This window comes from Indicator indicator, chromosome 22, assembly GCF_027791375.1.
Source record: "Indicator indicator isolate 239-I01 chromosome 22, UM_Iind_1.1, whole genome shotgun sequence".
NCBI lineage: Eukaryota > Metazoa > Chordata > Aves > Piciformes > Indicatoridae > Indicator > Indicator indicator.
The window spans coordinates 3,850,569-3,922,657 of record NC_072031.1 but is presented as its reverse complement, the minus strand read 5'-3'; the positions used below and the strand labels follow the sequence as shown (position 1 = coordinate 3,922,657).

At 39.9% G+C, this 72,089-nt stretch overlaps 2 protein-coding genes across 2 annotated transcripts in view; both read left to right on the top strand.

Annotated features, from left to right (window-relative positions):
- The window catches only part of TEKT5 (tektin 5), a 21,787-nt gene extending 17,029 nt beyond the window's left edge, over window positions 1-4,758 (top strand). Inside the window, exons 6-7 of the mRNA XM_054391183.1 lie at window positions 1,917-2,071; window positions 4,545-4,758. Coding sequence (XP_054247158.1) covers window positions 1,917-2,071; window positions 4,545-4,758 — 369 coding nt within the window. The remainder of the gene's footprint in view (window positions 1-1,916; window positions 2,072-4,544) is intronic.
- Window positions 4,759-50,067: 45,309 nt separating this feature from the next.
- Window positions 50,068-70,218, top strand: EMP2 (epithelial membrane protein 2). Its single transcript, XM_054390950.1, has 5 exons — window positions 50,068-50,093; window positions 65,487-65,598; window positions 66,544-66,637; window positions 67,771-67,917; window positions 68,482-70,218. The coding sequence occupies exons 2-5, from the start codon at window positions 65,521-65,523 to the stop codon at window positions 68,664-68,666; spliced, it is 504 nt and encodes a 167-aa protein (XP_054246925.1). The 5' UTR covers window positions 50,068-50,093; window positions 65,487-65,520; the 3' UTR covers window positions 68,667-70,218.
- Window positions 70,219-72,089: the final 1,871 nt, after the last annotated feature.

The window sequence follows — 72,089 nt, the reverse complement described above, 5'->3', positions numbered from 1 at the left end:
TCTTTTTCCCTTGTTTTTTGTCCATAACAGAATACATGTATCCATAAAATATGTACAACTGGTAAAAATCATAGACAAGATATAAAATGATGCACTCTCCAAGACCAATAGCTCCCAAACTGCACTGGATTACCTGCATAAATATTTCCTCTAAAACACAGCTGGCTTACAGTGATTGTCTAATTGAGAAAGAATGACTGCAGAATAAAGTTAGAGAGAGAAACTTGCTGCTGCTGTCTTCACTTTCTTCCATACTCTGTTCCCTTCATAACAAACCAGATTCCTTTCCCCCTGCAGTGTATAAGCAGTAAAGGCTTCTTTTTAAGTGAAGATGCTCTCAAGCCAGTCCTGTAAGAACCAGCCTTGGACTCAAAGTGCTTAGTATAGTGTGGAGACCTGGCTTCACATCAGTACAGTCATGTTCATATGCTGCTGCTTCAGGGTCCAAGATGAATCATCTAGTGGAAAATTGCATTGCTGCAAGGGTTGAACCGGTTTGGACAGTGCCAGCCAGGAGATCTTTCACATTGCTTTCCTATAGGGTGTGAACAAGCCCTTCAGGATTTGGACTGGGGTGCAGCTTCCCAGCATTCTTAACTCTTTGGGTTTTGTTTACAAATAACCTTTCAGGAACTAATTCAATTTTCCTTTAGCAAACACGGTACAACTTAGTATGTAGGTAGGCAAGATCTAACCAGCAGCATAATTTAAATCACATTGCACCATTTTTAGTGTTTGAAATTCAAATTGCATTGATTTTAGTAGACTGGCTGAAGAGTAGTTCTATTTGTTCTCTTCCATTTTGAAGCTGTCTACAGCAAAAGCTTGAACAGGTCGACCACGTGGGCTGTAATTAATCATGATAAATGAAAGTCACATAATAATCAGTTGGCTGGGAAATGTTACCTGAATTCAAACATATTCTCCCTTCTTTCTTAAGACTGAGCAAAACGTTGTGGTTTTTTTTATACAGGTGAAGACATATAAGAAGCACTTAGGTTTCTCAGGGATAATAAAATTACACAATCACATGCGCTGCAACTGAAAACTGTGCTATATTAATTCCACAGGGTCTCTCCTTTCTGGTGATATTTCACTCCCTATCTTCTCCATTTACAGAAAATAAGCCTTTAAAGGAAGTTGATCCTCCTCTGCAGTTCCCAGTGGAGCTTTCAAAACTTTTAGAATTTGCTTTCAGTATGAAAATGACTTGTGTTGATATATTCTTGCAGCAGATGTCCCCAAAATACTTGGAGTATGAAACAATTTCAGAAGGGACATATTTGATTGCTTCTGAATTTTCATGAGGCAAAAGGAGAAAAAGAATTGAATGAAGGTTTAAATGAAAATGACAGTTTATTGGAATTTAATCTCTGCAAAATGTTCATAGATCAAGCAGCAGTTTTTTTTACTTAGGAGAAAAATTAGATAATGATGCAAAATGGAAATAAGTCCCTATAGAACCATAAACACTGCCTCTGTGAAAGTGGCTTTATCAAAGGAAATTTCCCCCGTATCATAATTCAGTGTTTGTCTTCTGCTTATAATACATTTATATTACAATTTGCCTACTAATTCCTGAAATGAGTAATAGGAAAGAGATGGTGCATTTCTTCAGACAAGTTTTTTTGCCTGTTGTCTAGGAACAGCTTCATTAAATGCTTTCATGTGATGTATGAGTGTACAGCCCCCCCCTTCTGGCTCTCCTGTGAGATTTGATTTACCATATGTCCTTTTCAAGAAATGGCAAGATCAAGCAAACAATATTCAAATCCATCTGATTGATGTGAGTTTATAGTAATCTCCTCCCCTAAAATGCCAGAATGGAAGCAGTTCCAACAGGAGTGTTTAAAAGCAGGGGTGAGTTCTGATTTTGTATGCATGTTAGGCTTACAGAAGCCTTCTGCTTTGTTCAGACACTTCAGGAAATCTTCCAAACAGAAGATACAATCATGTTACTGGAGAGATCCATAAAGGCAAAGGAGTACCCACTGAAAGTGGCTCAAACCCGCCTGGAGGGAAGAACTAAACGACCCAATATAGAGCTTTGCCGTGATGCACCTCAGTTCCAGTAAGTAAAGGCCAGACTACTCCATCCCTTCCTTCATCAGCCTCTCAGGGACAGGAAATTTATAGACAGTGTGAATCAGTTTGATGAGATTAGAATTGCATTTATTATGTTGTGATAAAGATTCTGGGAGAAAGAAGTAAAATCCAAGTAGCTACATTGAAGTAATGAGCAAACCCATGTATGTTCAATGTGTGTAGTTGTCTTGACAGTCCTTCTCCCAGGACAGTTAAGAGCTCAATTGCTTTTTGGTGGCTGATACCTTTTGGAATTCAGTCTCATGTCTGAGTTGGGACTTAGGAACTGTTTTGAATTCTGTTCTGCATGAAACACAAGATTTCACTTCAGGAAATCACTTTCATGCTCTGCTCTCCACATCCATTCTGTCACATAATACTGGTTTGGACTTGAATTCTTTTGTTTCTGTTTGGATAGTTTTTTTCGTGTGGCTTTTCATATCACATAAATCATGCCTGTTCTTGCTGCAGGTGTTCAGCTCTGAGAAACCAGAAAAGCTGATTGCACTGTAGCATTCACTTAGCAGTTACATTTACTATGGGAACAGGTCCTTTGCTACTTCAGTTATCACCACAGTATTTAGGTATGCGAATAAGCTAGAATCAGTGTTTTAAGAAGCAATACAAAACAAGATAGCCTTCAACATCAATGCACCACGGCAGTTTTATACTAACTCTGTCTTGTTCTTGCTCTACTTGCTCCCTGAAGACCTCTTCAATAGAGGTGTCTGCAGCATTATGATTGATACTAGTCTGATCAGCAGAATTGCATGTATCCCAAATATAAAACTTGCTTGCTTGAGGGTCAAAAAATGCAGAGTGCACCTGATCCTTTCTTCTTCCCACAACTACCAGGGATGCTGTAGATGTTCCAGAGGGTGCTGTCTAAAAAATTTGGGAAGCTTCATTAGAAGCCCCTGGAACAACAGAATGTCTTTGAGTATTTTCTTCAATCAGAGTGAAAGGACATTAACCTGACATACTCCAAAACAAGAAGTACATGGGGTGCAGAATAAATCTAACTCCTACTAGCTTCTAGGTTATATAAGGGCTTCACAAGCTGTTGCAGTTATTCGTAAGTATTTTAAGCTTAGCATGCACACAAACTTTCTGTTAGTCTAATGTGATTTCTAACTTTTCAATCAAATTGTTTTTACAAGTACACTGTTTACTAGATGTAGATATATTGACAGATAATTAGCATATCCTGGTCTCTTTCCTCCAATGCATATGAATTTTGCTCTACCACAGCCCCTTAATCCAGACCAGGCCATGATGGATGCTTTGGCTGATCCAAGTCACTGAGTATTATCTGCATCACAGCTGCAATTAGAAATAGGAAATCTGTCAGGGTATTTGCAATTTGGGCACTTATTCCTATCATAGTTTTTGGTTGAGTTCGCATCTCAAAATATATTTTCTTAGAGACAAAATCCTATTTGAGAAAGTAAACCCATTTGCTAACTGACTTTCAAAGGTTTGGTTTTTTTGCTTTTAAATAATTCAAGTGTGTTTCTCTCATGTGGTTTAAAGTGAGAAGGAATTCAGCCCAATAGCTAAACTGTTATAGAGAAAGAAAATATCAAATGAGCCACTTCTTTGTATCATGTAAATGTTATCTGAGTTTGCTGTTTATTTAAGAGGAAGTGCTGATGTTGGCACTCATTCTCTGTGTGTGCTGCCAACTTTGTAGTTGGAGGAATTAAGACAGAAAACAAATTAATAAAGTCCGGTTTTTCTGTGCTGAAACGACTAAGACTATCCCAAAAAAAGTTAAAGGGGATTCGGGGGGAAAAAAAGTAAAAAAAAAAAAAATAAAAAAAAAAATCAATCTTTCTTACAGTCTACAGTGCACTGGGCAATTAACAGATCATTAGATAAAACACAAAGCTGACAGTATTAGAGAGTTTACCAGATCAATGACTATAAAAGATTTGCCACATCTCCATTAATAAGCCACTGGAAGAAAATGTGGCTAATATCAGGTATCAGCTCACAGAAAACCTCAGTTTCAGACCTCCATGTTCAATAGTTATTCTGGCAAGTGATTCTTGTTGCAATTAACATGCTGCTGTGCCAAGTCTAGACCATTTAGCACATCCTGCTGCATAAGTTTAAGCCATCATTAACTACACCACTCTCCCAAACGTATTCTACAGCACCATATGCAGGAGCTCAGCACAGCCATGCTAACTTTAGAGAGGCTACAAATGAAGACAGCAGTTGGAAAGACCCACCAGTGTGGCCTAATCTGCTGTTCAAAGTGAACACAAGCAAGAAATTATCACTTCTTAGAGGTGCTATAGAAGCTAGTTTGGCAAATAGGTTTCATGTTGATTCAGTGTAAGACTGCTGTTCAAATCCTTCCTGAAAGCATGACCTGTCCACTGTCAAAAAAGGAAATGTGGTGAGCAACTCATAAAGTTGGGTGAACAACATGACTTCTTCTCTTTTTTCAGGCTTGTCACTGAAGTTTTCACTCTGGATAACACCTTACAGACCTTAAAGCTACACCTACAAGAAGCCAATGATACTCTGCAAATGCTGGTCAACAACAAATCAAAGCTGGAAGAGGACATTTCTGTGAAGACAAACTCCTTCTTCATTGACAAGAAGTGTATGGACATGCGCAAAGTCTTCCCCAGCACCCCACGGCTCATTGGCTACACTTAAGCAGTAACCTTTGATACCTTGATCTGAAAGTCACAAGGTTGCCAGTCACAAGGTTCTGAAGGAAATAGTTATTATTTTGGGTTCTCAGATAGAAAAGTCCAATAGAAATAAACTAATTAAAATCAATATCATGCCTCTTTCCTTTGAACAATTTAGTAGCAGCTACAGCTGAGATTCTGATCTCAAATAGAATTAGTAGACTTATTCTAACAGAAATTGTGCTTCATTCTGCAAGTCAAGATTGCTCAACTTTCTAGTAAGAGAAGGTGGAGGGGAGAAGGATGGAATGGGCTTCAAGAGAAAGTTTCCTGGATGACAGTTGAAACATTAACAGTGCAGTAGACCTTGTAAAGAAATTGAGGAAGAACTAGTTTCAACTAATGGTAAAGCAGTCTGACTGTTTTGGACACAATGGAGTAACAGTGTTTTACTGTTAGTTGTGTTTCTTCCTGGATTTACTCACACTCATTTACGAGTAACCCACAACTACAATTCTAATTGAGCAGTTTCCTGCTACCTGAGGGTCCTCTCTACAGGGCAGCTCTAGGAACACACAAAACACATTTCACACTGGACTGAAGCCAAATCTGAAACAATGCTAGATCTGAACCTTTACTGACTAAACTGGCTGTGTTCCTTATCCTTTGTTTTGTGTGGGTGGTGGCTTAATCTAGTTACCAACAAAACTAACATTGCTGAGGCACGCAGGGCTGGCTGATGCTGATACTTCCTTGCAACTTAACCTCCATTTTCACTGAGCACAGCCGTGGCTGAGCCATCTTGCTCAGTGTCTCTCCTTCAGTTAAAAATGTATTATCTCCTTGCTGTTGTGCTGAACTGTTTACATGGTGATATGTTTCTAGAGATTTAAAACCATGGAAACTGTTTTGGAACACAGGATTGGGAAGGGACATCCGAGTCTACTTCTGATACTCATTAAACCCATCTCACATTGACTACACTGCATCTTGAAATAATGCCGCAGTCATGTCATCCAGCAAGCTAATACCGAATGGTGGCTTTTGGGAAGGAACTGCTCCAAACAGGAGGAAAGTTCCAGAAAAAATTTAATTTTGTGTGACCATATGAATGCAGAGCAGTTCAAGGGATCCTGGTGATGTGCTGTTGGAGATAGGAGGTGTTCTGTTACTGAAAATTTCACTAGTAATCTGGCATGAGTTAATAGTCATACCTTGTTGTTTCTTACTTAGGAACACTTCACAACAAAGCTCTATCACAGAACCCACTGTGGGACACGACTTTAGGTGGGAGGAGTGAGGAATCTTGCTGCTCTGCTTACCACCAGGGCAGACTGTTACCACTCATAACATTTTCCTCCCTCTCTATGCCTTTGTATGGAGGCAAGGGAGATTGTATCACTTGCTTCTGTTATTATCAAACCATAGAATAAAGCACCTGATTTGCATTTCATAAGCTATTTTTATAATGTATGAAGAATAATATTTGTGCTGAGCTGTTAAATATTGACAGTAGTCCCACCTTATTTATCAAATACTGACAGCTGACCAAGCAAAGGAGTAAAAATTATTTGGAAATTTGGATCTTGTTGAAGCCTTTAAATATACTTCTAGAAGTTGGAAGCTTTCCCAGTTCACACAGCTACTCTAACAGCTAGAAATAGTTTCTCCCTTCCTTATGCCAAGAACTCAGTTAAGAAATATATAGCAGAAGGGAGGCACTTCTAGGAGACCTGAATTCTTTTAATAGTTCATGACAGAAGACAAAAAAAAGGAAAAAAAAACCTTTGTCTGAAAACAGTCAGCATCAGTGAAGAGTCAGCCTGAATCAAAGCCCTGAATTTGAAAATTTGAGGGCTTTAGATGGAGGTGGTGGGGCTGAACAATAGTTCTGAACATCACAGATTCCAGGTCCTTCCTGGCTGTGCCTTTGTTCAGCAATGTTCTCTCTGAGACCTTGGCTCTGCTTTTGGGTGGAGTACTCACTTGGTACATTGTCAGTGCAAACAACACTGAACTCATTTGAACACGGTGTGAACTCCTGCTAAGCTTGACTGCCTAAACCCATGGATCTATGACACTTAGAATTGTTCTTTGAAAGCATCGTTTTGCATGAGAACAGTAATTCCCTGAGCTTCAGCTACCATCAGCAAGAATGAATTTTTACTGAGTACTGCAAAAATAACAGCACTGTACAAAAATCATCTTCTTCCCTAACTATAACTGATCAAAAGATACTAAGTATGTTATCCCAGTGGAAATAAACCTCAGTGAAGAAAGTGCTCTTGTCTTTCATTAGTGGTATGCATACAGGCAGCACATTTCAGTTTGCTGGTAGTGTAGAACCCAGATTTAAAAGTAAAGAGTTTTTCTTAGGCTATCAAAAAGGAGTAGACTTCTGTGGACTTATTTTATAAACCTACACAAATCCAAGAAGGCTAGAAACAAGTCACCATTTACTTCTTAGAAGTCAAGGTGCAGAAGACCTGGATAGTAGTCCTCTTGTGTCACTGATTGACTGCATAAACGCAGTCTCCAGAACACAGTTGATCCTGCCTGTGAGGGGAATACATCAAAGGAAACACATTTCTAACAATCATAAGGATACTCACCCAGAAAAACCTGAGACTCTCTTTAAAATAGTCCCAACAGATTATAAACATTCTTTCAGCATTTTTTTTCTCCCATAGAGTTCTCTCTTTATTAACTAGATCAGGAATTATCGTATTCCCATGCAGCCATAGACACCGAGAAGCCTGGTGTATTGTATTTCCATGTATAAACCCAGAAACTTGACACGTAGTTCCACAATACTTGGAAGATAAGATCTGTTTTATAGCAAATAGACTAATGCAGAAAAGAAGAAAACCTGTCCCTGCCTGTTTCACACAATGAGATAATTTTAGTTCCAGACAAGCTATTTCCTAACATTATCTAAACTATAGCTCATAAAAGTTTATGGACTCAACCTCCAGAGTGAGAAAACAATGGATGTAAGTATCTTCATTAATGGTAGTCCCAGCTCAGTGCCACAGGCTTACTGATTCTAGTGAAGGTAGATTATTGTACACAAATCTACTAGTAGGTTACTCATCCTTTCATTTATTATTTATTCATTTTTATTTAAAAATCACAGGAAGCAGAATTTGTCAAGTACTGATTAAATGTCTTGCCACACAATTGACAGATGGTGTCCCCAGTGACACTGTGTTTGTGCTCTAGGGCAAGTCTTCAGTAGAGGAACTCATCTGGGTAAGACCTGGCGTGTGCTTTCAGCACAGACTTCATTCCGCAATAAAAAATTTCAGTTTATAGAGATATAATCCAGCAAATCTTTCTTCCAGTGCAAATTGCTTTGAAGTATTAAAGAATAGTAGAAATTTCAGTATCATTGAATTATGATCCCACATCATGTGGAAACATGCTTGCTCTCCTCAAGTCATAAAATAACCGCTGGCACCTTATTACATGCACAACCAGTTCAGATCTGTTCTCTGGCCTCAGGCCTGCTGAAAACCACACTATAGAACAAACCTGCTATTAAAACTTAGTTGGGAGAATAAGGTACAGGTCAGACTAGTCTAAGTATTAGTTGGTGAAGAAAAGATCCTCCTAACTATTTTGACTTTGTAGCTCTAGTTATTTTTCAGCTGGAATCCATAAATGTTTATCCAGTCTTCCTATGATGTGCTTTGATCTCTTACATCTTTATTTTTAAAAACACAGATAAGATTCCTGTATCCATATTAGACAAATAAGTAGAGGAGATACCACAGTGGGTTGAACTTCTGTTTGGATTCTCTGTCAGTGTTTATAAACAGCAATGCAGTCCTTCATTTGTTGCCAATGCAAAGAAATTCAAAATTATATAAAACCCCTGTGCTGATCTGGCACATTTAATATAAGGCAGACCTATGCTACACAAATGAGGCTCCTGATCACTTACTTGTGGACTGAAATTTGTTTGTCTGTTTTGTTTGGATTTTGTTGTTGTTGTTTAAGAAAGGCATTTACTGTTGTATGACTTCCACCAAAGCTTTCAATATTGAATGGATTTTTTAAAGGAGAAAAAAGTGGAAGGGAAATATGTCTAAATAAACAAGGCAGAGGTTGTCTTCTGATGGGAAATTCCTTAATATTGTGAAACAAACATTCATAAGAAAATTCAGCACAAGAAAGCCAGGCTTTAAACAAACAAAAGACGATGGTGAAAATAATCTCCAAGTCACTGGGCAACAAGCAAAGTGTGGCCAGGAAGGTGGAGGGACAATGAATGCCAGTGGGTCCCTACTCTCCAGAGCCTAAAAGCCTGGCACAGCAGAGCTGTCACAGCAAGGGTAGAGAGCTACAGCGACACTGTAGGGTCCTGGGCAGCACAGTCTGGCACACTGAACTGCACTTAGCTGCAGTCACAAGATCTGTCCTGTATGCTGCTGACTGCCTAATAACAGGCATCCTGTAACAACCCCCACACAATGCTCCTATGCATCCAGGTTTGGTCCTTTGCTTTTAGTGTGCGAGAAGGAAAAGCATTTATTGAACAGGTGCCTGATACAGTAGGGCTCAGGCTAAACACCTAGGCACTTCATATGCTATGGGGTAGTAAAGGCACTATAGAAGGAAGAACAGCATTGTTTTAAAAGCTCAGCTTCAGAAACAAACCCAGTCATGTCATTACAAACATGTAACAGAGAGAAGTGTATTCATCCTATCACATCTGTGCCCTGCAGGCAATGTTCTGAGAAGTCTGTGAAACGTGTCCTTGCAGCTATCTCAGACAGCTCCACCTAGAACTCTGGCTCTCCCGGTGCTGACACCGTGCCAGCAATGTGTACGTGACCCCCTGATGTTCCTACGCAATACTGGCTGTGTTTAACCAGCAAGCATTTACAAACACACCGCACAGGAAAACAAGGTAAGCATGAAAACGGTCTCAGGAGTCTGATTTGCATCTTTTGTGTTCGTTTGCCTACACTGCAGAAGGGCACAGTGATCTAAACATGCTGACGCTCCTGGCTATCTCAGGGAAGGACTGCGCTGCTGCTCAGCCCTCAAACAGCTCTAATCCAGCCCTGTGTCCAAGCCGTTTGTGATATTGCTGACGCTGTTGTGACCTCAGCCCTGGACTGAGTCGGTTAAATGTTAATTAACAAAGGATTTTGTACATGTTTTATAGCCAGAACTGAGCTCCATGCTACTATGATTGCTGCATTACCTCCATCAGTTGCAGTACCGCTAGATACTTTTGCTGCAGTCTGTCCTGTTGGCCACTCTCTAGTCCAGCATCAGCGTTTATTAGCTCTCAAAGATCCTAACCCCTAATTGGCAATAGCAGTCCTGATGTTTTCCACTGGCCTCAGGTTCCTTGTTCCAGGGTTCATTGCTAATCCTACCCCTTTGAGGAATAGAAAGGGTCAGCTGTAGAGCTCAGCCAGACATCCTTTACTAAAGGAACACGAGACACTGCAACCACAAAGCTGTTCTATCAGTGGCTGAATGATAACTGGTTGGCCAAACTCAGCAGGTGGAATTCAACTGAATCACCCATAAGCATCCTTTGTGTTATACACACATTTTACTAGGTTGCAGGATATGTTGGCTAACTGGCTAAAAGACATTTGCATACACAAATAATCATCTTGGCATATGCTTTTTGCTGCTTTCGAAGCTTGCCTTATTAGCAATCTATACATAGTGTAAAGCTGAGCTAAGGTCTAGCTTTCAGTAGCCTGCCAACATTAACATTGCATAGCATCACACAGCACTGTGCAGAGTACCTCAGGGATCTGCAGTGGCTGACAGTTTCCCCACTGGTTATCATAGTTTTTACAGTTCAGCTATGCTAAGGTCTGCTGTAACCACTGTTGCAGAATTATGCAAAGGTACAATAAGTGGATGGTGAAGAGACGTCAGAAAAGACTCACTTGGAAGAGCACAACAATTTTTCCTTCCCTGTTGTTTATGGCTCCAAGCAAGAACAGAGGTATGGAGATACGTGCTCATGAACTTTTGCATAATGCATCAGATCTGCACAGACTTCAGCAAGAAACCTCTCTTCATCCTCTTGTATCAGAGTACATATTTGAGTGAACCATGACAGTACTGAAAGGGACAACTTTTTGTTATGAGGAGACCAGCTCTCTTGGTTCTCTACTTCAGATTCCATGACAACTGCTTGGCAGTATTGGCAGGACAATGTCTCTAGCCATGGTGGAGACTTGGTATGAATGTTGTTTACTTCTAAATTGTCAGCACCAATGATGTACCTGAAATGAACACCCAGCTCTCACAACCTACTTCTGACTCTTTGAAGGAAGGGATGAGAAACCACTTTTTCTGCAGTGTTTATGGAGGGGGCACAGAAATCTCAGTGCACATTGCCTTGTTAGAGTTTCACAGATGTTGGAACTAGATGATCCTTGTGGTCCCTTCCAACCCTGACTGATTCTATGATTCTATGTGCCTGAACAGTGAGGAGCTACTGAGAAGGGTCACCTATGCATGTAGGCATCGCAGAAATGGGGTTGTGCTTGTTCAGTCTACCTTGGTTGAGGTGGTTGCTAAAATTGCAGTTGCTTGCTCTAACCTGCCTCTAGCAAGCTCTAGTCTGTGCCACTATCCATGCATCCTTCCCTGCCCCCCTCCTGGGGAGCTACAACACAAGCTCTTCTCTTCCTGCTGTTGCTCCTTTCTGCTTGCTCAGGCTCAGTGTCCTCAATTCACCTTTCCCGTACAAGGCAGAACATAACCCTGCCAGGCGCCTCCCTCTTACCATCCCTACACAAAAGAAAGGGCATTGCCATGCTTCCATTTCATAAAGGAAAATATCTATCAAATAGACTTGGGAAAAAAGCTGTCAGCTGCCAGTGGTACAAATGCTGTCTGCACAGTGTAGCCTTCTCAATGCCTGCAAAGACATACACAGTCCCATGCAGAGGGCAAGGCACAAAGAATGATTAGCTTTCCAGCTGAAATCTGTATTGATGATGTGAAGTGCCACCCCAAGCTATGTGGGCTGAGGGATGCTACTGAAATTGTGATGTACAACCCATGTTCAAAACAGAGAGAGTTTTATCAAACAGCACAGAATATTTCTCCCTCTTCCAGAACCTTAAGGCTGAGTATATTCCATAAGTCTACTGGAAAAAAGGGGAAGAGTTCATCTGTACAAGTTACTTAGTGCAGAATTAGTTTTGTGCATTGGACTGAGCATGAATGAATTGATTTGCCCAATAAAAGTAACAGTTGATATATTTATCTGATTTGAAGAGGAAATTTAAACAATGCAATGTTCTTCAGCAGTAAGAAGCTGTGATGACACTAATAGTTTAAAATAAATCTAGTTGCTCACAGTAATTACCCAGATCATATATTGTCTGTGCAAATGGACAGTCCAGGGCCTGTGGCAACATCTTAGAATATATTACTTCTGTCACACCCCCATGCTCTCTTCTCCTACAAAAAACTCCAACTAATTTTAAGTTTGACAAACTGCTTCCATATCTTATTTTTAGCTTTAAACACTCAAATTAAAAATGCATTTTCAAACACAACACTTTAGGAGCTGAAAGGAATGGATGGATGGTTGTGCTTTCATCAGCACAGTGAATTACTTTTTAATTTCTGTATTTTTTTTAACTTATCTTTCAGTTTTTATAGTCCAAGTACAATTTTATTATTCAATTAATGGAATCAAGGCAGCATATTTAGTCTACAGTAACTTCTTCCAGATGATACACGCTTTAGTGAACTTAGTGGTGACTCGTATCTCTGCCAGATTCCTTTGGCACTGGGTCTCTGTTGCTGTTGTTGAGCAAGAAAGAAATAAGACAGCGGTTTGGATACCAAAGTCTTCAGAGAATAGCAAATGGAGGATGCATAAGAGTGTCCAAGCAGGAACTGAGGGTACTGCCAGAGAAAAAGCTTCAAAATCAACTGAATTTGTAATTGAGAACACAAAAAACCCTTTAATAAATCACTGTTGGCTTGCTACATAAATGGAACTCTGAACTGCAATTTTTAAACCCATAGTGCTTTAAACATAGATGTAGCAATCCTTGAGATGGCATTGTCAAAATAAATGAGTCGTTCATAGCCTGCATGTTGTAAAGGAAAAATCAGCCAGTTGCCAGTGAAAGCAAATTACAGAGCAGCAAGATAAATTCCCTAAATTCAGCACTCCCTCTCATTAAGATTAATTAGTTGCAATCAAAAACATCAGAGAACAATGTGCATGGGCTCATTTAGGTCTCCAGGGCACATGGGAAGATTAGTGGCATATATTAATAATTTTCATTGAGCAAGGAAGACTGTTCTTTTCTTTATCAGAAGGGTGATCCACCCCTTTCTCTATATGATCTTTCTCTGTGGACTTTTAAGCACTTTCTTCCATCAGTCCTGTTCCACCTCCACTAAGGAAATGTCTTGTTCCTGTCTCTCTTCTAGCATGTAGTTGTAGCAGATAGTTCTCCTATTACAGCCAGAAGCTGATCACATTTTTCCAATGTAACTTGAAAATCACTCCACTAGTGTTCATACAGTGCTTCTGGATCATCAAAAGTGGAAGCTGCTATGTACCAATATGAATCTAGCTAATTTTGAAGTATGTAACTAAAGATTTAAATTATATCTATCTATCTATCTCTATATCTATCAATCATTATTGCTGCTTCTTCTAGTCTCTTGCCAGTTTCATAAAGCTACTGTATTGAGCCTGTTAATCCAGATAGTTAGGGAATAGAAATGATAAATTTAAAAAGTCCAGATTTATATTCTTCAGTAACAAACTGCTAAATAGCTGTAGATATACTCTTCTGCCAAGTGGTATGGCTCCTACCAGAGGTACATCTTCTGCAATCTACATCTGTGTGCATATAAAAATAAACTTTTATTGGAAGCATTATTGAATCTTAGTCAAAGTTTGTCTTCCATGAAGAGATGACTTCAAAGAAGACTTGGCTTCTGTGTACTATTCTCTGTGCTGGCTCCTCTTGAATACAAATCCACATCAGACCAAACTTGCAGGATAAAATCCAATCTCAACTGTTCTGTGATAGATGAAGATGCAACATACCTTAATTAAAGGTTCTTTCCCTTCAATGTTATATAAAGAAGACACATCCACAGCCCACTGTTTCATCTGAATGGTTAATGTATAGAGACCCCTCTGAAGACATAATGACATACTAAAATGTGTTTGGTTAAAGAGTAGGTATTGCAGTGCCTTGAAGAATGTTATCCCTTTTGAGGATCACTTAAGCTCAAAGAATGTACAAAGGCAGCCTGTAAAGTCATAAAATCACCCAGGCAGAGAAAATGTTAATGTAATCCAAGCTGAGAACAAAAGTTAAGGGGAAGAAATGGATGTTGCATGAAATGAAGAGAGTGGCAGCTTCAGCTCTGAGCAACCTCAGCAGAGCTAACTGCTTGCACAATAATGTGAGGTTATTTCTGAGAGCCAAAATTCAGGATTCAGTACAGCTACATTACATCTTTTCCTGTATCTGCTCCTGGGACATGACTCAAAAGTCTTGAGACAGCTGGGAGAATTGAGCTGTTTCAAGTATGTTCTGTGTCTTACTTGGTTTGGTTTTGATAACTTTTTATTTCCTATTTTGTAATCAAGAATGTAACCCACTGCTTGGCTAGACTAAACTTATTTGCCTTTCTGGGTTTGTCTAGCATTAATGATAGCCTCACACAATTGTGCCAAGTATAAATCATGTCTTTTTTCCCCCAAATATCTCTATCTTATTATAGTGTAATAGAGAACTTGAAATCCAGAAAAGGTTCAAGTGACTTTCCCACCAAACTGCTGAGGTTAATTTGGCCTCTAATACAACCAGGGGTTGGATATGAGGGAGAAATACCAGCCAGTAAACATTCTCTTACCAGGCAGAATACAATTCCTTCAGCTGCCTCTTTATCTGTTTCATACAGTCCAGTTTCTGCTGTGTTGTGTAACCCCCAGAACTAGCAGATGTGCAGGATGGGAGCAGTAGGGTTTTTTTTAATTTGCAAAGACTTATCAGGAGATGATGCAATACCTCTGCCTGATATTCTAGAACATTGTAGACAGGTGAATTTCACCCATGTAAGACTAAAGGAGAATTGTCAGGAAAAGCCTTACTGGAATGTCTGGAGGAGTAAGAGGTACTGGATAATCCCATCACTGAGTGAACCAGCCCAGGAAATAATCCTGTTCAGAACTGTATGTATGTGGACAAGTGTTTATTCCCCTCTATGGTGTGCTTCCACATGTAATGTCTGTTAATGATACTTCAAGGCAAGATTAAACAGAAGTTGTCTGGAGAGTGCCAAAGAGGATAGTTAAAGAGGATTGTTGTAATCTTCCTTCTCTTCTCCCTTACTAATTATTTTTTTTGCTTGTCCTCTAATTTCAAGGCATGTCTTGGTGGGTAAAACCTGTTGTGGAGAAAAAAAGTAAGCAACCTGCTACTGTTTGTCTGCAGTTGTGCATTCAGTGGTGCTTATCTGTCTAGGTACCCAGTTTCATTTTTTCCTCATTAGACTGCACGTATACGTTCAAAATTAAACATAGGCACTCAGCAGGAATGCAAATCTCTACTATATGGTGGGGCTGTGGGAGGGATATCCCTGTGGAGGGAGTCAATGTAGATGAGGCTCTACTGAGTTCCAAGGCCAGGGAAAGCACAAGACGGTTGGATGCAAGGAATCTGAATTCTTCTGAGGCCCAACCCTTCTGTAATCAGAGACAACTGAGCAAAATATCAACAGGTATAGGAATCTGTTCCTAGCTTCCTGAATAAGACTTTGTGTTGTTCCTTGCAAGCAAACCTGTGTAAAAGTGTAAAAGAAAAGCACATGGGTTATGGATTGAAGTGCTGATAATCAGCTTGTCAAAATGGCTGTGTGAATAAAACCCCCCAACCTGTCATTTTCTTTTTTCTGTATTGCAGTTCTGTGGGGATATTTACAACAGGAAAAGAGCTCACAGTTGTGGTAGGTACCCTGTGGTATCCCTAGATATGTTGTGATGTTGTTAGCTGTAGCATTTTGTGTGCACTCTTGCTGGTAATGCAAATTAAGGTCTCTGCTCTTCCCTTTTAATAAAAAAACTTAACCCATTGGATTACAAGGGAACACCTGGATCAGGTCAGCCTTGCAGTTACAGGTAACAGTGCAGAAGCAGCCACTTCAAAAGGGTACAAAGGAGTTAAGTGCATAGGCCACTCAACAGCGAAATTGCCTTCCAGAACCCTATAACAAATCCTGTATCAGTAAAGAAGATCCCAAAACCACAAAAGGCACAAGAGGATGACGTTTTTAGGCTGCTGTAATAATTATGCAATTTGTTAAATAAAAATCCAGACTCTTACTGAGGACATTTCCTGTGCGAGAGGGACAGCTGCATGTCTCTCTCAAATTCCAGCCTAAAGTTCCAGATTTGTAACCACAGTGGACCTTCAGGATTTTGATGTTATTTTTGTGATTTTTACTTCTTTTTGATTATTAAACAGGCAGATTCTTGACTTACATGTATCTGCTGTATGTTGAGGACCTCTGTCTATTTTGACTGGTTTTCCTCTTTTCAGCTGCAAAAGAAGGAACTGCAGTCTACAATACTTCTCTTGCAGCACCTTAGTTTGAGTCCTGCAAAACTAACTGCATATTGTTCCTGCCAGGTCATCACTAAGAATACTTCTGTTGTTCAAAGAAAGAGGTTTTCAGACTGTTAGGAATGCTGGTCTTGCTACTTCTTCTAGTTTAATCTTTTCCTAAGTAAGAAACCACTTAAATTTCCTGCATACCGAAAACTAGTTAGAGGATATTTATATCAAACAGTGTCTGATCTGGACATGGATTTGTAACAAGCTTGCAGAGTTGCCCACTATAGTATGCGAAGATAACTGAAATCTGAGCTTAGGCACAGACCCAGGCTCATGAACCAATATTGCTTCCAGACTCTGGAGTTCTAGTATGTTCCTGAACTCACTCCTTACCTGAGAAAGACCTTAATACACATGAATTCCTCAAGCCAAAAAATAGATATGATTTACTTCAGAACACTTTGATTAGTTCAATTGTGAACTAATTTCTACCTCCCTCCTTGATCTGCCAAAGCCTGTGGCTTTCAAAGAAGAATTTGCTTGTGTTTAGGGAGAGGAGTGATGCAAGGAAAGGGGCTATGTGTTTGGGTTAGAGTTCTGTTTGAAGTGTCCTGAGGTGCCTGAGACCTGTGCACAGCATGGTAGTAAGAGGCTTTTGTTTTATGTTCCTAGAGCTTCTCTATGATCAGAAAGATACAGCAGGCAGCCTGGAGTTGGGCCCTGCTCTTCTAGGTTCCTATTTAGATGTGGAGATCCTAACTCAGTACTTACGTGTTTGTCCTTTTCTGTCCCTATGCTTTCTCTGCCAACACAAATCCTGATGCACAGGAAGCAGCAGTCAGTAATTTAGGGGATCCAAAGGGAGAAGTTAAGATTGCAGAAGCCTTAGGTTATAGGGTTTGTCAATAAAGGAAGTAGGCCAGTCACCACAGCCTGTCAGTACAGACTACCAAAGAGGCTTTATTTGGTTATCTAATATGTGTGTGCATAATTGTACCACTGACAGTGCTATCTTGAGGCTAATTTTGATTTAAGGTTCTTCCAGTGTAAAAGTAAAAGATCTGAGAGGTTGGTTTGCTTGACAGCGGTGTGCTGTTAGGATTTGCATAGGAATATATAGGGAATATGCTGATAGAGATTGCTTTGCCTGAAACCTTCCAGTGGTATGCACTAACTCACTGTCTCATCCGCCGTTAGCAAGCGTTCAGGGTATGCCATGTTTCTCACCTAACTATTGCACAACTGGCAAGGGTCAGCTTTCAAGCAGCTTTTATCAGTGAAAGTATAGGTAAGAGTAAGTCTGCTTATAGTGGGTGGGCAAACTTAGAGTGGGAAGAAGGAGAAGACCCTTACTTAAGAAGACACAACTTCAGGCACATCAAGATCTGTGAGGCTTCACATCTGGAAGGCACCAAGTAGACCCCAAACAGTCCCAGGGGATGGATTTGTACTTGGCTGGTAGGTAAGAATTGGGTTTTAAGCACAGTCTAGAAACCATCTACAATACTACTCTGATGAACTGATACCTCATTTTAGGGTTATATGGGTTAACAAGCAATTCCACTCAAAATAATCTCAATTCCACTCAAAATAATCTAGATTCAGACTCACTGCTGTTTCTCTAGTATGGTGACATTGAAGGGACACAGATATCCACTGCCACTTGGCAGAAATTCACCACTGACCTCTGGAAGAGGATTCAATGTTACAAGCAAATGGAGACAGTGCTTTGTCCAGCAACTGCTTTGCTTCACCTGGTTGCTGCTGTGGGAGTGTAGTCCTTAAAGGTTCCTAACCAGGCTCCCTACTGAAGCACAAACCTGTTATTAGCCAGCACTCTGCGTTTCACCTGTAAGCATGACCTAGTAGTAGTCCTGTGGGCAGAGCTGGAGGGGAGGCAGAGGATATCACAAACCCTGGCCTTGGGAGATCTGGGATGCTGCCAGGTTCTCACTGTTGCTTGCTCACCAGTGAGTCATGGCTGGATGTTGTCCTCAGGCTGGCAAGGTGGCATGCTGTTCCAGTTTGGTCTGAGGGCACCCCCAAGTAGAGAATTGCTTTAAGGACGATGACTATTAACTGTTTTTTGGGGGATTTGTTTTTTTTTTTTTTTGTTTGATTTCTCATTGTGTAATCTTTTAATGCTCTGTATATTTGGAGCTTCCTTTTTATCCTGACTTCTAGTTTTCTTGGTGTAAGTTAAATATTTCTCTTCCTGTCTTCTGTCTCATGAATTAAGCATAATCATTAGTAACAAAATGAATATCCATTTATAAATTAAGATGATAGCTGGACAACAGTTGACAGGAAGAATAGTTGTTTTTTTTTTCTGAAATGAGCAAAACTTTATGAGTTCCTTGGTTTTTGTATTTTTTGTGGGGGGGAGGATGGAGGAATGTAGAACAAGATCATGATTAGTGGAAAGTGTGAAAAGAACACCACTTGGTATAACCCATTTTAGTTGAAAGTGCCTTTCCTAAAAACAATCAGGTGTTAATAGGAAATAATATGTGACAAAATAATAGTATACATAGTGTAATAGTCATAAACTTGAGTCTAATTTCAAGAGCCTGTTTGAGTAAGAATTATGAGGGGTTTTGTGTAACCTTAGCTATTAATACTTTCAGCTTTGTGGATCAATAGCAAGAGAGTCAGAGCAGGCCTAGGACTTATGCAGACATTCAGAACAGAATCTGGAGAGTGTGAACCAGGACAGGAAGGAGAGGCTTCAATTCTTTATGAAATGCTGAGCTGCATTAACTGCCACAAGGTATATGGCTCTGTGAGCTCTAATAAAACCAACACAAGTAGTAATCCGTTCAATATGTAGCTCCTGCAGAGGAGTGCACATATAGCAAATCCTGGTAAAATGGATGTTTTGGTTTGTAACTTTTCAGAGGAATGCAAACTTGAAAAAGATTTAAAAAAACCCCCTGTAAATAGCAAAGTCTAGGTTTAATGTTTTCTTTTGCTGAAGACCTTTAACAAAAGACTTGAAAAGTTTTGACTCATGAGGCTGTGATCCAGTTCTGACTGACTAATGCTGCTAGTGCTTGCTTGTTCTCTTGAAAATTAATAATATGAAATATCTTTGTTCAGAAGATCTGCAATGCTTTATAGATGGAACCTTAGCCAGTGCTGCAAAGGGGAAGGCAGAGCAAAAACTTCCTGGGGTGTCAAGCATGCATGTAGGTGCCAAATGGTCAGTATACAATCTCTAGGAAGATAAGAGCAGACATTCATTCAGCAAAATGAAACTTGATTTTTATTTGTAATTGCTTTTGTTTTTAACTGATGGTAGCTGTTAACATCAGTATCCTCAGGCCCTGATAGTCCATTAGAGAGCTCACTAGAATGGTTAAAATGGAATTGCAGCTGGAAGGAGCATGTGGCAAGACAGTGAGGACTGCCAAACATTGTGTCATATCATTAGCATGGCAGCTTACACAGATCTGTGCTGCATTTGAAAACAGACCCTTCAAATCAAAGTATGGCCCTCACTGATCAGAAGTAGATATGTGGACAAATGAGAAATTTTTCCTTCTGTTTTCCAGTGGAAACTACCATCCCAAAAATTCAGCAACTAAATAATATTTAGGGAACTTCATTCTTTTTAGTATGTGACACTCCTAATGAGGTACAATGCACACTGTACAGCTGAGCTGCACTAAGTTTCCAAGGCATGTGATGGCCTGTGAAATAGTTTGATAATGCAAAACCTTTTAACTACCTGCAAAAAAATATTAGTTCTTCCTCCCCCTCTCTTCTCAGTTCTGGACTGCAAGACAGCCAAGAAAACATTCCCAGGACGTGAGTCATTTGTAAACTTGTTAACTTCTTTAGCAGATCTAAAATAACTTTTGAGACTGCATCTGCCAAAGAATAGATGATAATGGTTCATATAGTGTATTTGCTAAAAAAAAAGTTGACCTTCTTTCTAATCTTGCTTGTACATCTTACATATTTGAGGAAGGAGTGACAAAGCAATACCATGGTCACATTATATAGGAAATAGCATTGGAACACTTGTACTTATCACTGCAAGAAGCCAAATATTAAGAAAACTAAAACCAGGAAATAGGGATTTTATGATGTGCAGGACAGTAATTAGCCATTTTATTCTGGTTTAAGGTTAAGTTCTCAATCTAAAGGGAATTTGATTCCTGAGGGTAAGCACAGAAAGGAATTAGGTTCCCAAAGATCTGATGAATGCTTGAATTCTAATAAATAGCCAGCTTCAACTGTACAATCATCAGCTATTTTTAAATTAATCTTTTCCTAGCAAAGAACCATCCTAAATATTTCCCACTTAAGGTGTTACATAAATATTTGCACTTATTTGATGATGCATGTTCAGATTTCCATAGAGCTGCTTTGAATACTTACTGTCGTCATGGAATTTACATAAATGTGCATGAAAGGCAGTGCAGCTCATAACTTGCTCGTCTGTGTCTTGGATACTTTAAATATATGTACCAGGAGAGGGATGGATGCTTTCTAATTCCAGGGAAGGAAGATATGTAGCTTGGTTGAGGCAACAGATGTAGCTGATGATCCAACATAAACAAATAATGAGCAATAAGCCCCACTGGACTCCAGCAGGCTCCGGAGTTGGTGTCTCCCTGCTGTGCCGCCGTTGGGAGGATGGTCTTGAATCAACATAGCTGGCTCTGTATCCTGCAAGTTTTATTAATATACTTCTCATGTAGCCTTACCAGGGAAGGGTCTGGGTTTTTTTGTTTGTTTTGTTTTGTTTTGTTTTGTTTTTGTGTGTGTAGATGTTATGCTGTACTCTCATGTTTTCAAAATGACAGTAATATAAAGTGAACATGCAATTGGTTCATGGAATGTGAATGCTATCTACTTTCCTTCTTAAGCCTGTGAGGACAGATAAAAGGCTTTTCTAAACTATCAATGGATTTGTTTGCCAGATGCTTTCCAGATGAGTACAGTGAGGGGTGGAGAAAGGAGGACTTTTGGCTCAACACAACTCCTTTGATTCCTTTCATATTTCTTTCAAAACAAGCTTTTTTTTTTTTTTTTTTTTTTTAAGGAACAAGGAAAAAAATCTTGGCAAGCACAAAGCTTTTTAGGGAGAAGATTAGTTTTGAGTAGTATTGTATAGAAAGATTGGACATCTTTAGTCCTAGAGACATGGAGGTAACTCCTCGAAGCTTTATTAGAATCTTAGAAGGATTTCATTTTTAAAATGAATGATGTTAGCTTTTCTAATGTTGAGTAATGCTCTGTATGTAACAATTCTGAAAATAATAAAATTGGCATTTTAATTACTTGTTTCACTTTTTTTGCTTGTGTCCAGTATGTAAGAGGCCACTTGTTCAGTGCACTCTGGGAAGCAAAAATGGAAACAAGCTACTACTTTGTTTTCTGTTTGCACCCTGACATTTCTAAACAAGAAAAGAATGCAGAACACTTGTACAAAAAATATTTTCTCCTAGTTTTGAAAGAAATAACAAAGGAGAAGTTTGACTGTGATGATTTTGATTTGGCAATTACATGGTTTATGAGAAATATTCAGAATAATTCTAAATGCCTGGAGAATAATGCACTGGACATTGTAAAACTCGCTACTGATATAAATCCCAAACTCTGCTTTGTTCTGAAAAAAAAAATTAAAAATTCTTACTCACATTTTCTACACATGACAAACTATTTCATCATTTGGATTACTGGTGAAATATAGCACCTAAGTGATAAAGATTGAAAGATCCAATGGGTAAAGAAGCAATCAAAGAAGCAATTGACAGTACATTACTGTCATTATTGGAAGTGGAACACACTCAACCAACCAGACAAATCAACCTTATTCCTCTGTGAGCTTGTTCACAGATTTCAAGGCCTTTAACAAGAGTAGAATAGGATGATACTGGAGCCTATTGCATGCAGAATCAATATCCAGCAGTCGAGAAGACAGATTTCTGTAAGCAGGGGCTGGTTGGTTGACAACATCAAACAAAACTTGTTTGTGAGTGATCCTCACTCAGCTATCACTGTCATTTCCTTCTGCTCATAAGGGAAGGATACATGTTTTTTTTTTCCAAAAGTGTACTTTGTATGATTATCCAAGTGTACATCCAGATCATCAGCTTCAACACGCCTGTGGAAGTGCTTTAAAATTAGCATTCAGCTGGAATCATAAACTTGTAAGTTTGGTGCATCCTGATTGTTTAGCTGTGAGGAAGCAAGCAAAAAGAATTTAAATGTCAGTTCCCCTTCAATGTACTTTCCCTAAGTCTTTCCAAAGGATAGCACAGTTCTTCTATGGTGGCCTGGGAAAGAACTGTGAGAACACTTCAACAGAAAGAATCATGGGCTGGGACCATGATCTGCTGTTTACTACAGAAGCAGGCAAGTGAGAGATCAGGGTGGGCATAATAAAGCACACAGGATTTTGCAGGGAGAATGCTTAGCATAATTATGTACCACAGACTGAATTGCAGGTCTGGAATATGTCATTGTCAGTGCCTGAGACTGAAAAATCAGTATATTTATGCTTTAGCTTCTTTCACTTCATTACTGGGACAAGCTGAAAAGCAAAGGTCACAATTTGCCTGAGCTGCCACTGCTGAATTCATCAGGCAGGAAGGAAATGCTTTCTGCAAGAAAGAATTTGGATAGTAACTATTACATTCTCTACTTCACTTGTGCATGTGATAAAATCATACTGATTCCTGTAATTCTTTCTCTGAATGATATCCCCTGTCCCTGTACTGACAGTATGCTCCACCTTCCTCCCTTTTACAACTTGTTCCAGATTGCTGCACCCACTTGGTTAGATCTGTTTCTTTCCCACTGCTTGTGCTTCAAAGGCCTTCAAAGGTAACAGTGTACTCATTTCATTCTCTGTCGAAAGCCTTTCCAACACTTTCTGTGCTCTGCGTGGCAGTTATTGCTTGTTTGCCAGGACCATATTCCAGGGAACAGCAAAGTCAATGCATGGCTGCAAATTAGTGATGGAGAAAGACTTTTCTTTTCCTTGGGTCACGAAACACTATGATTTGTCACTTCATATGTTAGTCCACTGCTAAATGACTAGGTCTCTGTCTTAGCACCCAAGATAAAGTGAGCTTGTAGGAAGATGGTTGTGAAAAGCTGTGGATGGGTGGTTCAGATTTTGAGGCCACTTCTATGCCAGTCTAAAATTATCCACTATGGTTCTTTGGAATGGTAAAATGATTGGAGTCTAGGAAAAAAACATCTGCTGAGCCAAATAATGTTACTTTTGATTACTTTTTTCTAGTCAAGTCAATCTTCCTTGAGGAAAGGCCAGGTAATGTGATGTCAGATACATTTCAGGTATCTTAGGTCCATAGCTGTGTCAGTACTGAGTTCAGTGGTCATTCTTCCATGCCTCTTGCTGCTGCTGTTCGCTACTTTTGCACTGGAGATAGTGGCTCCAGTAAAAAGCATCTTAGAGGAGAAACACAGTGTAGTTAAAGTAGAAACTGTCTGCATTGGTGTTTTCAGACTAATATTCCTCTGTTGCTATTGAGTCATAACAAAATAGAACCTGGCTGTTTTAGAGGTATCTAAAATATGAAAACTTAACCAGCAAACTAGAGACACCAGCTACTCTCTCTGACAGGGCCACTCCAACCTGGATTCAGAGCTATTTGGGGAAACACATTTCACATGGCTTGGCATAGTCTTCAGTCCTGATAGAAGCAGTTCTTCTAGTATTGGGCAGAAGTCAATCAGTGCCTGATCTCTTGAAAATGATTTGTGGCTTAGTGCCTCTCCTTCTAGTACTCACCATAGCTACCTCATCTAGCTCTCACAGGAATGTCTTCCCAATAGAGCTTGATTCTAGAAACTCATGTGTTCATGTTTTTCAAATGAAACCTTAAGATTTTAATTCTAAGATTAGTGTTGAAAAATGAAAGTCATCTAAATTTGGAATGAAAACAAAACAAAAAAACCCCTAAACTAAACTAAATAAACTAAACTAAACCCAACACTTGTTTCAGAGTTCTAATTTCTGGCTCATTCTTGGAAAACAGGATTTAATTTCTTTGGGTTTACTGCATATTTTAATTGTTGGGTTGGATTTTTTCATTATAAATTATTTTGGAGGGTCTTTTTGTGGTTACTTGCAAAGCTGAGAGTGTTGTAAAGTAGCTTTCCCAAACACACCCCAAGCAGAATGGTGAGAATAAGTGCTCTCCCTGATGCCTGATAGGATCACAGCATGCTTGTTAGCTCATGCTGGAATTACAGTCTTTTCTTGGCTTCTCTAGTATATCTGCAGCTCGGTCAGAAATCACATTATGGGATAAAGCCTTCTCCCTCACAGTAACAGCTAGCAGAGTCTGATGAGCAGAAGTACCAAAACAACCACCTAATGTGAAAAAAACCCTCTGAGAAACACCACAAGCTCAGATTCAGACTTTCGAATGTCTACACTACAGAGCAGGAATGCAGATAAGCAAAGAGAACCTAACTCTTCAAAACTGATAAAAGCAGATATGAAAGCAGGCTTGGACCTCTCTTGGGCTACTTTGGACTTCATGCCTTATAGTTGATGGAAAATTACCAGGAAAATGGCTGTTCACTGCAGTCCTTTCAGATTTTTTTCTGAAGTGCTTTTAAATCAAACAATCTTAGCTTGGAAAAAACAGCAACAAAGAAATAAGCATAAAACAAGAGCAGTCCAGCTCCAGCAGTGCTCCTCCTCCAGTACTGGGGAAGTTGCTGGTAGTATGGGAAGAGAATACATAGCATGGTTCTGATTAAGTGACTTCTGGGCACGTACCCAAACCTTAAGGAAATCAGTCATTCCAGAGAATGCATTCAGGCTACTCAGCACTCAGTTACTTGAGCAGTTGTTACTACTGTGCCATGACTGGTTGATCATATGCTTTTCTGGTGGGTAGGGTTCAGTCCTTGCCCAGCAGCCCAGCAAAAGAACTGTTGGGAGAAGGAAATTAGCAGAGATGAAAGAGGGAGAGTATGACTGTGCTCCTTACCTAGCAATTCTTGCATTTTTCAGTATTATCTTCAACAGAGTTAATTCCTTGTGAGTTATGAAGTTATACCAAAAATCCAGGTAGGGTACATCTATGTTTCCCTAGTTTAAAAGAAACAAAGAAAGAAGTCCTCTCAGAGCAAGAGATCCAGTTAGTGGATGCTTTCTGTCTGTGGTAAATCTTCATCATTTTGTTCTCTTTCCAGATGTACTCATATTTGTAGCTGTTCATATTGCTCAGCTCAGAAAACCAAGTCTGTCACTGTCTCTTCAGTTGTTTCCCTCTCCCCTCATCTGTGCCTTGGATATTCTGCAGTCACAAGGCCCGACCTCTGCTTTGCTCAAGGTATTGAATACCCATGCCACCAGGCTCAGTACTATAGGTCAGGGGACTAAATACAAAGGGACATTTTTTAGGTGAATCTGGCCCATAAAGTCGGTTGTAAATGTTGTTATACTGAGAATAATTCTTCTGCTCTTGGAATATGAAATACAAAAGAGCATGAACATGTTGAAGCTGTCTAGTAATAGATCAACAGTGCTTAACTGTTTATGTATAGAACTTGGGGACCAACGCAGTTATAGTTAAGTAACTATATATAGTTAAGTAACTGCCTAGGGACAACCAAGAGATTTCAGTTGGGGTACAAAAAATAATCTATCATTTAGGGCTTCCTGCTTGGCAAGTCTGTCAACTTCCCTGCACAAACTGGCAACAAGGAAAAAACCTAATATTTTTCCACCGCCCCTTGGATGAACCTGTTTAGCAGCAAAGCCTTGTACATCCCTTGCAGGTTGACAAACAAGCCAAAAGGTGGGTAAAATATTGAAGTAAACAGTGGGAGTTCCTTTCCATCACTGCTGCCCTATTCAGTGACTGAGCTGTGTGTGTGTTTTCCAGTATGTAAGGTAACACCTCCTTCACACAGGGACTGCACATCAACATTTCTTAACGATCAAGACTGCATTGAGCTCTTTTTCACAGATGGCTCTCATCATTATCATGTGACATAATCTTGCACGTGTGTTTCTGTTACTTAGACTACTCCCCCTCTTTTCCCCTCACAGCAATACTGGCTGGCTTCCACCACTCTGAAGTGTTGGCTGTAGAGGGAACTGGGCTGGGCTTCTTTTAACAAGCAGCAGATTTATTTTAAACCCTTTTGCACAGAATACAAACCCTTGAATATTTTCCAGAAATCTAAAGTGTGTCGACTTCTGTACTCAGAATAATAAACACAACCGTGCTTGTCCAACTGAAAAAAATGGGAATGTTGTTCTGTTACTCATTCATGATAGAGCAGTCGACATACTTTCTACTCTATCAATATCAGATCTGGGTTTCTCTGTGTAGGTGGGGTGTTTTGTTGTTTTTTTTTTTCAGGGGGAGGGGTTTGTTTGATTTTTTTTCCTTAAGTAGTTCCTTGAACAAGCAGCCAAGATTTGAAATAGCTCCCATTACATAGATGACTAATAATCAAGGTGCTCCTCAGTTTTTACTACTGAGTTGTGCAATTCCTTCAGCAGGGCATTATCTGCGCTATGTGCAAACCAAGTGCTCCACTTTGCATCGGCAGCAGACAGCCTGGGAAAATACTGCTTCACTGGCATTGGAATTCTTTACTTAGAAAAAAAGCCTCCAAACTCTAAGGCCTCCAGGGATGTTAAGTTTAGCTAAAAATCTAAATGGTAAATTACACCCAATTGGAATGCACAGCAGTGTCTCAAAGTAAGATGCTGTGACTAAGAATATGGTTAAGCAGTTTAAAGCTGACTCTGGTATCATAGAAAGCAAGGAATGCCAACTCAGAGGGAGGAATTATTCAGCTTCACCTCATTCTGCTCTTATTTTTATGTGTGGGCAATACTGATACTGAAGCCAATACACAGCTAAGTCTTCCACAGTCCTAGTATCAATACCATAGTCTCACTCCGAAAAAATTAGACTCAAATTGTTCAGGTCACAGCCCAGCTGGAGCAACAGGAGATCAGCCAAGGACATGGATCGTGGCAGCTCCCTCTGAAGTCAGCATGAGGTCTATATAATAACCCTTTCTTATCAAAGCATCAGCCAGAGGGAAAAGCAAATGTGGCCAGAGGAAAGAGGTGCACTCTAGGCACTGGCTCCTTTTGTTTATGCCCATTTCTGCTGTAGACAGGTAGAAAATATTTGTCTTCTGCTGTACATGTTAGTCTAGCTTTCTAATTATGTTTATGCTGCTTACAAGTGTGAGAACAAAATCTGACCTTCAGCTTAAAATATTTTCCAGCCTTATTTGGTATGAAACCTTAATAACTTTATAAAAAAAAAGGGATATTGTGTCCATGCTTTTTATTAACAATCTAGAAAACCTCTGGGATTTTGTACTACTAGAATAAAATGTGGCATGGACTGAACAACGTTGTCACCTAATCTATTATCAGCATCAAGATGCAGCAGAGCTCATGGCATCTTTAAGACAAAAAAACCTGCCATGTGCAGAATGACTTCTTGAATAGAAAGCAATTTTCTTCCAGAAAAATCCCCCTCCCCAGTTTCATGCAGGAAATCACAAGGACTGAAAATAGGGAATCAGTCTGAGACTATGTGTTGCAGTTGCTTTCCTATTCAGTGTGATCAACTGGTTTTCTCACTTCTTCCTTAAGTACTTAGACTAGAGCAAAAAAAAAAACCCCAAAGCAACAAAACAACCAAAACCCAACAAAACAAACAAAAACCCCTCTTTTGTCAAAAATCCTTAATTCTGTAATCTGAATATCAAAGCTAATAAATGAGTTTTTCAAAAGGCAAAAAGTTGTTCCAAACGAGCAGAACGAAGCTGTTGTCATGCTTTTGGGAAAGGGAAACGTGAAACATCATAAAACCTTTATGTACATATTTGTAAGTTTATAAAAATAAGATTAATAAATGAGCATAGCCTCAAATGAGCATAGCCATTTACAGCTATGCTAAGTGTTGAACTTCGGAGGACCACAAGGGAAGTTTCTTACAAGTGACCAGATTTCTGTTCTGCTTTTGAAATACCCAAATACATTTGTTAAGTAGACATAAGCAATTTGTTTCCCTACAGCTTTGCTCCATTTTGGTCAGAATTTAACTATTCACTCCCTTGGTAGGGATGGCCTGTTTTAAAACACTGCCACTCTTACTGCAGGTGGCAAACTTCCAGCTCCACAGTTTTCTCAGTTTACATCCACTCCAAATCAGCTCTACAACAGACACAATCCACCTTCATGTCTATACACTACCTGAACTTCCTCTTTAAAATTCTTTAAAATAATTAAGTCCTACAACTGTTGATAAGATTACATCAGTATTTCACTTTCACTGAAAACAGCAGAACAAAAAAGACACAAAGCCAAACCCACCAGCAGGAATTAAATGGACAGAGAACATCCATCTGGAAGGAAGCAACTGAGACTTCTTTCCCACCTTTCAGAAATACCTGGCAACCTGCTAATTTTTCAAACCACAAGATTTCTACTTGGTTCCCAGGAAGGCTTTTTAATATTGCAAAATACTGTAATAAACATTTTAGGTATGCTCCAGCAAGGCAAATCTTCACTGCAGCTCTCAGCACAGTGTCACCTCGCAGTAACTTGTGTGATGTCCTGCTGTTGTTGAGACCAGGCCAATGAGATACAGTAAGCACCAGTCATGATTTTGGACTTTCTTGGAAGGCTGCCTAACTTGTGCTTGCTGTTTAGTTTTGTTTTGATTCTCCCTGGGCCAAAACACATACTTTTCACTGTATATGTCAGTCTGACATCCACAAATCTACCCCAGATGTAAAAGAAACATGTAAGTACATTTACCATTTGATGTGGTTGAACTTTGACAACAAAACCATAGCTGTGAGATGGAGTTTCACGCAATCACCTCCCAAAAGCCATTCAGATTTCCTGACTGTGGCAGAAGACTGCCCTGAAGAGATCTACAGAAGGACCTAATGCAGACTGCAGCACCAAATCAAAGCAGGCTGGCTACTACAGTGTTGTGAAGACATTACTACCAGGCCACACCTCTGCTGCAATTCCAAAACTTGCAATAGCACAAAAGGGTTTGGGGAGTGCCTATGATGCAAAGCCAACATTTTAACAAAGAATCCCCTGAAGTATTCCTCTATTAGTTGGTGATAAAATTGACACTTCACAGAAGTATATAAACAGAGATGAATGAAGGAACTAATTCACCTGCATAAGCTTTCCTGTATAAGCCGTTACTCCCCACTAGATTAGTGAGTAAAACTGGAGTAAGAAAATTCACATTTATCAATGGCAAAGGTCTTCATTCTTCCTGTATGGTCCAGATTCCACCTGATAACCTTGGTCTTCAAAGCCATCAGTGGTCTATCAGTGCTAAGCAGCACTCTGAAATACTTCTGCCATTGATAACATTTGCTCAGAGCAAATGATTTTTTCATTTTATATTTCAAAATACATAACGTGTATTAAGATAAGTAACTTAGGCTACACACACTTAAAGCTACCTGACTCTAGAACTTCCACAACCATTACATTAATAAACTGTATTAGAACTAATGATACATAAACCCTTATAAAGATTTAAGTGAAACACGAACTCGATCAGAAATGCTATGTATTCTCTTCACTGATAACAGTCAAAATAATCCCCTTTGGGGGGGATGCAGCTGAAATATCTGGAGACAGGACCCTCTTGATCAAAGTGTTGTAGAAACAGTGGTCCAAATTAGGTGAAACTAACAACAAAAAATAAAAGATGTGGTGGTGAAATGTATATATATATATATAAGTCACACTGAGGCACATGCAAGTCCAGGTTATAGCAGTGGGACTTTTTGAAAGAACAGAAGTGGATGATGGGGAGTGACATGCCCATTTCAAACAGTCTTATGTAACAGGGAAAGGGGAAGATAAGATGCTGTGGGAACAGGGAACACTTAGGGACCCCTATTGAAATGTGTTTTACATAAGCAGCATTTAGTATACACTACAATACTCAGTAGCTACAGTATTTAAGGAATGTGAAATGCCATGCAAATATTTCACGAACCTTTCAGTGAAAAAAGAAAAAGGGCAAAAAGAGACAAAGTGCAGCCTTGTGCATTCCTGAGGCAACATTTCAAGATGGTTCTTGGGTAGGTGGTTCTGCAGCATCCAACTCACAACAGTTTCAGCAGTGAAATAGTCCTAGCAGTTGCTGAAGTAGCATGCTCAGGTAGTAATACCTGCTTTGAGTAATCTCAGCTGAAGCAACTGCTGAATTCCCTTTAGGTGGTCCTTGTGTGAAGCAAAGAGCCATACGTACTGCTCAGCTAGTGATGATGAATTTGTTGCACCTCAGTTGTAAGGGACTGGATTCAGTAAAATCTGTTCTTCAACAGAACATGTAAGAGAAATACTAGGTTATCTGTGAGATGACTACGTTTCCAATTTACTTAATTACTTTTTTGGGTTTTTTTTGTGGTTTGGTTGGTTTTGGTTTGTCATAACCCTAGAAAACTCTTGAGGATAGAGAAGTATTGTGAACATATTTATCTCATAATTTATTAAGAATAAAAGCAGTTCTAAATGGGGCCCAAATGTGCAATTCCACAGTTTAGTTTTCCTGAGAAAGGTGTGAGATCTCAGTGTACAAGACAGCACTGGTTATATCTGCTCGCTTATTTTCCACCATGTCTGTATCAGTGTGTTGGGCCTTGGCATTGGAGCAGTCACAATCTCATTTTCCCTTCAGAGAAAGCACTCAAATGCAGTATTTTCTGGAGATACCTTTGAGCAGTTTGCTGTTTGTACAGAACAACATCCCAAGATTTGAGGGTGAATATGCTATAAGTTCTCCACTCAGCAGTATTCTTTCATATAAATCTTTTCTTCAAAGATCCTGTTGACAGAGCTCTCCCCTTCTCTTGTTTGGAATCACAAGACAAAGAGGGCATATGTGTGCATGTAAACTCAAGACAGGACTTTTCATGTTCCACAGGTGTCCTCAGAAGTGTCTCTGTATTGAGCTAGGCAGCACTAATAAACAATTCTTAAATGGAAAAGAGCTTTAGCAGATAAGTCAGAAGACAAAGCAGCACAAATCCTATATAAGCATAAATCCAGTTATGCTTTCTTGCTTTCTGTCCTCCTGCCATTTCTAACTTTGGCTGATAGCGTTTCCTTTGGGAATCTAGAAAAACACACAAATCCCAGCAGCTCCAGCTGCAGTGATGGAGTTCCTCTTGGTTAGAACTACTCAGAACTAAATCTGGTTCCTTAAAACTGCTGAAAATCAGTCCATGGCTTTGTTTATTTCTCATAACAACAAAGTTCAGACTTGTGAGGGCTATTCTTCATTAGTCAGGAGCCAAAACTTAACAGCAATAACAGCTGTTAGACTAAGAGTTACAAATTAAATTACAACAATTTGTTAAGAGCCACAGCAAGTTTAAACCCATTTCTTTACAGAATTCTCACACAGAACAAACCATTTACTGTTTGAAGTCTGTAATCTAATCCTTCTAATCTTTCACTTCCCAAATCAAGCTTTACATAGATTGACAGGCAAAAACTCTACCAGTTTGGGTCATAATAAATGCTACTTTAGTCCATGAATAATTTTGTCATTAATTCTGCAAAGAATAACTAAACAAGCCATCACATAAAAGCTTGTTTCATGTAAGGAGATTTGATTGTCTCAGATTTCAAGAGAATCACCTTTAAAAGCACTTTTAAGAATAAAGAAATAAGATTTGTTCTCCCAGGCCATTATAGACTCAGGATACAAGAGGAGAAAAGTTCTGTTGACCCTGAAAACCAGGGACTGACAGACTACACTAGGTGGCACTGCTACACATGGCTTAAGTTCATTTACTCTGGGTTCAAATTAAGTTTATTTTTTTTTAACAAATATCTGCACTAAGTTTGAGGGAAGCATTTTGAGGGAACCTTGGCAAGCAGTAAGGAGCTCTCTTTGCTCTCTTGTAATTACAGGCAATTTTTGCTATGATGTTATTATCTAGAAACCAGCCAGTAGGTGTCTTGATGGTAATGCTGTTCCCTCCTTCAGGGATTGCATACCTGCTGTTTATGCTGTTTAAGCCAGTTCTTAAACAGTCACACACACAAACAAATCCAAACATTGCCTTTGAAACAGAGAGAGGAGCCCAGTTCCTGGCTGGCAAGATGGAGAACTTGGCCTCAACATCACCACAGACTACAAATAGCAGAAGGATGGTAGCACCTTAGAAGCCATCTGGGTTAAAGAGACAGAGAACATTGCCCTTATATGATGCTTGGTAAATAATGACTTGATTTAAATGTATTATGCAAAAGGTTATTGCTGCATTAACAGTGCTCTACAGTTTTTATTTAGACATGCATTATCATTTTGTTTCCTATTACTACTTAACAGGACACTTAATAGTTACCAACAAACAGGACAAAACAGCTGGTAAAATGGACAGCTGCAAGCATCCAAGTGTTGCTCATATTGACTTTCAGCCTCGATCATTGCACAGCAGGATACTTACACCTAAATCTGTAACTTTACTTGTTTTTTGAATCTAATTCCTTCATAGTAGTAGTTAAAATCAACTCAAAGCCTCTTGAACTGCAACCCCAGGAGTGGGAGTAGGCCATATGGCCAGTGGAGCAACCACTGAACTAAATCAACTAAGCCTTAAATTTTCTTCTTTACAGTAGTTAAATAGTAACAGGAATTCCAACTGCCTTTTGTTCTCTGAAAATCAGAAGGATGGAAGAGTCTTTACCTTTGGTTTAATTTCAAATATGTGACTTACATTTATTCAAGAAAGGGAAAGATTAAAAAAAAAAAAAAAGAAAACTCCAAAATGGAAATGTTGAAATGTATAAAGCAGCTCATTGGCAGGTTGTCCTAACAGGAAGTCAAACTATTCCAACAAATTGCAGCCTTCTTGGAAGGTCAGAAAATATCAGGCAGTCGTAAATTATTGAATGTATTCTACCATATGACTTTCAGAGAAAACCAGTACCATCTGTTACCTTTATGCACTTCAAAACTAGTACTGTAAGAAAAAGTTTGCATATTTTGGCCTCTGATCCTCTTGTGGAGTCCAAAAGCACAGAATTAAACTCTGAAAGCATCCTACTGAATTACATAAGGCTCGGGCGGTGGTGAGAACCATGCTCACTTCACAGAGGGAAACAGGTTTACATCCCATGATGCAAAAGTGCCACATGATTTGAGTACCCTGTTCTCTATGCAGATAAAACAGGTGTCACTAAACTGCTTTATTTTTTAAAAGGAGGACAGGACAGAAAACAAACATGTCTATGCTGATCCAGACTAGAAAGGTAAGCATCCTTAGAGACAGGCTGCTCAGAGGTAAGGCTAAAACATGAGTTGCATTGACCAGTTCAGAACAGGAGCCTTATCTGCAGCATGTCTCTATTCAACCATGGGATGACTGGCAAACATTCCCAAGGCAGATAACTGGCATATGGTAGGAACAGCAGCACAGGAATTTGAACCAGAGGAGCTGCCTAACCAGTCTATGTACACTCAGTCTCAGTTCTGTCCTGAAGGATGTTTAACACAGATAAGAAACATAGGAGAGAATAAAAGCCCTGTACAAGTTATGGGGTGAGGCTACCAGCACTACTACAAGCAGAGACTTAAGAACAACCAAATTCAAAGGAAGGGAGGACACTCACTGGAAGATCTCCATTCAACTGAGAGGAAGCCCTCTCTGTCAAAAACCTCAAGAAAATTATTTTTTCCCACAAAACTATTTGAATTCTGACAACTCAGTATTTTCCCTTATGTATTTTATGTAAAACAGTCATTTTAGGTAAAGCCATTAGGAAAATTCCCCAGAAGGGCTTATATTAGCATTTTGCTGTAAGTTGAAAATGTGAAAGGCAATACTGCATTCTGCAAGATTTCAAAAGAAACAGGTTCCTGCAGCTCTCCACAAAAAAAGTAATTTATAAAAGTGTTTTGTATGTCTGGATGAACCTATAAGGCTGGTTTTTTTCCTCATGTTTCTGAGAAGCCAGGCAAGATTGCTTTTCTTTCCCTTTTCTTAAATGAAAACTTCAATTCTCATACAATCCTCCCTTTCTGTGAGAAAAACAGGAGACACTGGTTGTGTGTGTGGAGATGGGACACAGATAACTCAGAGGTGACAAAAAAGAAAAACAAATCAAAATGTTTTCTGTCCTAAAGCTTATTAAAACAACAAAAAAAGGAGACCTGTTTATATAAAACCTGAATTTTTATGCATAGTTTGCATTCCAGTACCTACTGACACATGGAAATATCCCATCTAACAGCAAAGCTACTGCAGTACTTTAGTACAGGGTTTAATGCAGTGGAATTGCTTTTCAGCTGGTTGGACTGCTTGGCATAGGCCTGTAAAATGAGGCCTTCATGGCAGATTATCACAGTGGGATTTTTATGTCTAAAAAGTATCAAACAATGCCACATCACTACTTACTCTGAATATGCAGGAAACAGCAATCTCACAAAGTTAACAGTTCTGTTTTTGGGAGAGTGGAGAGAGCTGTTGCCTCAGATTCTAACAGAGCCCATAATCATTACACTTAGCCATTAGGAGAAAACAACAAAAAAAGGTATATTCCAAAGGGACATTTCTTATTTTTTTAAATAATTGGTTTAATTACTCAGTATTAACTGATACATCTCTGCTGCAGTGGATGGGGCTGCATTCACCACATGTGGTCTTAGAGCACAATGTCCAAGCTCAAAGTTTCCTACCACAAGCTGGTAAATGCAGGTTTCCCAGCAAAGATAAACAACTCAGCAGAAGGCAGTTCAGCTCTCATGCAGCCACACCTTGCAGCTGGCAGAGCTGCAGGCAGTATCAAAGCAGGCAAAAAACCCCACACCAGAAAGCCTGTTTCTCACCTGTCAGGCTGGTTTTAGGTGCATGTGAAGGAGGAAGGTGAGGGAATGACTCTCCAACCCTGGCTCTTCAGCAGGTTCAATCAGTTGCCAATGATTTTATACAAGCAATTCAACCCTTTCAGAACTGTTTCATTATCCTATGCCTTAATTTATGGTCTATATTAGTGAATTTCCGTTTTGGGAAAAGCTAGTAGTTTGGGGTGCTTAACTTGTTACAAACATAAGACAAAGGAGGGAGATTGCAACAGCTAGTCACACAGAAAATTTGAAAAGCAGACTTAATCTGAAGGTTGATGCTGATATCAGGAAATAAAGCCTAAAAACTGTAATATCCAAAGGCCTGACTGAAAAAAGAAAAAGAAAGCTTGCTGTAGTTCCGGGTTAAATGTCAGGAGAAACAAGAAGATACACACCCACATGGCTCCCCTGTTCCTCACAACACACCGACTAGGTCCTGTTCCAAATCCACCCTCTTGAGGAATTCAGCAAGCATTGCCAACCTGCTGTAGCAATCTATAAACTCTTGTGAGTATTTTGGAACAACTGCCAACAGGTTTATTGACAGTTGATTACTTTAAACTTTTGTTTTGATGCAAGTAAAAGCTTTAATCCCATTTGCCAGACACTGAAAGGTTAAGGCAGATGAGAAGAATTTACAGCACAGGAAGAAGCTTTTATCTTCTGCAAATGTGACTGTCAAAACTTGCAGGGGATTAAAAAGCTCAAATATAATCTTGTTATGACAAAAAAAACCCACCCCAGAGCCTACAATCTCAAAAGCAAACACCATTTTAGGATCACAAGCTAAGTACTCTGCAGTCAAACTGCCCAAGCTAACACAGCACAAGTGATCTGTGTCCTTGTAGCAGCTATTACAGTAAAGTTTAATATATCATGAGATCCCATATTGGGATTACAAAATATAGTATCAAGAAGCCTCAGATACTATAGCCTTCTCTCTCCTGAAAGGAACACTGCAGAGGAAGGGCTGAAAGCCTCAGAGTGGTTTATATACACAAGGGGATGAAACAGTGCAGTTGTGCCTGACAATATACAACAGATTCCATATGTACGACACTGAAGCGGTTGGAAAAAGTGAATCATCTCATACAGAATGTGATACAGAATGTGAGCAGCTTAGCATTTAAAATGCACATGAATCTGGATTCAGAATGTCACAATAGCTCTCATTCATAGCTGGATACTTATTTATGGGGAAAAAATGTTCTTATTCAAGCATTTTGCATTACTGGGGTAACTGAAATAGTTTTTGTTCTCAGGTGTATGTACCTTGCTAATATACTGCAGTGTTTGGGCTGGAGAAGTTCAACTGACATTGTATGAAACCTTGTGGTCTGCAAAAAAAGATGTAAGAGCTCTTGCTGTGCATGTTTTGATTGAGGCAGAGCCTGAAGCAAGCACTAAGTGCAGCTACCTCCAAAGATTAAGCTGATTTTTAAAAGCAGTCCTAGCAAGTAGAAGCTCCTTGTTTATAGTAAAGCCTCACCAGAGAAAATGAGCAGTGTTGCACACCTCGGTGGACTCGCTGTCTCCTTTCACAACTACCTCAGGGCTGCAGGTTCCTTCTCACCCCTTGTTTATCCTGAGATTGTGGCCAACTCAGCTCCTGGTTGAGCAAGCCAGGCAGAGAGATGCTTGTGCTGTCCACAGAGCTGTTCCTTGGGGCTTTCTCAGATGTGGGCTTTGCTCCTGGGCTGTAACTGGTGAAACAAGCAGCCAGCTACTAATGTATGCAAACCTGAGAGGAAGGGGAGTTTGAAAAATTCTCCTGGTTAAACACAAGAGGAGTGGAATATATTCTTGCAATTAAATGAGGATGGTTATATATGGCTATTTGGAATAGTCATATATATTGATAAATTGGGGTGAGAAGTCACTACGGTGGAAGCAAGTTTGTGCATAATTAATAAAGGAATAACGAGAATATATTCAGAAACATTTAAAAAATAATGGACTATTAAGTAGGCTCCCAGTGAAAAGGGGAATAAACTGCTTGATATGGTGCATTCAGAAGACTCCAGGTCTTTTTGAACTTCAGTACTATCTTCCTAACACATTGTCTAGGACAAATTCTGCTCAAAAGAGAGGTAGAACATGTAAGGAAAGAGAATACACAAAGAAGAAACTTAATGCTGCTCTAAGACCTTCTGTATTTGTGTCCTTCTGGAGATTAAATAGAAAACTGCTCTCAGTGAGTTGAGTCAAACCTGTTTGTAGCAAAAGCAGAACAGCAGCTACATTTAATTCTAAACAGAACATTTAAAAATGTAAAAACAAACAGCAGAGCTTCTTTTTTGAATGGACAGCATTAGCTTCTTTAGAGATCACATCAACAGAGTTTGAAGAGAAGCTGGTCATGTACTAAGAAAACAGGACACATGGGTGAAGAGGGAGGGGAATTGATCCCCTTTGGGATGATGGTCAGAGGTAACTCTCTGTGACAGCAGCCTCTCAGACAGAACAGGTACTGCAGCACTGGACACATATGCCCAAAACAGATGTAAGCATATCTGACCAGGGGCCCACTGGGAGGAGCTGACATCCAGAAAATCCAGTCTCAGTGCAATTCATCCTGTGTTCAAACCAGACAAAGCTTGCTATAAGAGAATAGAAATGCCCCTAGAAAAGTTTTCAAACTGAGAGACAATACAACATCTTCTTAAGATGTGGTGAAAAGCTCCCCAGGAGCTTCCTGAACTGAAGAAACCCAAGACAAACAACATCAATGGATGAGACTAATGGGGAAACTCAAATGAGAACACATTGGATAAGTGACTCATCCCAACAGACTTTACATATTCTTTCAGGAACAAATCAGAAATCCTATATAGCTTTTGAACTCAAGCAGTTCCAATGCTGATGACAGTGTGTTGCTACATCCCACAAAACCCACAACCATTTGCACCTACGAAGTGTTGTTAGGTCCATATTTTCACAACAGCTAAAGTGTGTTTTGAACTGCTAACTACAACAGCTTCTACACACATACAAGGCTACTAAGGACAAGACCTCTACCTTCCAGCAGAAGGCTGCAAAGCAACACTGCAGTGAGACTGAAATTCTCCTAAAAAGGCTGAGAGAGAATAAGGACACAAGACAGTTTTTCCTATTTGTGAGGAGGGATAAAGCCACAAGGATTGAGAAAAATATGGAATGGGCTTCTATGTCTCAACTAAATAGAAGGATAAGAAAGCAAAGGATGTTCTCCCCCTTACTTTTGTCTAGAGAATCAACCAATGAAAAACCTGAAAAAGCAGAAATTCAGGGGCCACAGCGTTACAGAAGTTACAAATAGACAGGAAATATTCAGTTCTTCTACTTTAAAGGGAACTTTCCCCAGGTACATTATTGCACCAGCCCCACAAAACAAGTATTACAAAGCCTCTGAACTACCTAACTAGTACTCTAGATTGGACAAAGGTGTCACAGTCCCGATCTTTTGAAACTGTTACAGTTAACACTTACAGCTCTTTCAGAGAACACCACTTCAAAAGCCTTCACTCATTTCCAAGGAGATGATAAAAGCAGGCTTATCTGCACCTTGATGATAAATTTAAATTTAAATTCACAAATCAAGGGAGATCCATTATGACACTCCTGAACAGCCAGTGGAGACTGGCAAATGTGTGACTTTCAGGTTACATTTACCCATATTTTGTACATCAATACTACTGAAAAGTGTGCTTATAAACCAGGAAGAGAAGCCCTATTTGAATGAAGTGCCTATCCCTCAATCAGATACATATTCACCTACATGAAAATCTGCTGCCAGTTCATAACAGAGAAAAAAAACCAGCTCAAACCTTTCTACAGTTACTGTTTATTTTGAAACTGACTCAACATAATTATTTGACTCCAGATTGTGTTACCTAGCAAAAGCTCTTGTAAAAAAGAAATGTAAAGATAGGTAACAAAACCCAAAGCACAGGAAACATCTTGAATGAATATGCTTCTTTAGAATGAATCTCTTTAGCTCATCAAAAGATGAATAAGACAGCACTCAGAGTAAGAGTAAACAAACTAGTGAATAGTTCATGTACTTCAGAAACATGTCAGAAGAGCTGACAAATTCAGTGGTGGAAAAAGTAACATCTTTCAGCAGGGTGTAGCTGACTCACTGCCACAAAACATCACTGATGTTTATGGCTTCACTGGATGCAGAAACAGGTGAGATGATTCTATTAATAGCAATATCCACAGTTCTAAAATAAGTATTACAAAATAGCCAGAGGTTTGAAAGTGATATAACCCCTAGAGCTTTGGAATGGGAAGAACTTTGGCATTTTGAAGGTTGAATGAACTGTTGTAGTAGTAGCTGTAGTGTAATTGGTAGTACAGTAAAAACATTGTTAAAATCAGTCACTTTGCCATATGATATATAAATATTTTAATATTTAAAATTTGGTTTTGCACAGTTAATGACAATACTGAATGCCAATACAGCCTGATTTTCCAGCTATATACTTCTCTTTCAGTCTGTGTATGCTGGCCAGCTTTATCTCCTTGAGTGGAATAAAGGAGGAGATGGATAATGTGAGATGTCTAAAACATTCTCTATGTTCAATTCTCTAGTAGAGAAGGCAGAAAGTGGAAATTAATAGGAAAAAACCAAACCAACAACAAAAACAACACAAAAAACCCCCAATCAACCAAAAAAATCCCCAAACCATTCCATGCCCCACTTTATTATTTATTCCCTGCATTGTCTAATCTGTTCCAACTTCTGCTCAACAACACAGTCTGTCTGACAGCAGCTGGCAGGCACAACAGCAGACAAGGCATTGCACAGTCTTGCTGTGTAGAGAGAAATTCTGCTCTGAGATGTGATCTTTCCTTGCACCCTTCCAGCATGAAGAGGGAAAAAAAAGATCTATGAATATAGTAGATGCACAAAATAATTAATGAGCTTTTTGAACAGACCTTTTGCTAAACAAAGGCTACCATGGAAATTTGCCTGAAGTAATTAAAATCTGAACATGGATTTGCAAACTTCTTTACAACAGGCATTCTTACTTTTATACTGATCTAAAAGTCCAGTTCTTACAAGTCCTACTGTGAGTGGCCTTAGATTTGTCTATGCAGTTAGCTACTTCATACTCTGTAGATCTGTTAAGCAGTAGATCTCCTAGAAGAAGGATTACTGTTACCAATAAAAGGTTAAATATGAGACCCAGGAAGAGTTTCAACACTCTACCTTTAAACTAAACACATAGTACATTGCAGACTGCTCCTCTGCTCTTTAAACAAAGTGGCAGATGGATAGTCCTCAGTCAAAAATGATGGAGGTATAGGAAGCAAAACAATGAGTATTTAGGACTATGGTTTTGTTAAATTAAAGTTTATTAGAACATAGTGAAAAAGATTCATCTTTAGAAGTATTTCTGCTTCACTAGAACATACTGGGAAAATAGCATGCAGTTTATTTTAGTTCAGTTTATATCAGAACACAATTTATATTATTTTATATTACTTCTATACCCCTTGGCATCAGATCAATTCCAGTATACCAGCTCATCTCTGTTCTTAGCTCCCCCTTGTTTTTTGCTGTGTTTAATGAATCATACTGCTCAAACCCCTCTTAGTTTAGATAAGATTAGATGATTTAATTTACTGAACCATACTGGCACAGGGACAAAATAAGAGCAACTAAAACCTGTAAACTTTACTAAAACTGAAATACTCTCTCACCCTGATGCAGTGATAGCTTCAGATTAAAAAAGACTTTCTTCTAGTTTTTTTGTGCTAACATGGGGCTCTTTGCCACAGGGAACAATTTCCAAATGCATGCCATTACATACATAAAGAAACACAGAGCTTAAATAATGAACTTATACATAACCAGGAGCAAGATAATCTTGATGCTCTTGTGCCATAATTTCTTTGTTCCCAAGATAAACTCTAGGTTATAATGTAAATTATCATATGTCCTGACTGATAGATTTTATACTGGATGTTCTTCTCTTCAAGTAAGATTGTAAGCATTGTCCCTGTTAAAACATGATGTCTTAATCACAGAGAAAAGAACACAAGAAATTAGAGATAGAATTATTCAAAGGAAGAGAGATGAAGTTGCTGTGATTTCCCCAAAACTGGCCAGCCTGGGCACTCCAGCCACAGCTCATTCAATCTGAGCAGCTCACATGCAGCCAGCAGGACATATGTTTCCTTAAAACTGCCAGGAATGCAAAGCAATGCTCAGACAAGTCTACACTGATCGCAGGATAAATGCAAGAAGCAAAGAAGTGGATTCAGCTATGTGGTGGATCACATTTGCCTAGCAAGGGAACAGTTACAAGCGTTCAAGTCCTGGAACAAGGAGGGAAGGAGAAAGAAACAGTTTGCCCAGAGTGCCCTTGGTTCCAGAGGTGAATTCACTTCTCATCAGTGGGGAAATTCATCTTAACGAAGTTTGCTCTCCTCTTTGTTAGACAAATATATCTCCTTCTTCTTAACACAAGTTATGTGCAGATCAGGTTGAAAAGCCAGGTTCCAGACACAGCTACTGCACAAGCCAAGCAAATTGATCTCATTCAAATCTTTCTACTTCTAATCAAAACATGAGATTATGCCCTTAACTGTTGCTCTCCCCATCTTTTGTATGCATGAACCTGATGCCCTTCAGTTATTTGCACAGATCCCATACTCTACCTCATGTCACTTCCTGAACACCCTTATAAATTAAAAAAATACAACAGCTTTGATAATTTCTGCTTACATTTGATAATGCTACTCCTGTCTTCAACAAAGTCCTGCTCCTTGACCTAAATATTACCACTATCCAGTTTACTCACAGTGATGCTGTTCAGATTGCCCAGTTAATTCATTACCTACAATGAGGGCAGCTGTTAGTTCTGCACAACTGCCCAGCCTGGTGGAGAACACTTGAATTTCCGTTTGACTTACATGTATGTATTCCCTTCCTGTGGAAACAGGGAGTGGGTCAGAGGGAAAAGGGAGAAGGGCTGTACACACCCAGGTCTGTAATCCCAGTACAGACAGATCTAACTCTCTCATTTAGTACTTTCCTTCTCAGCCTCAATCATCTTCCAGTGTCTTTTTGTTTAAACTAATCAGTCTCTCTTGTAAAGTCCATTTACATCAACTTGATTTTTACAGTCTGCTGCAATGCTATAACATCTACTTCCTTCTCAAAGTTTACTTAAAATCAGAATACATATACAGGTCCTAGGTATTCCAATACAGCTTAATCAGCTTTGTGTAATGATTTTTCTTTTTTAAATTTGGAAGACCTGTGTGATAACATCTTAATGTACCTACACTAAAAAAACCTGAGTAAGGTCGCAAAACATTTTATGATTGCTTTAAAAAGGACAGGTTTAAAAAAACAATTTTGAGCTTCCTTTAGATGATAAATACAGTTTCTTCCCTTTTTAATTTTTTTTTCTTAATATGAGTGTAAAAGGCTAATAATCCTATGACTGTCTTTGAGAAAACATTGAATGTCTTGAGATTCCTAATAATGTTGCAAGGGTTACAACACACTGCTGTTTCCTGATACTCTTATATATGCTTTAGGAAGTAGAAGTTAAAACGTAAAATTTTAAAGAACCAGGAATACTTCAAATAGATGTTTTTATTAAAACTGTCTGTAATTCACTAAAAACTTAGCTCTTATTAATGACAGGGCTCATATTGTGCCCATTTGGTATTAATATTTGCAATCACTACTTTAAGAATACACAGGTCCAAATTCTGCCTGTGGCAACATCCACTTAAGTCAATGAGATTAAAAATGCATGTCTGCAGGCAGGATCTGCTACGTTGCCATGTCTGTGTCTCATGCAGCACCCCAGTACTCCCATGAACAGTTAAATTCATACTACAGTGACCTCAGCAAGTGTTAAAATCTGTAGAGGCTGAATTTTCTCCCTTTTCTGTAATGCTTTTCCTGTGAGATTTAGTTAAGCAATCATTAAAATACTTAAGAATTCAGCAGGAATAGCAATATTGTGTTATTTTATTAGACAAGCTTTAGAAGGAGCTACACTTACATGCACGGAGATACATAATAAATAATAAACAAAGGTAATGGATTTCTAAATGGTGTACAGAATAAGAGCCTTTGTAGTGTGTGCAAGTCCTCAGAAAATATGCTAATCCAAAAATTCTTTTCTGATGACCAGTTCCTGGAGTCATATTTTTATGTGTACATATTTGGATATATGTGTACACATGCACGAATTTATATGGAGAGAAGGGTAACTGTACAGCAAGGTTGCTGTTTAAGTGAGAAAGCTCTGGGAATGCTGTGGTTTGCTCCATGGAGAGGGCAGGAGAGTCATGTTATAGATGGGTGAGAGTCTAGAGCTGTGTTTTGCAGAACAGATTCGTACTGAAAGATAGCACACTCGCTGGTGGAGCTGTTCATCATTCACCTTTGCTGCAAATGGGTAAGTGTATTTGGACACTAACAAGAAATAAAAATGTTTTACAGATCGGATGAGAATGTGATTTCTTCATTCCTCACATTCTAAAGATTTGATGTTATTTGGAAAGTGCTGAAAGGGAGCAGTTCTTGGAAGAACAAACAGGCATATTTTGTAATTAACTGTTAATGATTTGTAAGTGATTAAAGATTTTTATTATTTTGGATGATGAGGTCAGTAACCAAAGTGACAAAACATATTCTTCCTCTAAGCAGTACAAGTGGTTAGTTTTCAAAACAGCATTTTCTTGCAGGGCACTTTGACCTTGTTCTGGACTTTGTACAATGAAATCCTAGTCCTGCCATTTTAACCACAGATTTCAAACAATGTGAAGTGTTCTGTGGCCAAGTCCTTATTACCCCTCTCCAATAACAAGATTTAGTCTCTTATATTCCTGTCTCTAGCATAGTGCCTGGTTAGAAGCTTTCCTATGTACTTGATTTGTAAAGCTATACGATTAGAGGGTTGGGTTGATGTTGCAATTGTTTTGGCAGGATGGTAAGCAACATACACGTTTATTTGTCCTTGACATACTGCACTGTGTTTTACAGGCTCCACAATTTATTTTTCGTTGCAGCTTGCCTTTACTCCTTGCCAGTTTATTTTCTTTCCTCTTCCAAACAAAGCTAGGGTTGTCAGATCCTAATGTTAAAGAATTTTAATAGCTACATGCAGTTACAGAGCAAATTCTTAATTTACCATTGTTTGTACAGCTTTTGACTACATACAAAACCCCTGAAAACAGGCAAAAGAGAGGTAATCCACCAGCCAACAGTATCAAAATACCACCCTGACTTGAAGGCCTCTGGGCTCAGTACTTCTGCTACCATCATCCATTACCATTTTCTGAAATACTGCTTTAAAGAGGTTCTCCTAATGAGATCACTGCATGGCCAAACAGCGTTGTCTGATCCACTAACAACATTTCCAGGGACAGCACTACAGTTTGTCTTGTCTGTTTTTTTGCCAGAGATTTTTCTTTGTTTTCTTAACGTAATTATAACATTAATAATAATAATAAAAAACCACAAACAAAAAACATTTTACAGAGTGAATAATATACAAGAGTGGAGGACAAAGGAAGGGTAAGCTCTTCCTTTTCATTTAATGTCATCTCCACAGATTTGCAGGTTCTGCAGATCAGCATGGTAAACAAAAAATTGAATTAATATATCCTATATACTTGCTATATAAGCCATGGAGCATAGGTCCCTGACATGTGCTATTTATGCCCAAGTCTCACTTGTTTCAGCAAAGCCTTACTTCAATTAACTACAGACATTCACTGTCAGGAATATTTTTGATTTGGAGCATGACAGCAGGATACAAGACAGTGTGAAAGAACACTGAAACAGGAGCAGGGAATGAGAAAAAGGAAGTATCTTCAGATCCCTCAAGATGTCATAAGTTTGTCAGAACTCTTTCCAGCCTCTTTGTTCTAGGCTCAGCAAGCCTAAACAAGGACTTCAGTACTCAAGGAGTTAAGGATTGTTGGGAAGCTACTGTTCCTACTTAATCTCATCGTGTTCCTTTGAGGGGGAGGAAGCAGTATTCCCAAGGCTGGAGTGGGAAGGGGTATGTAAGTTTGTTTACCAAGGATACACTAAGGATCCTAAAGATCTAAGACACTCTTTATGAGTATACCAGGACTCTGAGGGATGAAAGCAAAGAACCCTCTAAAGTCTACTGAGGGGAAGAAGTGAAACAAAGCTGTAAGAACCTAGATGTGCCTTAGTGGATTTTAAGGTGACTAATAAGATGACGTTCTACACTGGGCATAGCAACTCCCTTTGCACAGACTTTCAAACACTAAAAAAGAAAAGGCCATTTCACTCCCCACTTTGTCATTGTTTCCTCCACACCTTCCCTAACAGAGCTGTCCAATGGTGGAATCTTTCTACTGCATACTTCCTAAGGTCCACAGAGGGGAAGAAATCATATTCATCTGGATTTTGAGCATTATCTGAGTGTGATTTTGCTTAAGAAAGACATAATACATATTAATAGTATTGCAAGCCTCATTTGCTGATATCAGTGAGCAAAATTAAGGCTCCAACTTTCAGTCTTGCTTCTAGAATGCATACATACATTCCAATTTCTCTTCCTAGTAGATCGAGAACATTTTATTCAACAACAAAAATGGCAGCAGAGCCACACAAGCCAACGTTTGAACTCAGTTTCATTGAGGAAAGCTCTTAGTGTTCAGCACTAGCACACCAGTATTACATATCTACTTGGCTCAATATTACATTTACTTGGCCAGTAAATGTAATTGCTTTTTGAAAAGTAGGCATGAAAAGGGTCTGGTAGTGTTGTATACTGTGAATCAATAACCAGAAGGATTTTAACACATATTCTTGAAGAAAAAACAGTGTCAGTTTTATAGTTGTACTAAAAATTTTTCATTGATACATTGTTTTTTGTTGCAACAAACTAAGAGATAAGCATTACAAGGATGCCTTTAGAGGCGGTTGCTTTTTCTACCTCTTATTAGAAGTTTTGGCACACTGCTTTGAGAGAGGTCAGATTGCAGCCTGTCTAGGCAGAGATCTTTTTAACAGAAACCATTTAAGATTTGGACAAGTAATTACTCAATTACCTTATTGATCAGCAACACCCTTGCTCTGAAGTTTTCTCTTGGAATTACTTGCAACCATGAGGGTCCTTTCTCACATTTCCTCTTATTCCTGTTCTAATAAAGACAAATACCTATTAGCCTGTGTTTTCACTTACAGCCTCTTATTACACAGCAGAAAGCATACCCTGATCCCTCTTAGCTATGTAAATATTGAACTTGTTTGATAATTTTGACAGATATGTGATATGGCATAAACTGTAGCAATATAATCACTAAACATATTTTTAAAAACAAACAAACAACAAACAAACAAAACACTAACAAACCAAACAGAACTTAATTATCCCACCCCTTATCAATGAGACCAATATTTATACCACTGTCCCATTTTACATCTCTGCAAACTCTCTGTAAGCTGTTTCACACTGAAGTTTCAACATTCAGTGCACACATGTATGCCAGTAAGACCAACACCTGAGCTTGTATTTTCATTACACAGTCTCTCAGTCATCATAGCTACTCAGCCTGCACTTCCAGACCTTGCTCTGAAAGCTTTGGAAAGGGAATTATAACTACTGGAAAAATGGCTTGTCTCAAATACACAGGCAAATTGTGTCCACTGTATAACAGCTGGTGGAGAGAGAGACATATATTCAATTATGATTTCTTCTGGGTTCAAAGATACAGTCTAGGATACAGCAAGACAAGCAGGAAGAACTGGCATGGAACAGTTGCCTTGCATTTGCCCACTATGAATTCCATTGTCAGCAACTTTGTTTTTAAGTGTCTTCTCTCAAGATAAGCTTACCAAGGTAGAAGGGGTACTTGGACATGACACCTTTTTCTTCAAGCCATCATTCTTCACATAAATGAGGGAAGAAGAGGGCAGGATAAGGGTCAACACCGCTTTCAGTTACTTGGTACACTCAAAGTGTATCAGTCCAACACAAGTCTGAAAAGCAGAACCTGGATAATTTTTTTTTAGGAAAAGATTGAAGTAATCTGGCGTGTGTTGACACTGCTGAAAAAATATTTATTCTTACCTTTTAGCTAAGACAAAATATGAATGACAGCTACACAACTAAAAATACAAGTATAGAAATTGAGGGAGAAGAAGACTATTTTTACCAGTAAGTGTTTTCTTACAGTAACAATATTATACACGTATTAGCAAGGACTGTCTTTAATGCAGTATATGATGAAGTAGAACAGTCGCTTTTCCTCTTTCTAGTCAGTTAAGTTGTAAGCAACAACATCTTTCGTTTAAAAATCAAGTGTTCTGTTTCATACCACTATTTCATTGGAAAACTTAGCTCTGTATGAGGGGAATGTTTTATGTGACTTCAGCTCTAATGTTTCAGCCCAGTGGAAGCCAGACTGTTTATGCCTATAGGGGTTGCCTCAGCCCAAGGTACCAATTTCTTCCCTGAAATCCCTGGGAATCAACAAACAGGGCTGCCTCCTCCACCGATACTCCCAAGCTTCTCTCTTCTGCTCTTTCAGCCTCAAAGCTATGAGCATCTCTGAGAACCACTTTGAATTCCTATTCCAGACTAACCACAAGGTAATTACCAGAAAGCAGGTGACGTGCAAAGGAAGTAGCCACTAGAGGTCCATGCCAGTCCCTCCTAGCCAGGAACTTGGAATATATGAGCACACAGAAGCCTAAACTTTTAGTGAACAGTGGGAACTGTTTATGGTACTGGGTATTCTCGTGTATGACTTGTAAGTGATTTATGAATACAAAAATTTTTTGACATTTGGTAGTTGTAACAGAGCTAGAACTAATAGCAAACAGTGAAATGACACTGTAGGAGGGATTAACCATGCCATCAAATGCCGTTTACTCGGTCTGAATTGTTTGTAGCGTTTGGCAGAGCTGATGGCACTTAGACTGCCAAACAAACTCTTTTGTTATGTTTTTATGATTTTACTTTTTCGTAACACATGAGATTCCTAATGGCTACGCATGCAGAAGGGGTAAAGGTGCAATGAAGTAACTCATGCTACTAATTTTTAAGTAGGAACCAACACAGTGTTTTGCTCAGAATAATAGTTGCTATTTATGTGAAGCCTCTGGGAAGAGGAAAGGTGTTTCTGGAATATATTCCAGTTCTTACAGAATAGGTAATCCCTGGGACAGGGATGCACCCTCTGAATCAGAAGAGTCATGGTCTAGTTGATTTTCGGGTAACATTCAAAATAAATGTTAACGAAATGTTAACTGTGGTTTGCGCAGAACTGTTAAAAGAAGGTGAAACAAACAAAGCAACAAACAGCTTGATAATCACACCGGAACAGAGTGATCTCGACAACTTTACGCACTTGAAAGAGCTAATCCAGAACAGCAGGCGAGACCTTTTGGCCGTCTGAACAAGCTAAAGCACCGTACCAACAGAAAACACTGCAAGGCAGCCAGAGAGCTGAATTAGTGTCTTCATTCTCCTTGTGAGTAGGAGTAAACAGCATGATCTAGTCGGCGATGGTTGATCGCTATTTTATGTACTTTGTTATGTATTTTGTGAAAACTAAGTGAAAAGGGACACGGCTTATTACTGAGGCGTGCTAGTGGCGATGGTGGCTTGCAAAGCTCTTCAGGAGAGAGGAGGTTCGTGAAGTGCGAGCAGCTACCCCGAGGGCTAACCTGCGCTGCCCGGAGATGGCTTTATAAACACGAATTTCTTCAGCTCTACACACGCAGTTTTCTCCTTGACGAAAAAGCTTCCCGCCGCGCTCCACCCCAAGGAGGCTCTGCGGGACAGGGCACTCGCTGCCGCTACAGGCAGCCGCGGGCTCCTCTCACAGCGCCCCACCGATCACGGAGCGAAGTGCGGCTCCCGCGCAGGCCCCCGGCGCTGAGAGGCGGCTTCGGGGGCGCGTTGCGGCGGGCCGGGTTGCGCAACCACCTGACGATGCCAGCGACGGGAGCGCGGCAGGACAGCATTGCCGGCCCGAAATGGCGCCTCCTCTGTGCTGCCCCCATTCCGCCCGGCACAGCGCTTCCCCGTCCTCCCGCCCGGCCTCTCCGGGCCTGCTGTTCATGGACAGGGTCCTTGAGGGGCCGGCCGCCGGCCCGGAACGGCGCTTTCGGCCGCGTTGGGAACCGTTCTCCACGGACTGCTTCTGTGGGTGTTCTGCCCTGTGCCTCCCTCCGCCCCAGGAGAAGCCCTCGCTCTGCTGCCGATCAGACACCGTCCCTCCAGCCCCTTCCCTTCTCCTTGGTGACAAGCGGGTGGAGGGACCCAGCCGTCCCTCTCCAGGGCGGGTGTGTGGAGGAGGAACGAGCTCCCTACACCCCCCCGCACACCACTGCCGGGCATGGAGCGGTCACTCCTCTGTCGGGCCAGCGTCCGGTCCGCTCCTGCCCAGCCCACGCCGCCGAACGGCGGAGGCCGCTCGGGGAAGCGGACTAGCTCCCGCCCGTAGCATCCCGCTCGGCCGGGGCTCAGCCCGCCCAGGCGCCGCGATCCGGGGGCGCCGTCGCCGCAGCGCTCGCAGGACCGGCCCCGGCCGCCGGGGGCGGCGGGCCGAGCGCCCCCGGGGAGGGCCGGGCGGCGGCGCGCCTGGATGCCCTCCCGCCTTCCGCGGATGGAAACGGGCGGGGAAAAGTTCTTGCCGAGCTCGGGCCCGTCCCTCCCTCCCTGCGCACACACTCTCTCTCACACACACACACACACACACCTCTCTGCCTTCGCAGGCGGGCGAGGGGTACTTTCGAACATTATTTTCTTTCCACACCCAGTTGGCTTCTGACATCATTTCTGCAGGAGGGCGGGCGGGAGGCAGCCGCCGCCAGACGGTCGCAGCCCGCGGAGTGCTGCCCGCCGGCCCCGCGCCGCGCCCGCCCCGCGCCTGTGAGTAGCCGCGGCCGGGTGGGGGGCACGGGGCTGAGCGGGACCGGGGAGTCGCAGGGGGCCTAGGGTGGCTTCTGCCAGCCAGGGAAGGAGGACACCGCGGAAAAAAATAGAAAAAAAAAGAGGGGCAATAACCACCCACAAACAAAAAACTCAAGAGTTTTGTTTACTACAAACCAAACTTTCTTTCGGCACGTCGGCGACCGCGGTGCCGAGCCGGCTCGGGGGCTGGCGAGCTCTTCCGAATGCCTGCCACGGAGGGCTGCCTTAGCCCCGCTTCTGGCCGCTCGACGGCGAGGCAGGGCAGGAAAACGGCCCACGGCGAGAGAGGCGAAGGCTGGGCCAGGGCAAGCTGGCGGTCTCCGCAGGACAGTTCTGCCCGGGTTTCAGTGCTGCTGGTGGAGTGTGGGTGCAGCACAGCAGCGCTCGATGGGTTTGGCAGCTGCCCCCCTCTAGTGGAAGGAAAACACATTTAGAGATAATTCGGTGCAGATTTCGGTTTATGAAGTTTCTGCCAGCGTTAAACGTTTTTCCGCTTGATGCAGTTTTACTAAGCCAGTCTGTCTCTTACTGGTGGTTTTGTTCTGTCTGTAATGTCCAACTTAAACCCGGGATGTTACGTACCGGACAAGCTGCTCTCACTACCGTGGACCACTTGTAAAACCAAGTACTGAATTTTAGAGGTCAGCTCCTTGTTTGGACATCCCTAGAAAAGAGCAGTGCAGTGCTGTCCGTTCCTCAGCAGGCGTAGCCAGGGCTTGCTTCTGCTCTCAGAATGGCACTACCAAGAAACCTGCAGTTCTGCCTCTTGCCTACTTTCTTAGCAGAAATACTTTGTTCACATGGTGCAGGAAGGTGTTTGGTGGGGTTTTTTGTTGTTTTGTTGTTGTGTTTTTTTTTTTTCCCCAAGCACCTGGGACTAATATGTAAATGATCAGTAATTATTGCAGTTGAGCATCGTAGAAGTATCTTCTGACTTGATACAGGTCTGTGAAGAAACCCACCAAAAAGCTGTAAAATACCCACTATATTTTGTTAGAGTTTTCTTTAGGAACTTTGGAAACAAACGGCTATGGTTGGCTAGTTTCCATCAGAAAAGAAAAAGCAGCACTTTCTCTGCACTTACTTCAGACTGTATGTACAGTGCTGGCACGTTAATGATGTAAAGCAAGTCTTCTTGCCTCCCTGAGCAGATGTTTTTTCTCTGATGTTGATTTTGGAGGCCTTACTGTCCAGGCATTGTAGGGTAGGTCAGGAAAAGAGCTATGAGGTTGGGCTGCCAGGACAGATGGCAGGTGGCTGCAGCATGCACAGGCAGAAACCCACACAAAGGATGGAAGAGTGCTGGGCATGAGTTTCAGTGAGGAGAGAACCATGGCTTTTAGGTTACTGGAGAGTCCAGCTACTTTTTCATTAAGAGAGTTTGTGGTAAATTAAATGCCATGCTAAGGAATGTATCTGGGGTACTTGTGGAAAACTTGTTCACCAGAAGCTGATGTGAGTTTATTCAGTGTAAGATGCAAGGACTTGACCTTTGCTTCAAAGGCATTGAAAGAAAAAATTCTTGCTGTCCTCACCCTTTGTGAACATGTAGAATAAAGTTGGAGAATAGATGAGATACTTGGGGGAAGATTCATCCTGAGTGCTGAATAAAGATGTATGCAGATTTTATCATGTAAGCTGCATGGCAGACATGGATGTTACCATGTCAGCCCTTCAGGCCAACCAGGGAACCAGGTCAAGGTAAAATGCAGTAATACTGTGAAAACTCTGAGGAGGTGATCAGTTTGTTGCTAATATGCTCTTTTGGGAAAAAAAGTAGTGTGTTAATATAATTTAAAATAAACCAAACATACTGTCATTAGACAAGACACTACTGGTATTATGTTCTTTATTTGTGGTCTCTGGAAAGACTTCTATCATAAATACCCAAACAGTGTTGATTATGCTGTGTATCTGCCAGTGAAGAAAACCAGTGTATTCTATTTGCTTACATCCATTTAAAACCTTGGTAATAAAGGAAGTTGTTCAACAGACTGAACAGGTCAAGACTGAAAGTTGCTGCAACATCTTTCTCTTAGACAAGGTTCTGTCTCAATTCTTAGATGTTGTAGTTATTGTTTCTGGCCAACATTGCTTAAAATAAATAAACATCTCTGCCTTCATCTTATACCAGCTTTCAGTTTAATGCAGTCCTCATACCTTGATTTATTAGCATCTCTTGCTAATATATCATATATAAGTTGCCTTATATCTTTCTCTACCTTCCATTATCATGGGTTTTCTTTTGTTGTTTGTCTCAAGGTTGTTTTCTGTCTTGGGTTTAGCATTCCTACAGTGATTAGCAGAATGTCACACTGATGAGTTCCATAGGGCTATTTGGAGGAGAAGGACTTTCCTCCACTTTTGCTAAGTATATTGGTGTTTGTCTCCTTTCATAATGCTGTTTCTCCATCCATTTGAGATTTAGATAGATGGTAGCACAAGGAGACTTGTCCCTTTTCATTTCGGTAGTTTGTGTGTATTTTGGTTTTCTACTTAGCGCTTCTGTTTGTATCTTGAGCATCTTGTAAGATATGACAGCACCACGTAAATCAGTACAAGAATGTGTTTGGTTAAAGAGATAAGTAGGTCTCTGGGGACAAGGTCTTTTATATTGCTAGCTGGCACAGGATGTACTTTTCAGGTCCTACTGCCATGTTCCTATTGGAGGAAGACCCAGCAGAATGAGGCAGTGTTTTACAGGAGCTGGTAAAAGACCACATTTGCTCTGAAGTGTACCAAACACTTTATACAAAATCCATGAGATACGTCAACACAGCCAAATTTGAAAGTAGAAAGGAATGCACAGCTTTTATTGAAATCAGTTTGGTCTCAGAGGGAAACATAAGCACAGCACTAAGGAATTCCATTCATGGAGCCATTCAGTGTTTGTTAGGGTTTGTTTGTTTTTTCAATCCTCAAAGCAAAGCAGTGATCTGTGGGGTGGGGTCTCAGTATTCACTATTTTTGTTGAAAGCTTTACTATTTTAGAGAGAAGATAATTTTGTAGAATATAGCTCAATATGTCAGGTGATGTTCATGACTTAATTAGGAAGATAACCATCTTAATTTTTAGAAAACAGATCTTGCTGGGTGGGATTCAACAGAAAGCCTGATTGCCTGAATTCATCCATCAAAGGAATTATTATTCCTTCACTGAATGGGGAAAACGTAATTATGCCTTTTTATTTTGCCTATGAAGTTTCGTAGGCAGGTTTAATGATGGTATGTGCATGCCAGGTGAAGCCTCATAATTTGGGTGTGACCTTAAAATACAACCCTCTGGCTGTGTAGAGATGTTCACAGAAGTCTATAGGTGGGGCAAAAAGTGGACTGACTCAAACACTCCTTAGAGATGGCTATAGGATATATATTTATGGTTTATTTCACAGATTTTTAAGCACCATACTGTGTCTGGGATGGTACAGGCTGCAAACAGCCAAGATGGGCAGTATGAACACTCCTCAGGTGTTCAGTGCAGGTGTTAAGTGTCGTGAAAGCCATCAAAATTATGGCCTTCCAGATAGGAAGTGATCTTCCAGAGTGTGCAGATACCCATATGTTGAGATGCATTTGCTGCCTGTAGTCTCTGCAGTCAGTCTGTAGACTTATATGGTCCCTGAGGCTGACAGTTCCCCATCCATAGAAGCAGCAAAGCAGCTGCTTAATTCAAGCACAGAAACAAACCAAAGTCTAGAGACTCCAATAAGAGTTTGATTTAGAGTTGAAGAGAGCTGGCTGAGCCTGCCCATTTGTCAGCATGCTTGATGGGGACTTTACCTGGCACTTAACATGACAAGATGTGGCTCTGCAGTGACCCAGGCACTACGCAGGCAGCCAGCCTCGTCAGGGTGGAGCCACAGGGTAGAGCTAAATTGATGCAGATAGTAGCAGGAGGTTGACTGGGCTCTGTTTCCATTCAGCAGCCAGGATGTTGAAAAGCAGTGCAACAAAGTGTGCTCAGCTATGCAATGGAACAAGTGTGAGAAATCCTTCTAGCTGTACTGGTAAAGATTCACATGGCAGCCTTTAAGTTTTCCTTTAATTGCACCAATTACAAAGTAAAATGTAGAAGTGACGTTCTGAAGGCAGGCTGAGCAATAAATCCAGTGATATGATGCAGTATTGCTGTGAAACGAAATAGTACTTGTGGAAGGGTTTGCTCTTTTTATTTTATAGCCAACTGTTGTACTGTCAACAGAGATGTGTTTTCACACTCTAGCTAGATGTGTAAACTCTGAAATAACTAAACCCAAAAATTCTCAATACAGAGCTAGTCAAAGCCAAATCAAAACAAGCAGTTTGAAAATTTTACAGCAGCAAATGTAACACATTTAATTGCTAGCCGTTTCCATAGAGCATCTGCCAGAGTTAAAACAATATCAGCTTTCATTTCTACTGAATTCAATGCATTGCTTTCAATCTGGAAAGACAGATCTCTTCTGCCTTTGTTTGTTGGTCAATTAGGTGGAACAACATAAATCACTCAAGCTGTTCTGTTGTATCTGGAATAATCTCTGGATCAGCAGCAGTCTGCAGTCAATAGAGCTCAGGGTCTGAGATTCTCTCTCAGAACTATATTAATGTCTAGAGTTAAGGCTGCAGATTGTGCTTTATTTTGTTTTTCATTGTACCAGACTGAGGACACAATCTGTCAACCTGATGAAGAGATCTGGTATTATACTTGGTCTGTCCCTCCCTGCCCTGCTGAGGTATTGAATGGGAAGAAGCTCAACACCAATATGTGGCCACACAGTGACTGAGCAGGGGTGAGGCCAGGCCACACCTCAGTTCAGTTATTTGCTTCAGAAGCAGGTTCCCAGGAGGCTTCTCATAGCTTGAATAGCTTATTGGTACACCCCCATCTCATTGTCTCAGCTCCATGAAATGGCTGTCTGACACCCAGAGCCAGAGGCCGGGCTGTGCCAACAGGCTGCAAAGAGTTCTGTGGCTCTTGAGTGTTGGGAGGCAAGGGTGGCCCTTAGATGACCCTCAGGAAAGGGGGGTAGGCATTGCTCACTCTTTGTAGCTTCACTGCTCACCTTAGCAACGAATCCTCCCTTAAAGCTGTTTGTGTTTTGTCACTCCCATGATGTTTACTTGTGTTACTCCACTGTACAGATGAATAGTTGGTGTTGCTCCAGGAGAGAGTTCAGTGCAGTGCCCAGTTCATGGGTATCACGCAAAAGCATCTTGCAAAACATACGGAGATCTCAAAGATCTGTTTGATAGCCTGCACAGGAGTGCAGAATTGGAGGCCCCAGGTCTGCTGCCCTTCTACCACAATCACTGGATCACATAATCCCTTTTTATGGAGATGGGTCTTTTTTCCCTGCACTGTGATGATTTTTGAGATTGTGCCCAAACCTGACAGCTTTAAGAGTTGTAATTTCCATCCTAAATGTGCTCCCAGTTGATTTATAACCATTTGTTTTCATCTTTAGGTTAAACAGTTCTTCCTTCTATGTGTTTGCCTTGACCTGCAAGGGAGTATACCCCCAGCTTGTCTTCACCTTTGAAAATGACAAGTCAGAACAAGAAGTTCTTGTCTTGTTTAGCTTAGGAAAACAAGCTTTTAGTAGTTTTAGACCAGCTTGATTGTTAAGAGTGTTTTAATGTATCCCACAACTTTGTTTACATTGAAGTAGTATCTGGTGCGCAATGTAAGGCTAACTGAGCAGAAAGAATGTATTGAAAGGCTGAAATGATGTGTCCATTTCTTCAAGTTCTACGCATACAATTAAGCTCTCCCCATACATACTGGAAATTGCAAACATTTTGTAACAAGGTTTTGCTGAGAGAATCCATCTCTCTCTGGTGAGAAGCCAGAAACTAGAGTATGCAAGCAGTTCCTTCTTTCAAATCACTGCTGGGTTTTCTCAGACAGTATGTGTCCTTTGAGAACTGCTCTCTTGAGCAGATTGCTTCCATAGGGTGTCTTTCATTAAAGACCAATTTTTGTTAGCATTTTTCCAAAGGCATGTGACTCTCAGCATAACTGAAGGCAGACAAGCAGGCTGTGGAGGGCACAAGTATGATGGGATTTAGAGATGAATTGTAACCATTTCAGGAGTTATTTAGTGGTAAGGCAGCCAATCGCACACCATTGTCGTAACCCACAGGGCTGCTGGGATTTAGAAACAGACATACAACAAATGAAGTCTGAGGTTATGGTTATCTAGTGTAAAAGTGTAGTTATAAGGAAAAGTGCTTTAGGGAAAAAGGACATATAAAAATTTTATTTCTGAGGAAGATGCTGGTTTGCAGTGTTAGAGGAGGGCAAACATTGTCTTTCTGCAGAACACACGAAACCCTCTAAAGAGAAGATGAAGGGTTAAAGACTTGTTAAAATATGCCTGTAGGCTGCTGGTGTAGGTAGCAGGCTTCTGTACCTGCTAAGCTGTCGTAGCGTATAGTGGCTGTTACATTTCTGTTCCAGGTTTTGCTGGAGTGTTTGAAGCCATCTGTCTTGAATCTTTTAAGCTTGAGGCTGTTCTTTAGGATTTTCGGGTAAAGATGTCACAAGGCTCATTTTCCCTTGAAGTGCCATTTCCCCACCCTGTTACAGGGCATTGCATTTGTGTTTTCCAGTAGATCCTGCCTGTTCCCTTCTGCTCAGTCTGCCCACAGAGGCTTCATGGCCCAGTGACTTCCTTCTGCAGTGCACACAGTAGGACCATAGTGAAAGGAGTGGCAGGGCAAGTCTAAACCCAGTCTGAACTTGTTTGCAAATAAATGACTGACAGAGTTACAGAAGTGGCAGCAGTGTTGGCATCCCTAGGTCAAAATTTTATTAAAAGTATTCCTAAGAAATTAGAAACATCAGCTGCTTTGGGTCTCAGTACTAGCACCTTGCAATTTTTGCTGCATTTTATTTTCTTGTTATTGTTTGGAAATGTATAGGGTATCAGAGTTACAGTTTCCCCAACTTTGGAGTTCTGGCATAATAGCATAAATCTAATGAGGAGGACAGGGTGAGAGGGAATGGAGGTTTAGGGAAGATCTGCCAGGCCTAACTATAAGCACAGTCTGTTCTACTTTCGGTCAGTAGTTAGGGTTTCTGAGGAGGAGATGATTTTGTGTTTATGAACTACATTCAGAAAGAACTGAAAGGGTTCTTCAGTATCCCTTCACACACAGGTGGTAAATAGGACAAGATCATGAGCTCATTCACTCTAAATCCATTGCAGTCCCACACAGTACCAATAAGATGGACAAATAGCCAGTTGCTATAATAAGGCTATATCAAGCTATAGGTGCGCATTTATATTAATCTCAGTGCACACAAAAATCAGACCTCAGGGCTTTGGTCTCAGGGCAAGATTTGCTGAAAGAAGCTGGATAAAAGCTAAGTCATACCATATCCTGCCAGTGTGTCTCCAAGCCCCTGTACTTCACTATCAAAATACAAGCAGTCAAGAGCTGTAGTTGTGCTGGAGGTTGCTGGTCTTAACACAGCCTGTTACAAGGGTACCCACATATCTAGATCTGACAGGATGACCCTATTCTCATTTTTATTTTCAGCCATTGAGTTAAAAAAAGCATAAATGTTGTAATTAGAGCTCTAGAGAATACCATAAATTAATTTTTGCTGTATTGATTTATTTTGGCCTACGTACGGTGGTTGTGTGGAGGGAACATTGTTTCATTTCCTTCTGATTTCCTTGCTTTGTGATGAAGGACTTTGAAAAGCAGCTGGAAGTGTAAGTGAGAAGCACTCTTCCTTCCACAGAGGTAGCACAAAGAGCTGTGGGCTTGAGTGCGTTCTCAAGTAACAAGTTGCTCCTAAGCTAAAAGAGCTGGTGCTGTCTGTGCCATCCAGGGGCTGACAGGACACTCAGCTCTCTTGATTCAATGGTCAGCATCAATTAGGGGCCTGAAATTTTATTTCTTTAAGCGTGTACATTGTTCTTCATGCTTAGCTTCATAGCAGGTGAAAAAAAATAGGGTGGGAACTTGTCTGTTGTGTAGATTGTTACTCTGCACTTCCCTCCCAGAGTCCCAGTCAATGTTGTAGAGATGTAGTCAGAGCCAACCAGCACTCCTGGAGGTTTGCTATCTGGCTAAAGAGGTACGAGGAGATGCTGCTGGCATTGACTGCTAGCTCTGTAACACGTGACTGTGAAAACAGGTCAGAATTTGAATCTATATCTGCACATGAAGAACAGAGTGGCAAGGGTCCAGTTCTACAATACATGATTCCCTGAATCACACATATAATAAGACTTTATAAAAGAGAGAATTTGTTTTCTTGTGTAGTTTGTACACCTGTGACCTCTACCAGCAGCAGCTCAGTTCATGCACCACAGAACTATCAATATGTTTTTCAGGGATTATTGGCACCGAAACCTTTTACCAGTTTATACATGTACAGGTAATGTTAGCTTCAAGATTAACACCCCTGTCCTATGAAATGTTTAAAGGCTGGTTCCTTAAAGTAAGGCTCCCAAGTCATCATCTAAAATAGAACTATATTGCTTTAGTTGTAGTTTCCTTTCCAATATACAATGATAACCCAGATAAAAATAAGAAAGAAAGGTACAAGGATGTGGTTATCCTTTCTGGATTTCTTGCATGAGAGAAGGATTCTCCTGTAGCTGACAGGGAAAGGATCCCAGTGTGTCACAGCTGAAGTATGTGCACAGCAACACACAGGGATGCACAGAAACACTGAAGAAAGCGAGGGTGGGCTGCTGCACTGGGCACCTGCATCAGGCCAGCCTTGCAGCTTGGACATGTGGCCAGCTTAATCCTGCAGCAACAAAACATGACAGACAGGTGATCCAATGGAAAGTACTCAAATGGTGAATTAATGCACAGATACCACAGAGTGAGAATAGGGTCAGAGCAGTAGTCAGCTTGGAGAATACTGAAAGGGCAAAGTGTAGGAAGAAAGTGTTAAGAGTTTGGATATTATCTGTCTCATTTTAAAGAACATCATTCAGTAAATTACGTCTTGTAATGCTGGCATTTCAAACTGTCAGATTAACTCAGAAGAAATAATTAAATTGAAGTAAGTTGTTTAAACTAGTATAATTATTCCCTTGGTGTTAAATTTCCTGATTTTCTTGTCCTTTATGTGTTTGATATTTAGGCATTAGAGGATTGTTGAAATCCTCAAAGCTGTGGCTAGTTTGGGAGACACTCTGTTGTCTGAATGCTTAACTTTTGGTTCTAGTTCTGAGAATCACACAAAACCTCCAGAACTCTTCATATTTGGTAAAAGAAAAAAAAAAAAAACAGTATCATTTTGTTCCTTATAAACCAGGGTGTTTTATGCAAGTTTAGAGACAATGGTACAGGCAAAACATGATCCAACTCCTGAGTTCTCTGTCATAAGACACCATGAGATGTGGCATAAGAAAGCTGAGCAAAATGAAGTGATTATCATGTCAATCCAAACATCTTATGATGCATCACAAGATGACAGACTTCTCATGCCACCAGCATACAAGCTTTTTCTTCCAACTCCACATATACAGACTTAATTATAGCACTGAAGGGCAGAAGAATTGATAGTTAAGAAGGCTTGCTTTGATTCAGTTTTACACCAGTGACCTCAAGAAAGTTCAGCTAAATCGAATGTCTGTTGATGGCCTAGAGACCTGCTGTTCTAGTTGCAATGAAAATCTCAGTGCAGAAAGCTGCAGGTATGGTAACTTGTTCAGCAGGATCCTGTCCTTCTTTTGGGTGTGTCTTTTCAGCACTAAATGTGGGTGCTGAACAGTCTGCACATCTCCAGCCTTGGTCTGCACAGAGCAGGACCTGTTCTGCTATATTTTCACCATGTTTCTAGGAGTACAAACCAGAATTATCTGTGTTGAGGTTTTCTTCATATACGGACTCACAAGAAGATGATACAAAAAACTTAATTTGAAATTAGGAAGCAAGGGCAGCAGACAGTGTTGCAGAATAAGCTTTAGCCTTCTCAATGCAAATGAGCACAGGATAAACCTACTGTGCTATGTATGTGTTTCTCTGCTTGCAAAGGCAAGTATGTACAAACCTGAGAAATAGCCTGGCAGCAGAATTTAACTGCATGGGAGGAAATGAAAGCATGGGTTGCAGAGATGACATTTGGACTGGAGAGCAGTGATAAAAGCTTTCTGTCAAAGTGAGTTTTCTTTTTGCTTGCTTGTTGTACTAAACAGCAGAAAAAAAACCCAAATAGGCATGTTTCTATGTACTGCTGGGCATTAAAGATAAACTTTATCATAAAGATAAACTGAGGCTTTTTTTCTTCCTTTTTTTTTTTTCTGTGGAGGGGTGGAGCCTGGCATAGGAAGGCAATCCAGTTTTGTAACACATTTGCTTACTGCAATACAGAAATGTTGGGAACCGTGGACTGGAGACTGGAGACTTTTTTTTTTTTTTTTTTTTTTGCCTTTACTGTGCACTTCTGTGATTGTTGTACTCTTTAGTCTTGTAAAAAGGTACCTGCCTCTGCATGTCCTGGTGATTGTAACAGAGGCCCTTCTTAGCCACCTCTTGTAAAGCATGCCAGGCTCTCATAAAGAAAAGTGCAAACTACTGATTCCAATAGTCTGCATTACCAAAAAGATTAAAAGTAAGTGTGACTGCTGCTTTTCTTGTCCCTGTGTAAATAAGGCAGTGCTGGAGTATTAGCAGGGAAAATGTTGTTCTGCACTAATTGGGAAAATCTTTGGTTTTAATATAACTGACCTTCTGTTTTCAATGGTTTGTGTAAGTGTCCTAGAACTTAGCAGCGTTTATGGGACAGTTTATTGCGGCAAATCTGGATGTGTTCAGTAGAATTCTCTCAACTTACTGTTTCTGGATTCGGTGGCACTCCACTTCCAACTCAGCTGTAACTGTACTTTTCTGCCTTAAAACATACTTTGTAAAGTGATATTAAATGCTGAGGCTTGCAGTTCAAGAATTCATGTTGACATTCAATGTCATCCTTACTAACCCCCAAATCTGTTTTTAATATATGTGATGAGCTAAGTAAAATTTTATGTTCCTTTTTGTCAGAGCTTTGCTGGAGATTGGTACAGGGAGGTTCCTGAAATAGCTGCTGGTTGACAGGCGAGCAGAGCTGGAAGGGGCCTTTGGAGGGAGAGAGTTAGATCAGGATGCTCTGGGCTTTGCTTAAGTAAACTTATGAAGATGTCCAAGAATGGAGATTCTGCAGTCTCTTGTGCCCTATTCCAGTACTTATTCATGCTCATTGAATATAATTAATACATTCTTCACAATTGGAATATTCTTTGTTGCAACCTGTGACTGGTGCCTCTAGTCTTTTCATCATGTGCTTCTGAGAAGAGTGGCTCCATTATACCTGTTAAAAGACACCTATAGTATATCCAAAAAGGTTTTCTTCTTTGTGTGTAGAAACCATTAAAAGAATTCAAACCATTTGGAGAGTGATGAACAGTATCTGTTGCATCATCCCAGTCTTCATCTATACTGAAAAACCATAAACACTTTTATTTGAGAGCATATTGAGTGCACATGAAATAATGGAAAGTAAAAATATACTCTGCCCCAGGAAGGGTTTGTTTTTTTATATATCAGTACAAATAGTCTTTCCTATAATCAAAAGACTAAACCAAGAGCTGAGCAGTGGTTCACTTAAAGAGGAAGACTCCTCCTGTAAGATCAAGAAACCTTTTCCTAGCAGTGTGTATCGGCACTGATAGTAGGGAGTGCTTCCGGAGCTGCGATAGAGCACCAGCGAGCAAACACTACAGAATGGCCAATCAGATCACATCACACACTGATACCACTGTTTTACTTGAAGAGTCTGATCATTCCTATGCATCTTCTTAATATACTTGTTTGCAGATTCCTGCTCAGTGCAATAGTACAAAGTACTAGATTCCCAAATTTGTGTGATTTCAAAATGTATTTTCTTTTCTTATTAACAACCTCTTTTAAGCAATCTTTTCTTGTTGCTGTATAAATGAAATGGAAGAGATGATAGGATTTTAATCTAACCCACATTGCTGGTTGTTCTGTTGAGTAGAATTAGTTCAGCCAGATTAAATAGGGGGGCTAGTTTATTTGTTCTTGCAGGTGCCCTGCATTTTGAAGGAGAGAGGCAAAAGCCACTGGCAGGTGGCATGCTGGTGGTGTAGCAAGCTTCTGCAGGGGTTTCAGCTACTGCTTAAGAACTAGGAACAACTGTCAACCTGAAGAGAGCCCTTGAGAAACAGCTGATGGTGAATTTAAAAAAAAATAAAAAAGGGCTACATCTAGTACACAGGATAGGATGTTATCAAATTGTTTGGTTAGTAATAAATGTATTATAGTAAGGATTCTGAATGTTAATACAAACAGTGCTCTCAGAAATTCTCCATGTGAAAACAAAACTGTGTCCTTCCCTTGCTCATTGAGAGAGGAAAGGAGCTCCTGTTGCTAGGAGAGGTACCCAGGCAGGATGTCCTCAGAGGATTGCTGAGGAAAGAGCTTCTGACTGAAGGAATGGAGGATCTTGAGTCTCCAAAATAAACTTAAATTTCAGCATTGTCTGGAGTGGAAGAGGACTCATTGAGAGAAAAATTCCAGAATTTCTTGCTTGAGAGGGATGTAGATACTGTAGGAGCTACTGCATTGTTACTGGCTGCATCTTAGAGGAAGGGAGCTGCTCTTTGCTTCCTGCACAAGATTACATAGTTAGACTGGAAGACCCTCATCCCCCCACTGCTTTTTGCACAGGCTGTGATGATTCAGAGACATGCCTTGGTCTTAATGGGAAGAGAAAGTTGACAGGAGTTATAAGGTCCACAGATTTTTCCATGCACTTTTGGGATCCTTGCTTAGGCATGACAGATTGGGGTAACAAGTTCTTCTTGTCTTTTCTTGGTATTAATTACTTGGAATTAGTCTGTCTCCTTCCTTCCCCCCACATATTTAAACCTCATATCTGTGTGTAGTTGTTGTAGCACTGTGTGCATAGATGTTGGGGCAGTTTGTGAAGGGAGCCATTGCCGGCAAATCAGGAGGAAGTATGTAGAAATGGTCATTATGAAGGTTCTTTGGAACAGAAGCATCAAACTATTTGTTTTGACTTGTTTATTTTTCGTTTGTTTGGTTGGTTGGGGTTTTTTTTGTAAAGACAAAACAAAACCTCTTTCGTTCAGTCTTGGCTTTATTTGAGTAAAACATAAAATATCTTTTCCTCATCACCCATTTATCCATCCTGTTTGAAACACTTCTGTTTATGGCTGAAAGCACTAAAACTAAAATATTCACTCAACTGAAGATTGAGTGGATTTTTCTGTGCTGGCAAGTCTTGATTTTGCAATCTTGCTTTTAATTAGGTGACAATTTTCTGACTCTGACTTTATGAAGCTTCATGTAATAAGATGAAATTGTATTGTTATTCTTAGAGTAATACTTAGCAAAATTTGATTCTCTCTCCTTCTATGGCAGATGATTGTTGCATTATTGTCTGCTGAGATACCATCTGTACAACAACTGAAAGAGAAAAAAAAAAAAAAACAACCACAAGACCAGAGAGCGGTGTGTGAAGGCTGGTACATTTCACAATGAAAATATTTTGATGTGGCATTATACAAAACCACAAAATGCCTTCTTTTCCTTCTTCCTTCCTCTCATTCAAGAAAGCCTTGATACAGAGCTGTTAATGACATCTCTAGAAGCAGAACTAGATTCAGAGCATCTTGAGTCATATGGCAGAATCAGCTCTTTGGAGGAAATTACCACTTCTGGTTTTTGTCCTGGCTGAGAAGGCAAAGTTTTAACAGTGAGAAAATGGGAAGGAATGAAAACTAGAGTAGCTGTTTTCCTTATTTTAGGATTTGATTTAGCTTTCCCTTACAGTCATTCCAATGAGTTCCGGCTTTAAGGTTTTCCAGTCAATGCTCATTTTCTCAGAGGCTCTTTGATACTGTTTGGCTTTGTGATTGTAGTAATCTACTGCAGTGAAACACTGCCCTGCAGTGTAGATGTAAAAGGGTTAGTCTGGAACTTCTAGTCTCTATTTGGTGGGTTTTTATATGCTGTCATGTTTTTGTAACACGTTTTGCAGAGGAGTTGTATTTTGGCCTGATGAGAATGCCAGTGGAGCTGTTTTAAAAATGCTGTCAAAGAGGTCCTCTTATTTGGTTAAATTTTTTATGTGGTTCATGATCATGATCAATGGCAATAGATGAGAGGTTTAGACATGAAAAAAAGTCATGAAAGTCTTAAAATAGAACAGCCTTTTGTTCTGGATATTTGCTGTGTGTATGGGATCATTTGACATAAGAGAATGTGCACAAATAAAGGAAATGGAGAAACATGGATTAATGTACCAATGAGTGTTAGCATGCAGAGTGGTGCACATTATATGCAAAGAAAATATCTGCAAGACTGCAGATTTCTTGTAGAATATAGCATCTATTAAATGGCAAGCATTTTCACACAACAAGAAGAAAAAGATATACCAAGAAGTTGTACATGTCTATGTACTCAGATTTCCTGGGAATTCCAGTTCAAATAAAGTTTGTGGTTCCTTTGTAAATCAGGTTTATTATTAATTTTTTTTTCATTTGAGATGTGAAATGGTAATAAATGGATTACATAAAGTATGAAGTTAATAGGTAGACTACAGAGAGTATTAAGTGACTGAACATAAAATTACTAACTGGATTATTACATGACTAATGGATTTATTCAACTCTACCAGGCAGAGCAATACATTGAAGAAAATGGTAGCTCTAAGTCATTCATTAATGAGTAAAACTTGCAACTATATGAACAAAGGACAGTCTGTATAACCCTTAGGTACAACATGGCTGTTAATAAATCTAGCAGTCAGTTCTTGATACCCTGAGTTTTGTTTTACAAGTATCCTTTTGAAATTTGCATTTCTTCCTACTCTGAAAGCATGGTTGAAACAAGCCATACTATAGCCAGTGGAAATTATAGCATCACAGGCAAATGAGGCTGTAGTTTGAAAAGCACTTCTCTAAAAGTCAATGTGAAGGACTTTTATATCCTTGCTGAAGAAGCACATAGAAAGGAACTTCTCTATGTATTTACTCACTGCAGCCATCCCTCTGGCAGGTTACAAATTGCAGCCCTTGGCACCATTTCAAGTTCTGATTCGTTTCACACCAATGATGCTAGTTACATGTCACATATAACAAACAGAAAGCTGTTGTGCTGATGTTAAGTCTGATTTAGTGAAATCTTTTATCTCTGGAGAAAGAGCACATGCTGTGTACTCAAACTGCACATGATGTTCCTGACTAACAGCATCTCACTCTGAAATACACTCCTGCTGACCCTGATTACTTAGCCACAGGGAAAAGGTATAATGGCAGGTTGATCTGTTGACAGTTTTTAAAGACTGCTCATATATGCTCTTATTTTTAACAGATTTTTCTCAAACTAAAGCCTCCACAGATCAAGGATGTTGATTCTTCTGGCTTTCATTATTGTGTTCCACATAACCTCAGCAGCACTGCTGTTCATCTCAACTATTGACAATGTAAGTGTTGTCTCTTTACCTCTCTAACACACAGGTGTGTCTTTGCTTCATAAAACTGAAGTTAATCTGCTCTAGTTGTCTTCAACTTGCCTATTGGAAATCTGTAATGTTGTTAGGGGCACACTGATCTCCTTTTTGTAACAAAAATGCCTTGAATACACGTGGTGGTGATCTACATGGATAAGACTATACAAGTACATGCCTTACTTTTGTGTGGCATTATATTATAACCTCATGTTATGCAGCTAATCTTGTTTCCTGTGAGATACTTGGCCAGGAAGTATTTTTACAAACACTCCTGTGCTCGTTCAGTCATTGTAGTACCACTTTGTGTTAAATATTAAAACATCAACATAGAAATATCACAGGAAGATCTTAATTTCTTGCTAGCCACTTCCAGGCAGGTGCCATAGTGTACATACTGCATTTGCACTTTGACAGCACAGCTACACTGAGATTAGTTCAGTTCAGTGTCAGGAACTAGAAAAGGGCTTCTGTTTCATAGATGTATTCCCTGCTGTTTCCTGCAAATTGAAAAATGCTGTGCCTTTAAGGATTGGGCATCCTCAACAGGGTCTGGATGAACAGGGCAGATCTTATGTAGGTATCTTAAAGAGTAGGTAATCACTGTCTGAAATTTCTGCCCAAATGGTGGAAAATCCCTTGTGCTTTGGGATTTAGGATTGCCATCTAGTCCTTTTTCTACTTTACACAAGTCTAAAATGAAAATGACATGTGAATAATATCCTTTATTCCATAATGCCACTAGAACTCAAATTCGGTTTGAATAGTTAAGTATCAGAAATGAACAGAATTTTTTCCAGCTGATGTATGTGGTCAGGAGACACTTAGACAATTAAGGATTTTTTTGTTTGTTTGTTTGTGTGTGCCTGTTAGGGCTTTTTTTGTTTGGTTGTTTTTCTGTAAGAACCCTTTATTTTGCAGGCCTGGTGGGTAGGAGAGAATTTTTCTACAGATGTCTGGAGAGTATGTTCCACAAATACTAGCATCTGTATGGCTATTACTGATCAATTCAGAGGTGAGTGTCTCTCCATGCCTGTGTCTCAGTTCCTTTAGCAGGAGATCTGATGAAATCACTATGAAATTTGCAGAGGCAGTAATATGTGATGTATTTTCTGCATGCTCCAACTACTCAGGTCTTCTAAAAAATGTAATACTGCTTTTTCATTTTGGAAAAGCAAACCGTTCCAGCAGTTTAGAGGGAACTGTTAGATGCACTTGAAAACCCAATGTGAGAGTAAACACAAACAAGTAAAAATGAGTACTAAAGAGTTCTTAAAAAAAATAGATAATTTAGAAACAGTGAAGTCATCTGAAAGTGTGGCTGAAGTGATAGAGTGATAGAGTTTGTCTCAGAATTTAACTTTCAAAGAACTGGAAAATACTGGCTGTGTACAGGAATGGGGGGAAAAGTGGAAGAAAAATAAGAACACAAGCTGGCATTTTAACAAAGAGGACTTAATGCGCCAGAGTACATTTGATGTCTGTTGTACTCTCATCCATTGAAATTAGGGACCTGAATTTTCTTAGAGGCTAAGTAGCTTGGGTACCTCTGCTGTTCATAGACCTAACAACTGCAGTGTAGCTGTGCCAGAGGAGAGGTGCCATAGGAGCTATCTATGTAGCTTAGCTTGTCTGTATCATTGCAGCAAAGGTACATGGAGTGGCTACGTGTAGTCACAAATTTGTTGGTTATTTTAGCTCCTAGTTATGGGGGAGTAATTGACAGGATGAAAAAACTGAATCAAAGGGACCTTTTGTGCTGAGTTGTGGATATTCTATCTGGTTACGTCTTAGTGGGTCTCCACATCTGGTGAGAGGCATGGATCTGCATTTGTAAGCCATTTGGGACACCTGGCAGTTTCACTGTGCTTTCAGTACATTGATGGTAGCAAGGATGTGATGTGGGAGAAATATTCTGTTTAGTATTTTTATTTAGTTTTATGAGAAGCTTTTAAAAGTCCTTAAACCACTGGCTGTACTAATCCCAAGGAAGCAGAGAAGAACCACCCTAGGAAATGCATGCACAGCTGCTTTGCTCTATCTGCTGACTTCCTGCATACAGAACATAGCTCTGCCCCTCTACCCTTTTACAGGGGAAGGCAAGGAGAGACACTGTATTTTTAATCAAGGCTGCGTTTGTTTTTGCAGAGTATCAATCAATTCAGGCTGTTCAGGCTGCCATGATCCTATCTACAATTTTCTGTTGTGTGGGATTTCTGGTTTTCATTCTCCAACTCTTCCGTCTGAAGCAAGGAGAAAGATTTGTGTTAACCTCTATTATCCAGCTCCTCTCATGTGAGTGATTTTTCAACACTTGTGACTTTAATGATGTTTATATGAAAACAGGAGAGGGGAAAAAGGTGTCAAAAAGAATGAGATGCATAAGAAATCTGTAGGGCTTGTGAGGCCATAGGTATTTGTTTAAGCAGTGAACTGCTGGATTCTGTACTTTTTAGGCACTTAAAATATGGGTGACATCACTGCTCAGAATAAAGTAATTCAAACTTTGAAGGGAATGAATCTGAGATTCTGAACTTCTTAAATTAAATAACTGTAATTGTTACAAGCAAGTAGTTCCTTAATTTTTTGTTTGTCTTTAAAACTATCCAGATGTTTAGAATAATTTTGTGTTCTCGACAAATGACATAAATACACAACAGCACTTCAGATTTAAACCATGCCAAAGACACTGGAAATGTGTCCTGAAATGCTCCCAGTTCAGTATGAGGATGGAAAAGGGAGTATCTGACCAAAAAAAGGACGTTGGTGGAAGCAGTTGACAGAAAAGAGACAGTGAAGTTGTTACGCATATTGATGTATTTTAAGATGCTAAACTGCATTATGTTCTTCCTCCTCCAGGTCTGTGTGTTATGATTGCAGCTTCCATTTATACAGATAGGCATGAGGAACTACACAAGAGTGGTGGATATATGGCTGAAGTTTCTGAAGGCCAGTATGGCTATTCCTTCGTTCTAGCCTGGATTGCATTTGCCTTTACTCTCATCAGTGGTGTTATGTACCTAGTATTAAGGAAGCGTAAATAAATGTCAGCAGCTAGTTATTTGTCACTGCAATACAAAACCAAATCCCAGTAACAATTTTGTATATAATCATTTACATGGTTTTGTAGTAAAGGTATTGTTTCTCTAAAAATGTACTGTGTTCTTGATATGAAACAAAATGACAAAAATTGGAAGGTTTGATGGAACGCCTGGCACCTACAGCTCAGGGGGTGAGTGGGACAGAGCCTTTTACATATTTCATTGTTGTGAATGGTTTGCCCTTTACTAGACATTAACAATTTGCTCCTGGCCTCTAGGAGATTACAAATAAAGCCCACTCAAATTTGTAAGCAGTATGCTGACTATATTCCTGGACCAGATTTGTCCCTTTGGAACGGGTTAAATATAGGAGGAGTGAAAAAGGAGGTCCAGATCACAGGGAAAAAGCAAACAATCATACAAGCCCAAAAGCTACACTCGCTGCATCTGTTCTGGCAGAGCACTAGTGTTCTGCAATTTGTAATGTGCAGTAAGTGTCATCAAGCTTTTATTAAAACCACTTGCTTTGGAAAAGTAAACAACTCCTTTTTGTATTCCAGCAATTACTCTCTTTATTCTCTTTCATATTTAATTTAAGCATACAGAGCCTTTGGCAGGAGAATTTAGCATCAAATTCACTGCACAACCTGGGACCAGAATAGTCTGAGCAGTAAGAAACGCTCCACTCAAGTCCTGTATCCCTTTAGGTTTGCATTGCTCATAGACTTTCTGAAGGAATAAGAGGGGAAAAAAAAGGCATCACCTCGCCTACATCTGCAAATTTGTAAGTAAAACAGCGATCAAGCAGTGCCACATCCAGGTTTTCAGAGCCAAACTCAGCTGTTTATTACAGCAGGCTTTTCTTACGTAGTGATTTCATGGCTAATATATCATTTACTAAAGCATTTCCTGAGTCTGCCTATTAGGAAATTGGCCTTTACAAAATTAGTTCTAAATTCCTGTGTGGCTTTCACTTGAACTAAACACTCCTACTCAATAAATCAGAGTGCAATTACTATGCTTATGAATTTCAGGATAGTTTTTCAAGATAAAATTACTTGGTGATTTTTATTTTCAGTAATTGTGTAAGATAAATCTCTACTGTAATACCAGGCTTAACTGCTCAGCAGTGTAATACTGGCTTTGGCTCATGGTGATTTTGAAGTTGAGAGATCAGTGTGGAGAATGAATGAAGTGGCTTTTTCTCGTTAGTCACAGCTTTGATGCTTAAATATAGACTCTGTAAAAGCACTAACCATTTATTTATTTCAGTATATACACTACAGCTGGCCCAATACACAGGCAATAAAAAAGTAAATGGGTTCTGAATGAGGTCTTACACTTAATGTAGAATGAATTCATTATTACAAAGTATTGTAGCTCTAAAGTCTGCACTTACTGCATTATACATCAGCTGATGGTCTGACCCATTGCTTCAGATAATTCATCCTTGTTTTCTCCCAAAGTAGAAGTTCAGGTGCGTAACTGTATAAGAACTGCCTTCAACATGAATAATAGGTTGTGAAGTTCCATCTCCATTCTTTAAACATCCTAAAATGCTTTGGCATGTACTACTTTCATTTTTGGGAGCAAAGAAAGCCCAGCAAGACTGTTAAGAAATTAGATGAGTAAGCAGGACAGCATGTTCAAAGTAATAATAATAGTAAAACCCTCAAAGTTATCTGAGCAAAATGCATTCTCACCAGTCCAGCATGATGCCAGTGTTTCGTCTTTATTTTTTTTTCCTCTTAGTGGGGATGCTCTAAATTTCAAGAATGATTACCCTACTTTTAAAAAAGTGTTTGTTGAATACATTTCAGATTCAGAACCTGAATTTTGCTAGCAAGCAGAATCTGTCTTAAAGAAGCAGATGCAGGTTTAAGTTTGAAAGCAGACAGACTATTAGCTAGGCATTTTGCTAGTTTTATTCAAACATGAAATAGTAAGGGAAGTTCTTATGCAAATGTGGGTTAAAACTTTCATCTAGAAGAGAGTCCTGTAAAAGTAGTAGTTAAGCTGTTATGCCACAGACTTGAAGAGACACTTCCTCAGTTTCTTGCCTTGACAATGCTTGAGTCATGTATAGAGCAAATATTTAAACTAAAGATGTATATATACATGAACATACAGCTTCATTCCACCATAAAAGCTCTGTCCCTTTAACTAAAAGAGAAAAGTGCACATCACAGTGTAGAAACAGCAGCATACACATGGTGACATGTAAAACAGATCAGATGGGAAAGTTCTGCATACCAAAAAAAAACAAATGCCAAACCAGTCTGATCCAGAGTTTTGATGGGACAAAGATATTTTAGGATATTCTTTCTACGTGATATACCTTTAAAATATACCATTTTCTATGCTCTCTATACTCTGAAACTGTACATGAAAATAAAGTTAAACCAAATTCTTGTACTGTAATAGCAAGCTCGATACATTTAGCAATCTGACCTTGTCTTTATGTTTGGGATATATTTACACAATGTTGGATGAGAAATAGTTGAGTATTTTTGTGAACAGGTAAAATTAAATTCTTCCTGCTTGTACTTTAACCACAAGCTGGTTATTTTTGTGCTTTGTTGAAGACCTTTCAGGGGTAAGCAGACAAAATATTAGTGTATTGAACATTCATGTGTATGGTGTCAAAAGAATAGATATGGACCATGCAAGATTCACAGATGTTCTGATAAGCTGTTTACTTCTAAGGTGCTTTTCCCATCACTTACAGAAACAGCTCTACATTGAAGATCAGATTGAGTGCCTTGACCATGTGAGAAAATAATGCCAGAAACTGAGTTACTTCTATATCTGCTCCAATCCAAGCTTCAGGTTTGCACTAAGATAATATCACAATAGGGTTGTACAGATTGATCCAAACTCCCCCCAAATCCCCAGAATCAATTTCTCAAACCCCATATAAATTCTGCCTTCTAATCATAGTGAACAAAAAGGAAAATTCTAAAGTACTGAAATACTCACTAGCAGCTGCAAATCTACCTTGACAGCATCTGAAAGGAAGTACAGGAAACAATCTTGGAAAACAAATCTAGAATATTTATGTCAATTTGCTTTTCCTTAAACAAACAAACCAACAATAACAGTGTGGTGTTTTTTTTTTGTTTTGTTTTGTTTTGTGTGTGGTTTTTGTTTTGTTTTGTTTTTTTTATATTCCTTCCAGGACAAGAGAAAATCAAATTCTGCACTACTTTGTTTTCAACATACCTTTTAACAAAAAAATGCATTGTAAGTGACAGAACTGTGCTGCTCTGGCATTCAAGGTTTTATTACCCCAGCTACAACAACAATTCATTTTACATGGCTTTTAATAGCTTCAGAATAATGGAGGGACTACAGCAGTGTTGCCTTGTGACTGTGGAACCTTGTGCCATTTAGCCAAACAGACAAAAAAGAATCCTTTGTATAATT

Bases quoted from the DNA above. Each gene is read 5' to 3' on its own strand.
- EMP2 (XM_054390950.1), top strand. From the start codon at position 65,521: ATGTTGATTCTTCTGGCTTTCATTATTGTGTTCCACATAACCTCAGCA. The intron at 65,599-66,543 runs GTAAGTGTTGTC...TTTATTTTGCAG, and splicing joins TCATCTCAACTATTGACAAT to GCCTGGTGGGTAGGAGAGAA. The intron at 67,918-68,481 runs GTGAGTGATTTT...TTCCTCCTCCAG, and splicing joins TATTATCCAGCTCCTCTCAT to GTCTGTGTGTTATGATTGCA.